The 70,864-nt window shown below is 51.3% G+C and overlaps 1 protein-coding gene across 1 annotated transcript; it reads right to left on the bottom strand.

The window, feature by feature from the left end:
• Positions 1 to 10,491: 10,491 nt before the first annotated feature.
• Positions 10,492 to 64,595, bottom strand: LOC311514145 (butyrophilin subfamily 2 member A1-like). The gene is made up of 17 exons (XM_084616566.1): positions 64,514 to 64,595; positions 46,794 to 46,910; positions 46,006 to 46,353; positions 43,397 to 43,678; positions 41,430 to 41,537; positions 39,510 to 39,542; positions 39,180 to 39,212; positions 39,046 to 39,078; positions 36,571 to 36,591; positions 35,168 to 35,194; positions 33,260 to 33,286; positions 25,584 to 25,616; positions 25,457 to 25,489; positions 21,033 to 21,053; positions 19,030 to 19,050; positions 18,899 to 18,925; positions 10,492 to 12,177 (listed from the first exon to the last, which is right to left on the bottom strand). Exons 2-17 carry the CDS (start codon positions 46,897 to 46,899, stop codon positions 11,582 to 11,584), a joined length of 1,749 nt encoding a protein of 582 aa, XP_084472692.1. The 5' UTR covers positions 46,900 to 46,910; positions 64,514 to 64,595; the 3' UTR covers positions 10,492 to 11,581.
• Positions 64,596 to 70,864: the final 6,269 nt, after the last annotated feature.

Genomic DNA, 70,864 nt, shown 5'->3' with positions numbered 1-70,864 from the left:
ACATCATAATCAAAAAGGCGGACAAAGGAGCTGCTGTTGTCATCATGAATAGGTCGGAATATGAACAAGAGGCTGCTCGGCAGCTCTCCAACACCACTTTCTACAAGCCATTACCCTCTGATCCCACGGAGAGTTACCAAAAGCAACTACAGCATTTGCTCAAGAAACTCCCTGAAAAAGCACAAGATCAAATCCGCACAGACACACCCCTGGAACCCCGACCTGGGATATTCTATCTACTACCCAAGATCCATAAACCTGGAAATCCTGGGCGCCCCATCATCTCAGGCATTGGCACCCTGACAGCAGGATTGTCTGGCTATGTAGACTCCGTCCTCAGGCCCTACGCTACCAGCACTCCCAGCTACCTTCGAGACACCACTGACTTCCTGAGGAAACTACAATCCATCGGTGATCTTCCTGATAACACCATCCTGGCCGCTATGGATGTAGAAGCCCTCTACACCAACATCCCACACAAAGATGGACTACGAGCCGTCAGGAACACTATCCCCGATAATGTCACGGCAAACCTGGTGGCTGAACTTTGTGACTTTGTCCTCACCCATAACTATTTTACATTTGGGGCCAATGTATACCTTCAAATCAGCGGCACTGTTATGGGTACCCGCATGGCCCCACAGTATGCCAACATTTTTATGGCTGATTTAGAACAACGCTTCCTCAGCTCTCGTCCCCTAACGCCCCTACTCTACTTGCGCTATATTGATGACATCTTCATCATCTGGACCCATGGAAAAGAAGCCCTGGAGGAATTCCACCATGATTTCAACAATTTCCATTCTCCCCCCACTCCCCCACTGTTCCTCAGATGTTCTTGTCAACTGCTGGAAATGGCCCACCTTGATTATCACTACAAAGGGTTTTCTCCCCCCCCCCCACGCTCTCCTGCTGGTAATAGCTCACCTTAAGTGATCGCTCTCCTTACAGTGTGTAGGGTAACCCCCATTGTTTCATGTTCTCTGTGTATATAAATCTCCCCACTGTATTTTCCACTGAATGCATCCGAGGAAGTGAGCTGCAGCTCACGAAAGTTTATGCTCAAATAAATTGGTTCGTCTCTAAGGTGCCAGAAGTCCTCCTGTTCGTTTTGCGAATACAGACTAACACGGCTGCTACTCTGAAACCTAGTTGTAAATTGTTATTCATTCCCCACCTGGACAATTCGCACAGTCCCTTTCCTGCTCAAATCCCCAGCACTTCAGTGATCCCAGTAGCAGGGGTTGGGTTTTTCCTGAGGCCCTGAGATTTTCAGGGTCCTTTTTTCCCTCTACCCGGAGTGAACTCAGCTTTTCCCCCATCCCAGACTTTCCATGAAATAACAGCAGCATAAAGAAAGCGGGGAGGGAACATCTCCCGGCCAGGGCTGGAGTTGCCCAGGGCCCCCTGCTTCTCCATTGTTTCCATCGCAGACGAGGACAGACGAGGAGGAGGAAATTTGCCATGGAAATCATCAAGTACATTTTTAAATGAGAAAAACAGTCAACCAACACATCTGTCTCTCCTTCACCACACATAGTGTTGTTAGGGTCCTTCATTTTCAGGTTCTATTTTATTTAATTTTTCCCGGGAATTGATCAGTGTTTATTACCACCACCACAAAAAACAGGTGAAAATCAGAGCGAAAAATGATTCATAATGTTTCTGGGTAAATATTGGGGTTTATTTTCCTGGACAGAAAGACAGGGGGAAAATAGTCAGTCGATGAATGCTTTGAATTCTGTTAATCAGAGTGGTTTGCTGCAGAACTAAAACAGAACTCAAAACAAAATGCGTTTAAGGAAACAATCTCTCTCAAATCCCCAAATAAAACTTTTCATTTGAAGGAGCTATGAATACGTGCATTTAATAACTGGGCTGCACCACGGGCCGCACATACACTCAGCTTCATCCTTTTCTCCTGTTTTCTTTTAAAAAAAAATTTGAATACTTCCTTGTGCTCTGAAATGTAGTCTGAGACAGATTTTTCATTTTCTTCCAATTTTAGTGTGTCAAATCTTTAGACCAGGGGTCCCGAACGCGTCTGCAACAGGTTAGTAAAACACCCCCAACCCTCGATGATTACTGGAGCTGAGCGTGGCTTTCGAGCGGCACCGTGAGAGGCTTCTGCTGGCCAGGCTTCCGTCTGTCGGTGGGGACCCGAAGATGTGTCCAGAGGGAGTGTCCATGAAGAGCCCCTCCTGAGAAGTCCAATTACCTCAAATTTTCCCCCCTTATTTATATATTAATAATACAATGACATATCCCTTAAAGAAAACTTGCTAAGCAAGCAGGGTTAAGAGGTCAAACACCTTATGATCGTGAATTAACCAGAGATATTTGTTTCTCAGAGTGTCCATGCCTTTGGGCCCTGACAAACATTTCCGGGGTCCATAGAAACAGATTTCTTGTTTTTCAAAAATACATGCATCAGCAATTAGCAGGAAGGGCGCGGGGTCAAGTTGCCCTGGGGCACCCCAAACCCCCTCCCCTCCTGTCTTGATTACGCTGAGGCCTCTGCATGACCAATTTACAACCTGCTGACTTGGCTACTGTTAGCAATAAGCAAGAATGGTTCAGTGTGGCCCTGATAACTTGACTGCTGTCAGCAACACACAATAGTGGTGTGGATACTTGACTGGTTTGCCAAAATCTCCCTGAACAGTACTATGTACATGCATGATGACATGGGACCCCGGAGTTGGAGACACGCCTTGGCAGTTGTCATGGGAAACCTCCTGGTCCCCCTGATGAGCTCCTTCAAGGTTTCGAACCTGTCCAGCGGGAGGGAAGCTCTGGCTGCCGTCGCACTGAGAATCATGCCAATGAACTCTATATGTTTACTGGTACCAGTGTGGATTTGGGGTTGTTTACCAGCAGCCCCAGTGTGGTGCATGTGGACAGGAGGAGTGATATGTGGGCCTGTACCTGTGATCTGGAGCTGCCTTTGACCAGCCAGTCGTTCACGTAGGGGAAGATCTTGACCCCCCGATGCCTGAGGTAGGCAGCCACCACAGACATACACTTTGTGAAGACTGGGTGCTGTGGAGAGGCCAAATGGGAGGACAGTGAACTGGTAGTGTTCCTGTCCTACTGTGAAGCGGAGGAAACGTCTGTGGGCCTCGAATACATGAATGTGGAAGTACGCATCTTGGAGATCGAGGGCGGCATACTAGTCTCCAGGATCCAGGGAGGGAATGATGGAGGCCAGGGAGACCATGCGGAACTTGAGTTTTACCATATACTGGTTTAGGCCTCGCAAGTCCAGGATGGGCCTGAAGCCTCCTTTGGCCTTCAGGATAAGGAAATAGTGGGAATAGTATCCTTTGTAGCTGAACTCCGCAGGCGAAGGAGCCGGCTCACCTCCTGCTCGAGTAGGCTCTTGTGACGGGGTCATAGAATCATAGAATATCAGGGTTGGAAGGGACCTCAGGAGCTATCTAGTCCAACCCCCTGCTCAAAGCAGGACCAATCCCCGACTAAATCATCCCAGCCAGGGCTTCGTCAAGCCTGACCTTAAAAACTTCTAGGGAAGGAGATTCCACCACCTCCCTAGGTAACGCATTCCAGTGTTTCACCACCCTCCGAGTGAAAAAGCTTTTCCTAATATCCAACCTAAACCTCCCCCACGGCAACTTGAGACCATGACTCCTTGTTCTGTCATCTGCTACCACTGAGAACAGTCTAGAGCCATCCTCTTTGGAACCCCCTTTCAGGGAGTTGAAAGCAGCTATCAAATCCCCCCTCATTCTTCTCTTCCGCAGACTAAACAATCCCAGTTCCCTCAGCCTCTCCTCATAAGTCATGTGTTCCAGTCCCCTCATCATTTTTGTTGCCCTTCGCTGGACTCTTTCCAATTTTTCCACATCCTTCTTGCAGTGTGGGGCCCAAAACTGGACACAGTACTCTAGATGAGGCCTCACCAGTGTCGAATAAAGGGGAACGATCACGTCCCTCTATCTGCTGGTAATGCCCCTACTTATACATCCCAAAATGCCATTGGCCTTCTTGGCAGCAAGGGCACACTGTTGACTCATCTCCAGCTTCTCGTCCACTGTCACCCCTAGGTCCTTTTCTGCAGAACTGCTGCCGAGCCATTGGGTCCCTAGTCTGTAGTGGTGCATGGGATTTTTCCGTCCTAAGTGCAGGACCCTGCACTTATCCTTATTGAACCTCCTCAGATTTCCTTTGGCCCAATCCTCCAATTTGTCTAGGTCCTTCTGTATCCTATTCCTCCCCTCCAGTGTATCTACCACTCCTCCCAGTTTAGTGTCATCTGCAAACTTGCTGAGAGTGCAATCCACACCATCCTCCAGATCATTTATGAAGATATTGAACAAAACCGGCCCCAGGACCGACCCTTGGGGCACTCCACTTGATACTGGCTGCCAAGTAGACATGGAAGCATTGATCACTACCCGTTGAGCCCGACAATCTAGCCAGCTTTCTACCCACCTTATAGTGCATTCATCCAGCCCATACTTCTTTAACTTGTTGGCAAGAATACTGTGGGAGACCGTGTCAAAAGCTTTGCTAAAGTTAAGGAACAACACGTCCACTGCTTTCCCCTCATCCACAGAGCCAGTTATCTTGTCATAGAAGGCAATTAGATTAGTCAGGCATGACTTGCCCTTGGTGAATCCATGCTGACTATTCCTGATCACTGTCCTCTCCTCTAAGTGCTTCAGAATTGATTCCTTGAGGACCTGCTCCATGATTTTTCCAGGGACTGAGGTGAGGCTGACTAGCCTGTAGTTCCGAGGATCCTCCTCCTTCCCTTTTTAAAGATGGGCACTACATTAGCCTTTTTCCAGTCATCTGGGACCTCCCCGATTGTCCCTGAAGAGGGATGGGGAAGGAGGGTGGGTACGAAGGGTAGAGAAAAACTGGAGGGTATAGCCCCAGGAGATGGTGTTGAGGACCCATCAGGCCAAGGTCAGTAGCAACCACTCTGGGAGGAAAGTGCATAGGCGGTTGGAGAAGTGTAGGTAGGGCAGATCCCTGGTGCAGACTGGTAAGTCATCCCAGGGCGTCCCATCAAAACTGACACTTACCCGCCTGCTTGTCCTTAGAGGGGCCAGGCTGGGGCGCAGGCAGAGACTGCTGCAGCGGGCATTTCTTTATAATCCCTGGATTTTTTATAAGGAGGCTCGTATCTGGAGTAGGTGGGTTGGCTGGGGGACTGCTGAGGCTTAAACTTGGTCCTGGCCAGGGCCAGGACATAGAGTCCAAGGTCAAGCGAGAGTCTTTGAGACCGTGTGATTTCACGTCCGTTTGCTCCACAAACAGGGCCTTGCCATTGAAGGGGAGGTCCTGCAGGGAGCTCTGTGCCTCGGTGGACAACCTGGGCAAGAGGAGCCACGACGCCCTCCTCATGGACACCGCAAAGGCCATAGATCTTGCAGCCGTGTCTGCTGTGTCCGAGGCTGCCTGAAAGGCTGATCTGGTGGCAGTTGTTCCCTCCTCCACCAGGGCCTTAAACTCCTTCCTATCACACTCCTGGAGGGAGTCCGTAAACTTTGGCATTGAGCCCCACAAATTAAAGTCAGATCTGCCCAGCAGGGCTTGATGGTTTGCCACCCTCAGTTGGAAGCGCAAGGAAGCATAAAGCTTTCTACCAAACAGGGCCAGACTCCTTGAGTCCTTATTCTTAGGGGTGGGAGTGGGTTGGCCTTGATGCTCCTTGTGGTTGACCACCTGAACCACTCGGGAGTTGGGGGTGGGGTGGGTGTATAGATATTCATGCCCCTTGGCGGGCACCAAATACTTCCGCTCTGCCCTCTTAGATATGGGGAGCAAGGAAGACAGGGTCTGCCACAGGGCATTGGAGATCTTCCCCACCCCTTCATGGAGCAGGAGGGCCACCCTGGCCGGCACTGTAGCTGAGAGGACATCAAAGAGGGAGTCCGAAGGCTCCTCCACCTCTTCAGCCTGTAGATTGAGTCTTGACGCCACCCTTTTCAAGAGCTCTTGGTGGGCTTTTGTGTCCTCCTGGGGAACAGGAGGAGGAGGTGCCGTGATGGCCTCATCAGGGGAGGGTGAGGATGGGGGCGCGGGTGCTCTGCATCCCCACCGGTGCCGCAGAACCCAACGCTTGGTCCCCTTCGGAGCGCGGGGCTGGGCAAGAGCGCTCCGCTGACCCCTTCCTGGGGGGTTGAGAGAGGGAGGCCGACGGTCTTTCAGAGCCCCCAGCCACTGAGTGAGCCACCACCGGGGGCTGCGTTGGGGCTCACGGGGTCCATTGGTACTTCCCCGCTGGACTTGCCTGGTCCACTGGCTGCCGGCTCTGAGGGGAGGCTGGGCTCGCGTACGAGCGACCGCTATCCCGGGATAGGAACAAGTAAGGGCGTCATGGGAGGTGCCGGGCTCAAGGCCTTGCGTCCGGTGGAGGAGCGGGGGTACCGGGGGTACCGTCTGCAATGGCTGCAAGGGGCTACGGTGGCTTCCCGGAGCCAGCCGCCTTCGGAGCCGTCAGTCCCGGTCCTGGCAGGGCACGCTCCGACCTCGAGGACTGCGCTCCCTCGTTGTCAGGGGGCACCTCGATTCCCTGCGGCTTGGCACCCAGCCAGACCAGCTGGTCGGGGCTGATGGGGACTGGCGCGGTCTGCGAGCGGGGTGGTCACTCTGCGGAGAACGGCTTGGGGAACCTTCCCTCGACCGTGAGCGGTACACCGGGGAGCTGCCAGGGTTGGTGCAGTTGGTACCAGGGGAGACATTACATCTCGAGCTGCCCGCAGGGCTTCCGGCATGGAGGGCACCCGTATGTGGTCACTGTCATCTGTGGAGGCCAGCTGGGAATGAGCTGGGCTGCTCTGCTCGGCTTGAGTTGGGGGCCGTGAGGTCGAGGGGGATCGAGAGCTGCCCAGGGCGGTCTAGTCTCATCCCCAGCCTTGCCCTGGTGCCTTGATGGAGAAGATCACTTCTTCGTCGTCTTAGATCATCCCGTGGATGGGGAGTGGTGCCGGCTGGTGGAAGGCCCCGCTGGATCACCGTGCACTGATGGCGTGGTGCTCGGTGCCAACCCGGAGAGGTGTCGGGGCCGGGGCCGACTCCATCAACATGACTCGGAGCCGCATGTCCTGTTGCTTCTTAGTCCGAGGCTTGAGCAGTCGTTTGAAGAAGAAGAACAAATTACAGCGGGTCGCTAAATGAAATATAAGACTGGGAAATTTTCTGTCCAGGCATGAGACGGGGAAGTTCCAGCAGCCAGGGGAGCTCTTTTGTGAATCAGGAAAGAGACGCAGCTATTTCTCCCAGTAAGTTATTGCAGAACAGAGAGGAAACACAGAAAATGAAATAACACCAGATGGACTGATGTAAAATTGTATAAAAATTGGAGGAAAGGCATGTCTTGGATCATGGCAGCCCACCCGGGATTGTCTCTTTGGAACCGTGTGGGTAGAAGGCCTAGTAAACAAAGGTCAAGAACCGATGACGCAATGGAATGGACTATAAATGGACGCCTATGATTTCTGCAAATCGGAGTTATTTATTGATCAAGAGTCTGGTGTGAGCATAAATGTGGTTTTCACTGGCTCCCCACATCTTATGATCTTAGCCTGACAGAAGGAACCTTGACTGGCCATCGGGACCATTCTGACCTTTGGACTCTGGTATAGTATGTTTGGGGTGTGAATGTGGAGTGAGTAAGGTTAGTTTTGTAATCAATAAAGAGCATTTAGAGTATTATATACCAACACTGTGTCCGGGATCTGCTTGCTCCCCACCCCGTAGGGAGACTACTATTGTTGGTCTAACAGGGTTATTAAAGCTCCTTTTACTTTCCTGCCTTCCAGCTACTTGCTGTAAATAAAACATTACAAACAATTCTTCTTGTTTCTTCCACTTTACTGTCCTAGGTCCAGTTGCTGGAGGTAGAGTCATGGGATGTGTGTCCCCCCAGCACCCACAGGGAATATCATGCCTCTAGGAGGAGAGTTTGGGTTTTACTGTGATATGTCACTATCCAGCCTGTGCTGTCTCTTGTCCTGTACACATCCATGTCAATCAGGAACTGCTCAGCTGTGCTCTGCAGAGAGCTGACTGGATTACACAGGGTGCAGCATAAGAGGGGACTTAGGCATTGCAATGCTGAGCATCACAGGACCTAACTTTTAGGCAGCTAGAAAATAACAGAGCCACAAAGCTGAGTCAGGTGCCTAAACTCCTGGAAGGAAGAGGTGGGTTTGGTCACGTCACCTGCCTTATAACTTTTAGCCCCATGGTTAGAGCACTCACCTGAGCTGTGGGAGACCCAGGTTCAGTTCCCCCGTCTGGAATAGCTGACAAACTTGAGTACCAACCTCAGGCCAAACAGTTACAAACCAGGGTACAAACCCTACACAATCTACACTGGTTGTGTGTTCTCTATTTAGATTTCACCTACCAAGTATCAAGTGTGACTATAACAGCCTTAACATGGAGTCACGGACAGTCCCCTTGGGCATTCCGGTCTATCCTGACACCTAGGCAAGCCTGCCTTTGTGATAGAGGGTCCCTTACACCAATATTCAGGTTATGCCCAGTCCCAAATGACAAGTCACTTACCCCAGGTCAGTTGTACCCCAGATCTCTCACCAGAGCCAACACTCGTAGCCAATTCTATATTAAACGATCTAAGGATTTATTAACTAAGAAAATAAATATGAAAGTTATTTACAAGGGTAAAGCAGGTAAACACGCACGAATGAATTGCGGGTTCCAAGAAGGTAATAGAAGCTGCTGTAATTATGTAACCCCAGCTGAAACACGGTGGTTCTACACTTCACAAAGCTTTACCAGATCTATTTACTTTCTGCTGGGAAAACAAGGTTTGCCCCCAGGATTTCAAAGAGGCCAAAATAGTTTCCATCTACTGGTGTGAAGGGGAGAGACATGGTGTCACGGAGTCCCTGGGCGATGCTCTGGAACTGCTCCCTACAAAGCCAGGCAGGACTCTGGGGCAGTCGCCTTTCTGTGAGCAGCCTGTCTTCAGGACACACGGCTCACCCAGCTTCCACCTTCCTGGGTCTGACCTCGGAGCATTCAGCATCCTCTGCCCCTCCGTGCGCTTCCCCCCAGCGAGTCCGCTCAGGCGGGGCTCCTGGGGAAGCCAGAGGGTCCTGCCCCCCAATTCCGCAGTCAGACGGGACTCTCAGCCAGCCAGTAAAACAGAAGGTTTATTAGATGACAGGAACATGGTCTAACACAGAGCTTGCAGGTGCAGAGAACGGGACCCCTCAGCTGGGTCCATTTTGGGGGGCAGTGAGCCAGACAACCACGTCTGCCCTTCACTCCATGTCCCAGCCAGCCCCAAACTGAAACTCCCTCCAGCCCCTCCTCCTCTGGGCTTTGTTCCTTTCCCGGGCCAGGAGGTCACCGGATTCCTTTGTTCTCCAACCCTTTAGCTCTCACCTCCCAGGGGGGAAGGGCCCAGGCCATCAGTGGCCAGGAAACAGGGTGTTGGCCATTCTCTGTGTCCAGACTCCTGCACACACCGGCCCTCTAGGGCTCTGCAATGATCATACACCCTTACCCCACCACCTAGATACTTAAGAACTGCCTAGGGGAAACTGAGGCACCCCCACACTATTCAGAGGAAACATTAAGAACAGTCCCACTTCGTCACACATGGTTGCGGCAGTTATCGTGGCATTTCACTTCTCTCCATCGCTAGTAAGTCCCTTGGTAAACTGTTGCTGAAAAGGCTTCAGGTTATTGCAGATGATGTACTCCCTGAATCCCAGTGTGGTGTTCGTTTATCATACAGCACTGCCAACATGCTATTTACCCTCCGCCAATTACAGGAGAAAGCTTCTGAACAAGAAATGCCTTCGTACGGTGCCTTTGTCGACCTTAGTAAGGTGTTCGACTGTGTCAGATGCTTGTCTGTCTGGTGCTTTTTTGCCAAGTTTGGCTGCCCAGACAAACTAATCAACCTTATACGCGGCTTCCATGACAACATGCAGGCCCAATTATCAGTGGATGCCAACTCCTCTGGTCCCTTTCCTGTAGCCCATGGGGTTACGCAGAGATGGACACAGGAGTTGTCTTTGACACAGCACACAGGTACACAGGTTTTATTTACACGTTGAAGTTGCAGACGGAGGTGGCTGCCACTAGGGGACCGGCAGCGGTAGCCCGAGGGCAAAAAGATACACAAGTGGACATAAAATAAATGATTCCCACTATCTCACCATTCACATTTCTCATAGGAACGATCAGTGCTTGAATTACATTTGTGTGTGAAATGGGGGTGAATTTAAAACGATTGAAAATATTTTTAAAATAAAAAGGTATAAACATTTTAATACATTTTATTGATACTATTATTCATACTAAACTTGGTTGCCCTTCCCCCACGGCAGAGGGGCACACAGAAGAGGATCAGGACCAGCTGTGCCCCCAAAAGACAGGCCAACCCTCCAAATCAGACCAGACCCGCCTCCCTCCCCAGACCAAAATCCCTAAACTGGACCCTTCCAGTTTAAACCAGATTAGACCTCTCTATGAACCAACCCCTCTCAACCTGAACTTCCCCACTGCCCAAGCTCCTCCCAAACATCTATTCCCAAACCAGACCCTCCTGAATTCCCAGCTGGACTACTCTCGAGAGAGATGGATTTAAAGTCCCCGGAATTCAAGGTGAAGGCTCCTGTTGACTTCAGTTTGCTTTGAATGAGGCTCTAAGACACCATAAAGCACTGGGACTAAACGTAAGAACAGCCTTATTGGGTCAGACCGAAGGTCCATCTAGCCCAGTGTCCTGTCTTCCAACAGTGGCCAGGGCCAGGTGTCCCAGAGGGAATGAACAGAACAGCGAATCATCAAGTGATCCATCCTCTCTCTCCCATTCCCAGCTTCTGGCAAACAGAGGCTAGGGACACCCTCCCTGCCCAACCTGGCTAATAGCCATTGATGGACCTGTCCTCCATGAATTTGTCTAGTTCTTTTTTAACCCTGTTATAGTCTTGACCCTCACAACATCCTCTGGCAAGGAGTTCCACAGGTTGACTGTGTTGTGTGAAGAAATACTTCCTTTTCTTTGTTTTAAACCTGCTGCCTCTTAATTTCATTTGGTGACCCCCAGTCCTTGTGTTACGAGAAGGAGTAAATGACACTTCCTTATTTACTTTCTCCACACCAGGCATGATTTTATAGACCTCTCTCATCTCCCCCACCCCGCACATCTTGTGATCTGGGCTCTTCCCTTCCTGCTGCTGCAGCCTCCTCACCACCCTTGGCCAAAGCAGCCACCCATGAGATTGGCACCCATACACCCCTCTGCTCCTGCAGCCTCCCCCTCTAGGGTTGCTTGGTTGCCAATATTGGTTGGACATATGCCTGGAGGTTTCATCATGTGATATAATCTTTAATTAAAGATTAATCTTTAATTCCTGGAGACTGCATGACAATCCTGGGGGGGTTGGCAATCCTATCCCCCATCCACTTCTCTGCCCCCTCCCCTTCCCCAGCTGATGCTGAGAACTGAAAGGGGAGGGGATGGCAGGAGAAAGGCAGGTAATGCCCTTTACCCCCAGGGGAACAGGCCTGGGGGCTGGTCAGTGCTGAGAGGGGACAGTCTCTGCTGCGGGTGTCACTGTCAGGGACAGATACTCCCTTTGGCCTGAGCTGGGCCTGGGCAGATGATCAGAGGAGACATATTTGTACCCCCTTTATTGTATTCAGGATTGAAATAAGGGCGGAGCGTCCCAGAGATGCTGTCAGGGAAAGTGAAGAGATGGGACTTGTCAGTCACATTGTAAAACGAGACCTCGCCCGCCTCATAGTCCAGGAAAATCCCCACCTGGCTGGGCCTGACACTCACGGGGAGGGGAGTCGGGGGGGAGGTGTTGGCCCTTAATTGATCACCCTCCTGCCATATTGTCCAGTATCCATTCGCAGGTACAAATAGAATATGCCCCTTCCTGCTCACATTTTCCCTACAGACCCCCAGATACCAGACATTTTTGTCTCCGACCTCCACCTCCCAGTAACGCCTCCCGCCCGTGAATCCCTCAGCACCCAGGACAGCCGCCATAGTATCAAATCTCTCAGGATTGTCAGGCAGATCCTGGTGCTCGTCTCTGTGTCGCACCCGTTTCCGATCCTCGGACAGGACGAGGTAGGGATTTGCTGTGTCGGGATCCAGAGTCACATCCACTGGGGAGAAAGTCACAGTCAGTGCTGGGCTGGTCACTGGGATCAAAGGGAAATTAACTCGAGTTCCCATGGCTCAGTGTTGCGGGGTTGCTGTGCATTAAGGGGAGGGCAGGGCCTCCTCCGATGAGAGAACTTGAGGGGAACGATGGGGCAGAGGTGGCGGGAGGGCAGGCATTGGGGGCAGCAGAGGAGGGAAGGGGCTAGCACCTGAGGGGCAGGGGAAGGGGGCCACAGTGTGGGAGGAGAAGAGGAGAGGGGTAAATCGGAGGCAGAGGGAAGGTGAGGAGACGTTCAGCTGCAAGGGGGCAGATTGGGGTGAGGAGAGGGGCAGGTCTTAGGCGGACAGAGGGAGGTGAGGGAAGGGCCAAGCTGCAGGAGGCAGGGGGTGAAGAGAGGGGCAGGTGCCAAGGGGGAGCATGCTCCAGGGGTGGTGGGGGTGAGAGACAGCCAGGCCCCAAGGAATCTCCGTTGCTTCAGGCCGTGTGTGGTTGGTTTGTTACCGTGACCAGGTGAAAAGGAAAGGAGGACTTGTGTCACCTTAGAGACGAACCCATTTATTTGAGCGTAAGCTTTCGTGGGCTACAGCTGACTTCCTCGGATGCAATGCTGTAGCCCACGAAAGCTCATGCTCAAATAAATCGGTTCGTCTCTAAGGTGCGACAAGTCCTCCTGTTCTTTTTGCGGATACAGACTAACACGGCTGTTACTCTGAAACCTGTAATATTGTTGTAACTCCCATCTGTGCCTCACTTTCCCCTGTATTCTCCATGACTACCCAGCGGGGGAGAAAGGACAGAGTTGCGAGACACAGGAGGCGTGTGTCACCCGGCTGTCTGAGCCTGACGGGGGCCATTGAAAAGGACTGGCTGAGGCTCTCCCCGTATCAATGGAAAATCAGAGAAAACAATGGAAAACCAGGACATTGACACCTAACACCCAAGGACCCAGGGGCAGATGGATTTTCCCACCGCTCGCGGGGAAGCTGGGCAGACCCCAGCTCAAGAACAAAGGAGTGAAGGTGTGAGGTGGGGGGATAAAGTGTTGGCTTCTGGAGGAAGCTGAGGGTTCTTTGACCTGGGAACGGACTAAGGAGGTCAGACAGAGCCTGAACATGGGGTTCACTGCAGCTTGGTGGGCTCTGGGCTGTACTGAATGGACACTTGCTTTCACCTGCACGTCTCTGTGCTGGCCTGAGGGCTCCCAGACTCTGCAGCGTGGCCCCCTCATAGACTCATAGACTATCAGAGTTGGAAGGGACCTCAGGAGATCATCTAGTCCAACCCCCTGCTCAAAGCAGGGCCTCGTTTTGCAAAGGCTGCCTGTGTCCCCACGAATACGCACGGCAAGCAGGGAGCCCTGAAAGGGCCCAGAACAAGCCTCCGGCAGCGATCTGGCTGGGCTGGATTCACCGCAGCGAGCAACGGAGGGAGTCAGAGATCGCTGGTGCCGCTGGCCCAGTCTTGGCGCTTTGGAGGCCACGGGCAACTGTGTGGGTTCTTGGGGCCTGGCACGCTGAAGGGATCACCGCCAGGTGACTGGTTCCAGTCTGAGCACAGACCAGACCGTGTGACGACGAAGAGCAGGTCAGGGCCCTCTCCCCACACACTGGTCAGGCAGCCCTGTTCCGGGGGGAAGTGGGACTCTCCATGCCAGCTGGACCTACAGTCACCACAAGCGGCCAGGTCCGCCCCTCGCCTGTCACGCTGGGAACTTTCCCACCAAGACTCTGCAGCCAGTTTCATCTACACTGCCCAGGGCAGTGAATTTAGCCCGCTTTAATTGAATTGTCTCATTGGAATGGGTAAGGCAACTCCCATCTTTTCATGTACCGTGTATAGATCTCTTCCCACTGTATTTTCCACTCCATGCATTGGATGAAGTGGGTTTTACCCACGAAAGCTTGTGCCCAAATAAATCGGTTAGTCTCTAAGGTGCCACAAGGACTCCCCGTGGTTATCACCTGGGTTGACAGGCTTGGGCTCATGGGGCTCAAGATCGCTGTGTAGACGTTTGGGCTCAGGCTGGCTTTCATGTAAGATCTCACTTCGCATGCTTCGGTGAACCCCCTCCCTGAGCTGCAAAGCCTACACCCCTCACATTACCGCCATATCGGGAGCCCAGGTCTGTCGCCCCAGCTCTGAGAGTCCCTGCCGCGGGTTGTGGAGATGAACCCTTTGTGTTCAAAACACGAGACTTTGCTCAAAGCCGAGCGCTTGATTTTCTCCCTGCACTCAGCCAGATTGGCCTAAAATATCCAGAGATTTCCCCCCAGGCTGGAGAGCGCTAAGGAGACATTATAGGAGGGAAGGAGTGAGGCGGGATGATCGGGGTTAATATGGGAAGCATCTCCTGGCCTTAGCTCTGGAGTCACAACCAGGCTCCATAATAACAACCTCCCTTGCTCCCCGCCGAGGATCTAGGCGCCCCGGCTTTGCCAGCAGCGTGTGTGAGTCCCCTCCGTGCAGATCTCTGGCCTATGGGGCTGACGTGCTTCCCCGTGACTCTTCAGGGCTCGTGCACGCCTCGAACAGCTGCTCCAGGCTGGGGCTGCCCAGACACTCCTCCCAGAGTTTACAGGCCCTGCAGGCCCCGATAGGAAGAGGTTTCTCTGGGTTCCTGAGCTTTGACAGCGTTTCTGCTCCTGGCCCAGCTCTTCCTGCCCCTGTGGTGCTGACCGGCTGCACCCGCTGGGAGAACCGGGTCTGCCCCTCACCGCGCAGGCAGGGATATTGTCTGTGTCCACGTACCCTCTCCCCAATTTCTGGGATGGGGAACAGCAGCCCCGGGGTCCCTCCCTTCACCCTGCCCCGGGCAGGGGAGTGAGAGCCCTTGGCCTCCTGGGCACGGGGGCCTCCTGGCAGAGATTCCTAGGTCAGCGTGAAAAGTGTCTCCACCCGGAGAGCTCTGCACACCCAGCAAATACAAAGATGCCCCTGGGATGAGGTGCTGGATCTGGTACTAACCCCCTCACCCTACCTCTGGAGGAGAGGGGGCCTCGGGGCAGCGTCAGTGGGTTCGGTGCTGGGGCCCGATGACGCCTGCCTCCCCATACTGGGGGCCCAGTCTCAAGGGGAGGACACGTGGCCACCCCATGTCTCTTCTCCCCTGAGCTCAGCCCCGGGCTGCCCCTTCCTGCCCGGGCGGGAATGAGCGAGCTCTCCCCCTGCCCCCTGTCTCTTCTCCCCTGTTACCTGTGGGGGCAGGGGGAGAGCTCGCTCATTCCCGCCGCCCCAGCCAGGCTCTCTCAGGAAGCCACTACGCTCGCTGCATGGTGCGGGCATCCGTGAGCAACTGCATCAGGAGCAGCTGGTCCAGCACCTTCTGCTCTCCACCGCCAGGGCCAGGGGCCGAGCGTGCTGGGGGGCAGGCCCGGCGGGAGAAGGGAACTCCTCCCTCTCCCCGCAGCAGGCCGATCTGGGGGCGGGAGGGGGGGGGCACTCTGGGGGCACCGCCAAACCAGCCCACCCTGCTTCCCCCCCGCGCTGCGGAAACTGCCGTGCTCACACTTGGTGACACCCCCCAGTGGGAAGGGCGAGGGCACTGGGTACAATCTTCAGCAAGGGAGGCGGAGGCTGGAGATTCGGAAACACGTTCCCACGCTCAGGGCAGTGAAGCTCTGGACCCAGCTCCAAGGCAATCATAGACTCTCAGGGGTGGAAGGGCCCTCAGGAGGTCATCGAGTCCAACCCCCTGCTCAAGCCCCAGTTTTTGGCCCTGATCCCTAAATGGCCCCCTCAAGGATTGAACTCACAACCCTGGGTTGAGCAGGCCAAAGCTCAAACCACTGAGCTCTCCCTCCCCATCACCGACAGACCGTAAGAACAGGTTGGCCAAAGGCCTGTTGGGTTGGCCTAGGTCCTGCCCCAGTACAGGGAGCTGGACTAGGCGAGCTCTCAGCGTCCCTTCCAGCTAGGTTACAGCTCTGGTGCTGGGCCCAGGGCCCCGGGGGCTGGCGTTAACAGTGTTACTGATCACAGCAGCTGGTAGCTCAGCGTCCCTGCCAGGTATAAGTAGGGTCATTACCAGTACGGCTCAGCCGGGTGTTCCTGGGTTGTGTGGACTGGACCTGGGGTTGCCACCTGTCCAGGTTTTCATGGGATCAGCCCGTTGTTCAGGTCATTGTCCTGGGAAATCTGAGAGCCCGTGCAGGATGTTAAAAGTCCTGGGTTTGTCAGCGGCTGTAGTGGGGCGGGGGCCGGGGGGGGGGGGGGAAGCTGTGGGGTGGCGTTAACTGCTCAAAGGGAGCTCTCGCTCCAGAGCGGACCGGGAATCGGGAGACGAGGAGCTCAGGGCCGCTAGGGCCCGGTCACCACCGTGGAAGTACCAGCCGTGACGTTTAACTGCCGGACGGCAGTGGGGTGGATCTGGTGCCAGGTCCTGCTTGCCAAGGCTGGTGCCCAGGGCAGGGAGAGGAAGAGAAGCCTGAGCGGGCTGGTGCCCTCTCCCAGGGTGGGCTGGGACACGCTGCTTAGGGTGAAGAGACAGGGGGTGTATGTGGAGCCGGCAGATGTGCCATTTTTTGCACCTCAGAGGCGGCAACTGCAACAGGACCCCCCCCCCACAGTTTGTGTAACTGACCCGAGTGCCCCCCTCCCTTCCAGCTGTGTGTCGTAGGATACCCCAGAGTACATGGAGCCCTGGGCCAGTGGTGCTGCAAGGTGTGTGCATGTCCCGTAGGGTCTCTAATCCCCGCTGGAACTGCCCGGACTCCCCCAGCGTGCCCCAGGAGACCGGCGGCCCGGACTCCCCCAGCGTGCCCCAGGAGACGCGCGCGGTCCGGCGGCCCGGACTCCCCCAGCGTGCCCCAGGAGACGCACGCGGTCCGGTGGCCCGGACTCCCCCAGCGTGCCCCAGGAGACGCGCGCGGTCCGGCGGCCCGGACTCCCCCAGCGTGCCCCAGGAGACCGGCGGCCCGGACTCCCCCAGCGTGCCCCAGGAGACGCACGCGGTCCGGCGGCCTCGACTCCCCCAGCGTGCCCCAGGAGACGCGCGCGGTCCGGCGGCCTCGACTCCCCCAGCGTGCCCCAGGAGACCGGCGGCCCGGACTCCCCCAGCGTGCCCCAGGAGACGCACGCGGTCCGGCGGCCTCGACTCCCCCAGCGTGCCCCAGGAGACGCGCGCGGTCCGGCGGCCCGGACTCCCCCAGCGTGCCCCAGGAGACGCGCGCGGTCCGGCGGCCCGGACTCCCCCAGCGTGCCCCAGGAGACGCGCGCGGTCCGGCGGCCCGGACTCCCCCAGCGTGCCCCAGGAGACGCGCGCGGTCCGGCGGCCCGGACTCCCCCAGCGTGCCCCAGGAGACGCTCGCGGTCCGGCGGCCCGGACTCCCCCAGCGTGCCCCAGGAGACGCGCGCGGTCTGGCGGCCTAGGAGACGCGCGCGGTCTGGCAGCATGCTGGGTACAAACACACACACACAGCTCAGCCACAGTTGTGTGGCAGCAGACCTGCCGTGTGGGCACACTTTTTTGTAACTGTACGGGGAGTGTCCTAAACTGGTTATAAAAAATGTCTGCCCTTGGAGTGGGGACAGGTCTTCCTTCTGAACAGCCCTCTACTGGTCCTGTTACACTAGAAGGAAACTGGGGGCTAAAGCTCAGTCTGAGCATGGAAACCCTGCTGTTGGGAAGACAGCTGAGTAGTTCAATGCAAATTGAGGGGAGGGGAGGGACAGGGTCCAGAGGGACCTAGACAAATTGGAGGATTGGGCCAAAAGAAATCTGATGAGGTTCAAGAAGGACAAGTGCAGAGTCCTGCCCTTAGGACCGAAGAATCCCATGCACCGCTACAGACTACAGACCGACTGGCTCGGCAGCAGTTCTGCAGAAAAGGACCTAGGGGTGACAGTGGACGAGAAGCTGGAGATGAGTCAGCAGTGTGCCCTTGTTGCCAAGAAGGCCAATGGCATTTTGGGGATGTATAAACAGGGGCATTGCCAGCAGATCGAGGGAGGTGATCGTCCCCCTCTATTCGACACTGGTGAGGCCTCGTCTGGAGTACTGTGTCCAGTTTTGGGCCCCACACTACAAGAAGGATTTGGAAAGAGTCCAGCGGAGGGCAACGAAAATGATGAGGGGACTGGAACACATGACTTATGAGGAGAGGCTGAGGGAACTGGGGATGTTTAGTCTGCAGAAGAGAAGAATGAGGGGGGATTTGATAGCTGCTTTTAGCTACCTGACAGGGGGTTCCAAAGAGGATGGAGCTCGGCTGGTCTCAGTGGTGGCAGATGACAGAACGAGGAGTGATGGTCTCAAGTTGCAGTGGGGGAGGTTTAGATTGGATATTAGGAAACACTTTTTCTCAGGAGGGTGGTGAAGCACTGGAATGCGTTACCTAGGGAGGTGGTGGAATCTCCTTCCTTAGAGGTTTTTAAGGCCCGGCTTGACAAAGCGCTGGCTGGGATGATTTAGTTGGGGTTGGTCCTGATTTGAGCAGGGGGTGGGACTAGGTGACCTCCTGAGGTCCCTTCCAACCCTGATCTTCTATGTAATTATGGGCAGATAAGAATGTCCAGCCTGCAGAACCCAGGTACCACCCTGGAAAAGTGACAGCAGGCAGTATTTCCTCATAATCAGCACTTTCCCAAAGGGGGCGTGTCCCTGCCCTGCAAGAAACCTGGGGTGTAATCTGCTCCCCGTGACCTTGCTGTTTCTAGCCTATTGACTGTCATAGGGAAATGTTCTGTAGGGAAAGGAGCAGAGCGCTCCCAGGGGGAGGTGGGTCTCACCATGGATAAAATATCAGCAACATGTACCGTACCTGCGTAGATCTGGGCGCTTCTCCACCCTGTAACCAAACACAGACAGAGGGGTGAGAATGCCCATGAACACAGACACACTGAACAGGAAACAATGTCACACAAGGGCGATACTGGGGGGAAGGGAACTTACTGATCTCAGCCTCGAGTTTGGCTAAAAATAAAACACAGAGAAACAGGTCAGTATCGCATTATGTTGAAGAAGGAAAGCGAGTCAAAAATACTTTAAAGCAGAGAAGTTAAAATCCTCAGAGTGAGCCAGGAGGCTACATCAGCAACCAGAGCCTGGCACCTCCTGGGCAACAAAGGAATCAGCAAAGGGAGAAATACAGTAACCCCGTCCTGGCCAGCTGCAAGAGGTTGTTAGCCCTGTGAAGTCAGCAGAAAGAAGAAAAGTACATCAGGTGAAGTGTATGTACAAGAGGGTACTCAAATACACTGAAAGGCAGCAAATCTCAAACTATAAGAGGAAATGGTATTTTATATGATGCATAATAAGCCTGTGAAATTCCTCACCCCAAGATAGCACTGAGGCTAAGCAGTAAAACAAAAGGACATTTACATGGCTAAAGAGAAGATGAAGATTTACACTGGGTAGGATTAAAAGCAAAACAGGCAAGCAAAGGAAAAAAAACCCAAATGGACAAAGGATTCAAAAAGGCCCCGGCATTGATATGGAAATGCAAATATCCAGAGTTGTGACCGTTCTCAAAAACACAAGCATTCTCTAAGGGAGAGAAACCTCCTCCTGCTTCAGGGCACAAGGCAAACGCTAACTGATGGGGGTCAGGAAGGAACTTTCCCTGGGGGCAGGTTAGTCCATCGGGCATTCGGGGGGTTTCACGTACCTTCCCCTGAAACAGCAAGTGCCGGCCACTGTAAGAAGCAGGATCCCAGACTAGCTTAGCCTGAGTCCGATTTGCTCTGGCAACAATTCATGTGTTCTGAAAAGCTTCTGTTTTAGAGCCTGATTCAGCAAAACACTTAAGCACATGCTGAATGGGGATGGACTGACTCATGGCTTAAAAAGCAGCATGTGCTTAATTACCCTGCTGAATTGGGGCACCAGTGAAAACACATTTAAAGGCCTGTCTAGATAAAGATCCCCGGCTCCTATGAAAACAAACGATTATTACTGGCTGAGGGAAGTGAAGCCCTCACACTCAGCTCAGTGGTGTTTCTGTTGGTCTGTAACGTGATAACTTCTGAAAGTTAAAACACATCCCATCAGTGCCAAGGCTTCAGGGTGTTGTCTAGGCATCAGTGGGCAGAAACCTCCTGATTTTTGGTAAAAATTGGAACACTGGCAAAGCCTGATTTCCACTAAAATCACCATTTGATTCCCTCAGGATCCAGTGTGGGGCAGTGACCTCAGGGTTTAGGGTGAGGGCTTAGGGTGGGCCCTTCATCCCGCTCCAGCCATCCCCGTCCAGCCAGGTATCTTGTCCCCAATCCAGCCAGCCCCCATGCAGCCAGACACCTCACTCCACCACTCCCCTCCTCCCCCAGTCAGAACCCTATTGATTTTGGTGAGAATCAGAAAAATGGAAATGGATCTGCCCGGGGTGTGTGTGTGTGTGAAGGACCTGGCCGCAGGAGGACGGAGGGCTCGCCTGGGTGTACAGCTCAGCCTACCTGAGCAACAAAGCGTGTGCCCCTCTCTATGTTATGGCTGTGCTCAGACCTCACCGGCCAGCCTAGGCCAGTGCAGGGCACTTCACAGCTGCCAGTCCCTGCCCCCAAAATGCTCAGTCAAACCAAACAAGACAGACACAGGGTGGGGAAGGGGCAGAGCATACGAGCGGAGTGACCACAGCGATGGCCGAAACGGCGCATCAGTGCCATCATTTAACAATCGTGCTGGCTACCCGGACAGCAGAATGAACCCAAACCTGCTCCCTCCCCGGGCTGTGTGGGAGTGATAAATCCCCTGTGAGTGGGGCTTGGGTCTGTTCAGTCCGTGTCCTGACTGCGAGGGACAAGGGGCAGAGCATCTCTGCACACGGCACACACTAAACTGACTTTCTGTTCATAGGGAGAGTTCTGAATAGCTCCCCTGGAGGTCAATGAAACTTGGTGCAAAGTCTCAGTGAACTCCATTTTTCAAAGTCCCCGCAGTGAACAAAGGGACCTTACCTTTCTCTGCAAGGTGTGCCTCTGAAAGTCAATAAGACAGATGTATTACACAGTAGAAAATTTAACTTCAGTTATTGCAAACGCATCGGAATATTTTTTTTTCCAACTGGTAGGAAGTGGAATACACCCAAGAGTGCTCTGCGTAAGGGGACTGTTGGACCCTTACTAAAACGTAATGGGGGTTTTTGGTTGGCCCTCTCCCAGAACCCCCCCCCCCCGCAAAAAAAGGGGGAAAGTCCAATGAGAAATCGAGATCCTGAGACTAACAGTTCCCAGGGACAATGAGGAAGGGCCGGCGCAACAGGTCAGCCTGGGGAGGGACAGCTCAGTGGTTTGAGCATCGGCCTGCTAAACCAGGGTTGTGAGTTCCATCCTTGAGGGGGCCATTTAGGGATGTCGGGGATCGGTCCCGCTTTGAGCAGGGGGTTGGACTAGATGACCTCCTGAGGTCCCCTCCATCCCTGAGATTCTATGACAGGGCGGGCAGGCCAATGAAGGAGTCACCAGGACCGCGGGTCCCATCCTTCCTGTCAGCTGGAACTACCTGGGCTAGCGTGGGGCTGAGCTAAGGAGAGGGCAGGAGCCGAAGAATTGCTGGGGAGCAGAGATGTGCTGACCGGAGCCAGAGGGGCTGGAAAAGCAGCCCAGGGAGCTGCATTGGAGCTGGAGCAGTCCGGAGCCGGGTGCAGTGAGCAGCTGGGGAGAACGAAGGGGACCCTGGGCTGTGGGCCCAGCGCAGGAAGATGCCTCCAGCCAAGAGGCCTTGCAGGGCAGGGGTGATGCTGGGAAGAAGGCTGCCACCACCCAGGGGCATGTGTCGACCTGCAGCAAAGCCAGGGCCTGGGCAGGAGGCCTGGGATGTGTGAAGAACAGACTGTGAACTGCCCTTGCAACCCAGAGATGGCTGGCTGTGATGTCCCCGTGCCACAGAGCGGAGTGACAGGTTTTCCTTTAACCTTTCCCATTTTCCCTTTTTTTTTTTTTTATTAGTTGCTGTTTAATAAATTGTATTTGCTTTGAACGGTATGGAATTATCAAGTCAGTGGGTCGGAGAAGTGCCCAGGGCAGAGAGAGCCCCCCGGAGTGGGGACACCCTAGCTCCTGTTCTAAGTGACCACAGCAGGGTTGGGGGTCGAGCCCCCCAGGAATCCCGGGCCCAGCCTTGTTGGGGTTACGAGGACTCTGCCACACAGGAGAGTGGAAGGGGAGTCCTCCAGGGCAGGGAGGCCACTGGGTAAGGAAGTGGGAGCGAGGACTCAGATCCTTTTCATAGCCCACTTCACCAGGGTCGTGTATAAGGCAGGAAAGTTCCCCACAATAGGAGGACCATTCCCCCTGTCATAAATATAAAGGGAAGGGTAAACACCTTTAAAATCCCTCCTGGCCAGAGGAAAAATCCTCTCACCTGTAAAGGATTAAGGAGCTAAAGGTAACCTTGCTGGCACCTGACCAAAATGACCAATGAGGAGACAAGGTACTTTCAAAAGCTGGGAGGAGGGAGAAAAACAAAGGGTCGGGGTCTTTCTGTGTGATGCTTTTGCCGGGAACAGAAAAAGGAATGGAGTCTTAGAATTTACTGAGTAATCTAGCTAGGTAGGCGTTAGATTATGATTTCTTTAAATGGCTGAGAAAATAGCTGTGCTGAATAGAATGAATATTCCTGTCTGTGTGTCTTTTTTGTAACTTAAGGTTTTGCCTAGAGGGATTCTGTATGTTTTGAATCTGATTACCCTGTAAGGTATTTACTATCCTGAGTTTACAGAGGTGATTCCTTTACTTTTTTTCATCAATTGAAATTCTTCTTTTAAGAACCTGAATGCTTTTTCATTGTTCTTAAGATCCAAGGGTCTGGGTCTGTGTTCACCTATGCAAATTGGTGAGGATTTTTATCAAACCTTCCCCGGGAAAGGGGGTGTTGGGCTTGGGGAGGATTTTTGGGGGGAAAGATGTTTCCAAGCGGGCTCTTTCCCTGTTATATATTTGTTAGACGCTTGATGGTGGCAGCAACAAAGTCCAAGGGCAAAAGGTAAAATAGTTTGTACCTTGGGGAAGTTTTAACCTAAGCCGGTAAAAATAAGCTTAGGGGGTTTTCATGCAGATCCCCACATCTGTACCCTAGAGTTCAGAATGGGGAAGGAACCTTGACACCCCCGCTTACATAAGCCTAGCTCTTCCCACTGCCAGCATGATACTGGGGACTCAATGACTAGTGCAGCTGAAATGCTGAGTAAAAATGGCTGTTTCCTTTCCCTTTTGGCTGAGTGAAGCAAGGCCCCACATTGAACTCGATGGCATTTCTGTCTGTGATAGAATAACTTTTGAAAAAAACATCCCATCAGATCCAGCATTTCAGGGCATGTTTTAGGAATCAATAGGCAGAATCCTCATGGTTTTGGTAAAAACTGGAAACCTGTAGAAGCCTGATTTCCACTAAAATCACTGTTTGTTTGATCCCCCAAGATACAGGATGAGGCAGTGACCTTAGGGTTTAAGGTGAGGGTGAGGTTAGAGTTAGGGTTAGCAGGCCCCTCATCCCCACTCCAGTCAGTCCCCCCCGCTGGACTTCTTGTCTCCTATTTAGCCAGCCTCTACCAGCTGGGTTCCTCACCTCTTGTATTCCAGCCAGGCCCCTCATCTCCCCACTCTGGTCCGAACCCTAGTGATTTATTTGGGTGAAAATCAGAAAAGCCTGATTTTGATGGAAATTAGTTTTTCCAGTTTTCTGCTTTTCTCCAAAATCAGTGGGATTCTGGCCAGAGTTGGGGGCAGAGGGAGCGGGACCCAGTTGAAGTGGGGGGGCCGAGGAGCCCAGCTGGATACTCCCCTGGGCCTATGTAAGCAATGAAGTCTGCAACCCTCTAGTTAAAGAATTGCCACATAATTGTGCTCCGTGGTTTAAACTCTTAGGGTGAGATTCTGTGCTTGGAACCTGCAGCCCAGGGGCATGTGAGGGCGAAGGTGACTTTAAGTCACCCCACCCACATCCTCCTGATCCTGGGTGCTCTGGATGCCAAAGCAGCCCCCAGTTTAACTCGAGGCTTCTCTGCAGGGGAAGATTACACCAGTGTAAGGTAAGGTGGGAATTTAAACCACTCTTGTTTTATGGGTACAATGCACCATGTAAGCGCTCTTACTGGGTATTTTTGTGGCTTAGCGTATGCCTTCAGTTCTGGCAGCCTTTCACTGTGTGCTGTGGCCCTCGCCCCGAATACCCCTCCTGTTCCCAGTCCCATCTCCCATACACCCGTACAATCGGGCTTTCGAGTGGGTTCTCTGCAGTGCCTCCCGCAGTTGGATCCAAGCCTTCTGGAGCCCTTTTACACGGCTCTGGTCCTTTTACTGCACATAAAGGATTGAAGTGGGGGTGAAAATCTCCCCCGCCATGTATTAATAAGTGTGCAGCCTTTCTGGGTATGAAGGTAGCATTCTGCAAGTGACCTGGGTGTAAGCAGTGCCCCAACCCAGGGAGATCTGCAAGCAGCGTTGTTTGCTGCTCACACTCATCACAGTGGGGTTGGGATGCTGACACTAATGAGTGACTTTTCTTATCTTAGTGCTGATCATTTTAGCAGAAGCATCCAGGTCATGTGCTTCTCTGTCCTAGCTGGATGCAAGGGCAGATACTGGGGTGGGGGACAGTGGGGCAATGGCAGATATTGGGGGAGCCAGTGAGGCAGCTACCTGAAATTAAAGGATGCATGCTAAATGCATGCTAAATGCATGCTAAAACGGGAAAGGGAGAGGAAATACATTCCCCCTTCCCTCCCCGCCCCAATACAAAATGCCTCCTGGATACCAAAACAAAGAAACACAGCCCATGGTCACTTAGGGTGAAATCCTGCCCCTTCCCTCTTTACATGGCCACAGAAGGGCCAGAATATGGGAGGGATCCTGCTAAACACTGGACAAGTCTCAGTTACCAGCAATGACCCTGGCCTGGCTGGTCTAGGGCTACTCAGGCCCTAGGCACAGGGTGCTGTTTCTATCATTTCCATGGGGTTTATTAGGACAATTGGCCCCTTCCCCTTAAGAACCTGTCTGTGTCAGCATGAGCAGCCCTAATCTCACCGCTTGGGCTCCTTCAAACACTAGTAGGTTATTTGTAATGTGTGTTTTGCACTTTCTCCAGATCACACGTGTAGCCCCCTCCCACCCCATCAGACTTGTCTCTGTGCAAATGCCTTCCCCCACAACCCCTACTGAAATGAGGGTTTGCTGATTTCCCACCCATCACTGCTTCCCATTGCTCTGCCATGTCCCCACTGCAGTCCACACAGCCCCATAGCCACAGCCCGAGCCATCATTTCCCATGGGCAGCCATGTCCCAGGGGTGAGTGCCCTATGAAGATCTTTACACTGAGCCACATTTTTGGGAACCAGTCACATATAACCTTTAACCCACGGCACTGGTCCCACACACCGACCTTTCTGTCTCTCCAGTTCAGATTCCAGGGTCTCTAGAGGGGGAAAAGGGGAAAGAGGTGAGATTTCACCCTGTTGTATTTGAGAATAAGCCTCATGTCAGTTAATGTAACGGAACCAGACACTGACCTTTCTCTCTCCCCAGTTCAGATTGCAGGGTCTCTAGGGGGAGAAAAGAGGGAGAGGTGAGATTTCATTCCATCACATTGATGAAGAAGTTCCTATTACTGTTTAATGCAGCTCTGCTGTAGTTATGAAATAGAGAAACAAGAACACATAGCCAGACACGTGGGTCATACAGATCTGTCTGTCTGTGGAGGTCCCTGAACTCAGCATCCCTGCTGCCCGAGACCGAACTGCAGTAGTGGATGACTCAACCTGTCCCCTATGCTATGCACTCTTTGGGCCATGGCAGCCATCCCTGCTTCTTGAGCCCCAGATCCACTTACATCAGATCTGGCTGTCATGGGAAGGGAGGAGAGAAGGTCTCTGTTTATCCAGTTCCCTTTCTGCTGCCCTCTGAGCCTATCTCCTGAAAGGCCCTAGCTCCTGACTTTGGAGATGGTGGACCTTTGAGGAGCACTGTCTGGGATTCTCTGCTTGGTGTCCCCCTCTGCATCCCTGATTTTGAACCTCTGACTCTCCTTAGGTTTCAGAGGAGCAGCCGTGTTAGTCTGTATTCGCAAAAAGAAAAGGAGTACTTTTGGCACCTTAGAGACGAACCAATTTATTTGAGCATGAGCTTTCGTGAGCTACAGCTCACTTCATCGGATGCATGCCGTGGAAACTGCAGCAGACTTTATTTATACACAGAGAATATGAAAAAATACCTCCTCCCACCCCACTGTCCAGCTGGTAATAGCTTATCTAAAGTGATCATCAGGTGGGCCATTTCCAGCACAAATCCAGGTTTTCTCACCCTCCGCCCCCCACACAAATTCACTCTCCTGCTGGTGATAGCCCATCCAAAGTGACAACTCTTTACACAGTGTGCATGATAATAAAGTTGGGCCATTTCCTGCACAAATCCAGGTTCTCTCACCCCCTCGCCCCCCTCCCAAAAACCACACACACAAACTCACTCTCCTGCTGGTAATAGCTCATCCAAAGTGACCATTCTCCCTACAATGTGCATAATTAAGGTGGGCCATTTCCAGCACAAATCCAGGTTTTCTCACATCCCCCCCACCCCCATACACACCAGCAGGAGAGTGAGTTTGTGTGTGTATGGGGGTGGGGGGGATGTGAGAAAACCTGGATTTGTGCTGGAAATGGCCCACCTGATGATCACTTTAGATAAGCTATTACCAGCAGGACAGTGGGGTGGGAGGAGGTATCTTTTCATATTCTCTGTGTGTATATAAAGTCTGCTGCAGTTTCCACGGCATGCATCCGATGAAGGGAGCTGTAGCTCACGAAAGCTCATGCTCAAATAAATTGGTTCGTCTCTAAGGTGCCACAAGGCCTCCTTTTCTTTATGGAAATGAGACTAATATGTATGTATACGTGAAGAGAACAAAAAGATAAAAATTGTACAACAAAGGGAGGTTAAAGCTGTACTGTCCGGTGCTGGAGGAGACTGACGAGACCATCCTAATGAGCAATTACTTATAAGTAACTGATAACCACGTGGTGAGTGTTTTGCCTTACTAAGCAGATGGGTCGAACAAATCTTTATTAAGTGACTCTCACTCCAACAGAGACAAGCAGGGTGATGAGTGCAAAGCTCCCTGCAGAGCCTGCTCCACTCAAGAGGGCCTCTGGGCTTGTCTACACGAGGAAAGTACACTGGGTTGACTTAAATTGGTTTGAGCACTACTGTAGTGACCCCTGTGTGACTCTCCCATCTCCCTGTGGAAGTAGCTGATTGCATTTAGCTCCAAGTAGGCGAGGAATTGACCTGAACTGAGCTCAGACATGCTCAGCAAAATATGAGTGTAATGCGGGCTAGCTCATTGAGCGGTTCCTATAAGGGAGAAGGAGCCGACTCAGACCCACCCTAGGTGGTCGGTTGGCAGCTAATTAGCTAACAAGCCTAATAAAGGATTACTAGGGTTCAGCTGAAGGGATCCTAGAGACAGAAAGATGCTACCAGAAGAGCTCCCAGGAGAGCTGGTTGGGAGAAGCTCGCCAGAGCAAGGGGCTTGGAAGGTGGGCTCCTGGAGAGAGGGGTTCCCCTCAGGGAGAATTAAGAGCTCCTAGTAGTGGCTGAAGCAGGACTGAAGGCTGGAGAGCTGCTCCCGGCTGGGGAAAGTGCCTATAGAGAAGGAAGCTACAGAGTCTGAACTGAACCCAGCTCTGCGAAGGAGGGCTGAGGGCTCCTGACTTGAGGAGTTAGAGTGAGAGCCAGTGGCTGGAGCCCAGAGAAGGAAGAGATTTTATTTTCTGGTTTATTTGGACTCGTATCAAGTAGACCCCAGCAGGGCACTTTTGTGTCCCACCTTTTGGGGTGTGTGGAGTAACTTAAGGAGTGCTCAAGAGGGGAAACTGAGGGAGGGTGCTTGCCAGGCCACCCTGAGCCAGCTGAGGGGGCGGGGGGGACGACAAGGGTACCATCTTATGATGAGTCTGTAAAACTGGTGGCCATTTAACAGAACTGCTGCCTATTCCCCATGCAGACAGAGCCTCGCTCTCTCCAGTCTGTCTGTGTGGGACCCTCACAGCAGGATCTGACCCAATGGTGACCCACAGGTGAGCACCAGGAGCAACTGACCACTGGGAGAGCAATCCAGCGGGGCACAGACAATCCAGGCAGTTTTTGGAGGGGATTGGGGACAATTTCCTGGTGCAAGTGCTGGAGGAACCAACCAGGGGCCGTTCTCCTCTTGACCTGCTGCTCACAAACCGGGAAGAATGGGTAGGGGAAGTAGAAGTGGGTGGCAACCTGGGCAGGAGTGACCATGAGATGGTCAAGTTCAGGATCCTCACAAAAGGAAGAAAGGAGCGCAGCAGAATACGGACCCTGGACTTCAGAAAAGCAGACTAACTTGAAGGGGAAAGGAGTCCAGGAGAGCTGGCTGTATTTCAAGGAATCCCTGTTGAAGTTACAAGGACAAACCATCCCGATGAGTCGAAAGAATAGTAAATATGGCAGGCGACCAGCTTGGCTTAATAGTGAAATCCTAGCGGATCTTAAACATAAAAAAGAAGCTTACAAGAAGTGGAAGGTTGGACATATGACCAGGGAAGAGTATAAAAATATTGCTCGGGCATGTAGGAATGTTATCAGGAGGGCCAAATCGCACCTGGAGCTGCAGCTAGCCAGAGATGTCAAGAGTAACAAGAAGGGTTTCTTCAGGTATGTTGGCAACAAGAAGAAAGCCAAGGAATGTGTGGGCCCCTTACTGAATGAGGGAGGCAACCTAGTGACAGAGGATGTGGAAAAAGCTAATGTACTCAATGCTTTTTTTGCCTCTGTTTTCACTAACAAGGTCAGCTCCCAGACTGCTGCGCTGGGCATCACAAAATGGGGAAGAGATGGCCAGCCCTCTGTGGAGATAGAGGTGGTTAGGGACTATTTAGAAAAGCTGGACGTGCACAAGTCCATGGGGCCGGACGAGTTGCATCCGAGAGTGCTGAAGGAATTGGCGGCTGTGATTGCAGAGCCACTGGCCATTATCTTTGAAAACTCGTGGCGAACCGGGGAAGTCCCGGATGACTGGAAAAAGGCTAATGTAGTGCCAATCTTTAAAAAAGGGAAGAAGGAAGATCCTGGGAACTACAGGCCAGTCAGCCTCACCTCAGTCCCTGGAAAAATTATGGAGCAGGTCCTCAAAGAATCAATCCTGAAGCACTTGCATGAGAGGAAAGTGATCAGGAACAGCCAGCATGGATTCACCAAGGGAAGGTCATGCCTGACTAATCTAATCGCCTTTTATGATGAGATTACTGGTTCTGTGGATGAAGGGAAAGCAGTGGATGTATTGTTTCTTGACTTTAGCAAAGCTTTTGACACGGTCTCCCATAGTATTCTTGTCAGCAAGTTAAGGAAGTATGGGCTGGATGCACTATAAGGTGGGTAGAAAGCTGGCTAGATTGTCGGGCTCAACGGGTAGTGATCAATGGCTCCATGTCTAGTTGGCAGCCGGTATCAAGTGGAGTGCCCCAAGGGTCGGTCCTGGGGCCGGTTTTATTCAATATCTTCATAAATGATCTGGAGGATGGTGTGGATTGCACTCTCAGCAAATTTGCGGATGATACTAAACTGGGAGGAGTGGTAGATACGCTGGAGGGGAGGGATAGGATACAGAAGGACCTAGACCAATTGGAAGATTGGGCCAAAAGGAATCTGATGAGGTTCAATAAGGATAAGTGCAGGGTCCTGCACTTAGGACGGAAGAACCCAATGCACAGCTACAGACTAGGGACCGAATGGCTAGGCAGCAGTTCTGCGGAAAAGGACCTAGGGGTGACAGTGGACGAGAAGCTGGATATGAGTCAGCAGTGTGCCCTTGTTGCCAAGAAGGCCAATGGCATTTTGGGATGTATAAGTAGGGGCATAGCGAGCAGATCGAGGGACGTGATCGTTCCCCTCTATTCGACATTGGTGAGGCCTCATCTGGAGTACTGTGTCCAGTTTTGGGCCCCACACTTCAAGAAGGATGTGGATAAATTGGAGAGAGTCCAGCGAAGGGCAACAAAAATGATTAGGGGACTGGAACACATGAGTTATGAGGAGAGGCTGAGGGAGCTGGGATTGTTTAGCCTGCAGAAGAGAAGAATGAGGGGGGATTTGATAGCTGCTTTCAACTACCTGAAAGGGGGTTCCAAAGAGGATGGCTCTAGACTGTTCTCAGTGGTAGCAGATGACAGAACGAGGAGTAATGGTCTCAAGTTGCAGTGGGGGAGGTTTAGATTGGATATTAGGAAAAACTTTTTCACTAAGAGGGTGGTGAAACACTGGAATGCGTTACCTAGGGAGGTGGTAGAATCTCCTTCCTTAGAGGTTTTTAAGGTCAGGCTTGACAAAGCCCTGGCTGGGATTATTTAACTGGGAATTGGTCCTGCTTTGAGCAGGGGGTTGGACTAGATGACCTTCTGGGGTCCCTTCCAACCCTGATATTCTATGATTCTATGATTCTATGACTTTGACTCCCTCAGGGAACGGATGGGCAGGATCCCCTGGGAGAATTTAGTTGGGGTTGGTCCTGCTTTAAGCAGGGGGTTGGACTAGACACCTCCTGAGGGCCCTTCCCACCCTGATAGTCTATGATTCTAAGTGGGCAGACGGTGTTGGGGCTCCTGGCCCCGTATCCAGCCACCCCAGCTCCCAGGCGGCTCCTGCTTCCCCACAGCCTCCAGCTTCACCTGAGCCTGCTTTCTCCTGACGTCAGGCTGCTCCCTGGGCCTGTCTGGCTGGGTCTGACAAAGTATCACAGTGACCCTGCTGACTCGATGCTGAACGGGGAGTGACCGCCTCCCCACAGCCCGGCACGAAGCCAGCAGGGTCACTACGATACTCTGTCAGACCCAGCCAGACAGACCCAGGGAGCAGCTGGTTCAATACTGGGACTCTCCCCCCCTCCGCCCCCCGCGCAAAGCATTTGCTGCTTTCCTCCTGGGCCTCGTCTGCACTCAGACTGGGAGCCCTTTGGGGCCAGCAGCCCTTTGTTCTGTCTCTGGCAGCTCGGGGGTCCCTGGGATCGGAGCATGGGAGTCGAGTGGCACCGACCGGCTGGGGGTGAAGGGGTGGAAGGAAAGGCTTAATCCCAGCATGGTGGCACTCTGCTGCCCGGCCCTGGCTGGTCTCTGCCCTCGGGGTGCAGCCCAGGGCGTGGGTCTCGGAGCAAATCCCTGCCCTCTTGCCCGTCTGTTTGTCCCAGGCACAGAGAATCCAGGGGCCGAGGGGAGGAGCAGCCCCAGCAGCTCCGCATGGGCCCTGGCACGGGCTGAGCCTGCAGGGGAGGCTGGGGGCTGGGCTGGGTCAGAGGCTGGGAGCTCTGGCAGCAAGTTGGGCACCAGATTGAATGGTCCCTGCTGGAGACCCTGAGCTGGAGCAGCCAGCAAGTCTCCCAGGGCCTGAGGCCACGCCTGGGGGGACACTGCTGTCTTCTTCCCCCCCGGCACGCCCTACATCTGCTGTTAAGCATCAAGCGACCTCCACCTTCCTTCCTCCACTGCTCTCGGTTGGCTTCCCAGCACCGACTGCCCCTCCCATTACTCCTGCACTAACCGGTCCTTGCACATTCGCACCATGTGTCCAATCACAGCACACGAGACCAGCTTATGTGACAGTCCCCTGACACTGTGCGACTCAGCTCCCCAAGCCCTCTCCCTGTCACTGCCCCTCTACATTCACTCCAGCCCAGTGTCCTTCTGGTTATTGCAATAGTGAACAGATTCTCTTGTGGTTAAAGCACTGATCTACGAGCCAGCAGATGTAGGTCCAGTTTGCAGCTCTGTCACAAACTCTCCCTGTGACCTTGGATAAGTCACTGAATCTTTCCGTGTTTCAGTTTCCCACCTGTGAAATGGGAGGAATTGTCCGTCCTCTCCCTCACCCTGTGTCCGCCTGGTCTATTTAGATTGGTAGCTCTTTGGGGAAGGGATGGTTCCAAAGAGGATGGATCTAGACTGTTCTCAGTGGTGGCAGATGACAGGATAAGGAGTAATGGTCTCAAGTTGCAGGGGGGGAGATTTAGGTTGGATATTAGGAAAAACTTTTTCACTAGGAGGGTGGTGAAACACTGGAATGGGTTACCTAGGGAGGTGGTAGAATCTCCTTCCTTAGAAGTTTTTAAGGTCAGGCTTGACAAAGCCCTGGCTGGGATGATTTAATTGGGGATTGGTCCTGCTTTGAGCAAGGGGTTGGACTAGATACCTCCTGAAGTCCCTTCCAACCCTGATCTTCTGTGATTCTATGGTCTTCTCTTATGTGTCTTTACAGCTTCCAGCACTGGGGCCCTTAGCCTAGCTGGAAACTCTAGGCCGAACTCTACTGCTAATAAGTGTATTAGGACCAGATTCTGCCACACTTACTCGAGGCGTGAGACTGCTCAGTGTCCCATTGCTCAAGGATAGCAGAATCTGGCTTTTAATGTTGTATGAAATTCAGGTCATTTTATGCTGCTCTCAGATTTCCCAGGTGCAGCAGCTGTTCACGTTGCAGTCTGCATCTGCAGTGTAGAGCCGTCATGGGGGAGTTTGAGCCTGGACAGCCAAGGAGGGGGTAGTCAGGGCTTGTGGTCCACTGGACAAGATGAGATGCATCTCCTCTTCTCCTTGGAGCTAACTTTTGGCTTTTCCCCATGTAGACAAGCCCTTAACGTAGCTAGTGTGGAATAGCTACTCAGCACTAGCTGTCTGTTTGGACACTCTCATTGCATACTAAGAATGCTCTTCTTTGGTTTAGGTTAATCCACTTTGGAAGAACAGAAGTTTGGAATAAGAGTGTCCACAAGGGGCATTAGTACACAGTAGCTGTTGTGTATTAAATCCACACCCTAGCTATTTCACACAAACGTCCCTGCGAATTCTCCATGTCAAGGAGCCCTAAATTTGGTGGGAGGAGGTTTGATTCCCTCGTTCCCCACCGCAGCAACCTTTTTAGAGCCACCAGCTGCCCTTTCCCTCTTCATCCAGTATCTGCCATCACATTCAGCAGGGTTGGATAAGTTCGTTAGCTGGATGTTCTGCCAGAAATGGTTCACAGTGAAATAAACAATTCATTAACTAGGTGCTACAAAATAGAAACAGAGAGCAGTTAAAGAATTGTCACTGACACTCCTCCCGCCCTGGAGGGTTACAGGGAGGGAATACCCCTGGGGAAACAGGGCTGAGCATCACTTAGTATCAGCTTTAGTTACCTGTGAATCTTTGGGTTTTGTCACGTGCTGAAAGAAACAGAAATGGGAATTTACACCAAATACACAAACTCAACAAGAGAAAAATTGCTAAAAAATTAAGCTACAAAAACTAAAACCAGAGCTTACTTTGTTCTGCCGGAGGGGTCAATGGGAACGAAAAGGGAGAAAAAGGAATAAAAGCACAAATAAACCATTAGTAGAGATTATCAACGATAAAACTACCCCATTCTAAACCCAAATTACATTGGCTTCAGTGTGAATTTTGCCCGAGTAAGGACAGCAGGATTGGACCCCTAATTATTAATCAGGGCTTCTGCTTTATTGTACCCAATCTTGCATAACCTGTATCCTAGAAATCAATGGGACTGCACCTGTAAGGATCACTCATGTGAGTCAGGGTGGCAGAATTGGGCCTTTAGTGAAAAAGGGCCCGGTTCCCTCCCCTGCTCTGGTCACTTCACGCAGGGAACTGGGCCCTAACAGGACATCCGAGTATTCCTCTGGCATAGGGGCATGTCAGGAATCATAGGGTTTGGGCAGAGGGGCAGAACTGGATCACACAGCCAATATTCAGGGACCACAGACAGCTGGAGTAAATTAGAACAGGGGCTGCAGTGATTGATGCTGGGTCATCTTGAGAATTCAGGGGCCATAACCAACTCCCTAACTGGCCCCCTCCCCCAATACAATACTCCAAGCAGATCTTGGCATATGAGAGATTCTGGCTTCCAGTTCAAAGACCTCTTCTTTTGTCAGGTTTCAGAGTAGCAGCCGTGTTAGTCTGCATCCGTAAAAAGAAAAGGAGGACTTGTGGCACCTTAGAGACTAAACTAATAAATTTGGAGGGTTGAGTCTTTTGTGTCAGAGATAATTATCGTTAAGAGCGGCCAGACTGGGTCAGACCTAAGGTGCATCTAGCCCACTATCCTGTCTTCCGACAGTGACCAGTGCCAGGCGCCCCAGAGGGAATGAACAGAACAGGGAATCATCAAGTGATCCATCCCCTGTCAGCAGGCCCAGCATCTGGAAGTCAAAGGCCCAGAGTATGGGGTTGCATCCCTGACCATCTTTGCTTACAGCCACTGATGGACGTAAGCTCATGAATTTATCTAGTTCTTTTTTTAAAACCAGTTATAGTTTTGGCCTTCACAACATCCCCTGGCAGTGAGTTCCAGAGGCACTGTGTGAAGAAATACTTCCTTTGGTTTGTTTTAAACCTGCTGCCTGTTAATTTTATTGGGTGAACCCATTTGAATACCATTTATAGGTCTCTCTCATATCTCCCCACTTAGTTATCTGTTTTCCAAGATGAACAGTCCTGGTCTTTTTAATCTCCCCTTGTACGGAAGCTGTTCCGTACCCTTATTCCATTTTTGTTGCCCTTCTCTGTACCTTTTCGAAATGGGGTGACCAGAGCTATCTATAGTTGGGATGATATTTTCCAATTTGCATCACTTTGCATTTATCAACACTGAATTTCATCTGCCATTTTGTTGCCCGGTCACACAGTTTTGTGAGATCCCTTTTTAACACGGTCTGCTTTGTACTTAACTATCTTGAGTACTTTTGCATCCTCTGCAAACGTTGCCACCTCACTATTTACCTCTGCTTACTATTACAAGAGCTCTCTGAAGACAGAAAGTGAAGTTTGTTTGCGATTTTTCAAGGGTTAATGTGAAAAATAAAACTTAATATTCATATTTCAGTGCCACAAATTTTCCATTTATTATTTCTAGCTAATATCTGTATATTTGTATGTTATCAGTCCTAGGCCTGGATTTCCCCTTGTATTGTGTGTCACTGTAACAAGTAACACACATTAGTTTACTTTATACTAAGCGTCTTTGCATACAGCATTTTCAGTGATCACTTTCCAAGATTGAGCTTTATGGAACCTAGTAAAAACACACTTACCTGCCATTGCCTCATATTCCGCTGGAAAGTAAGACAATGTGAATTAATCCTGAGTCACAAAAGTTAATGTGCAATAGTCAAGATACAAGTAATATCCCCCCGCACTGGCAGGGGTGAAAGTAACTTAAAGGACTTACCGGTACTCCGGAGTCCTGCGCAGGGGGGCGTGGCTTCAACCAGAAGAGGCGTGGCCTCAACTGGAAGAGGCGGGGCCTTTAAATACCCAGGCCCTTTCAATCACCCCCAGAGCTACCAGCTGCAGAGGCAGCTGGGAGCCTTGGGGCTCAGGGGCGATTTAAAGGGCCCGGGGCTCTGGCCACTGTGGGGAGCCCTGGGTCCTTTAAAGTGCCAACCTGGGGAAGCTGGTCCGGTCCGGCACGGCGTACTGGACCATACCGGCTTACTTTCACCTCTGCTCACTGGTATTATTACTGTCGTTGAGAGATTTTTTTCCTTAAGATGCTAAGCAGAGCACAGCACTTGTGGGGAAAGTCACCCAACTTCTCTTGTCCCAGCTGTTACATGTAATATTTTACACACACCAGATACCGCACAGAGAAAGCTGGACCAGAGGTCAGGGCTTCCTGGCTCCATGAGACAGCTCTATGTCCCCCTCCTCCTCCCCGTGACAGGTGGGCAAGGGGTTACAGATCGGCCCCCATCACTGGCCACTAGGGATTTCTCACGTCATCCTTTGAAGCGGCTGGTAGTGCAAGTCAGAGACAGAATCCCAGGCTAGGTGGGCCCTGGTCTGATTTGCGCTGGCCACGTCTATATCCCTAAGAGCACAGGTTTTTAGGGCTTAGTTCAGCAAAGAAATTAAGCAGATTCTTAAGTACTTTGCTTGATTGGGACATTTAGTGAATATACATTTAAGGGACAGTTCATCACAGATAACTATCCCCAAATAAAAGCTGCTAGCTTGAAGTTAAGGGTTTTTTGAAAACTACCTATAAATTGTTATATATAGCAAATAAAGTTTTAACAAGTAAAAAGGTGTTTTTTCAAACAGGAATTTGCCAGGCATCCAGATTTCTTAGATAGCTTTTAAAATCTCAGCCTCGTTGTCTGAATGGCTGGAAATTCATAACTCCATTCCCAGCACCAGCCTTCTCCCAGCCACTGTCAGTAAAATTTTCAAAACCGCCGAAGTGACTTAGGCAGCCAAGTTCTGCTGAAAATCATTGGGACTTTGGAAGCATTTACACTCTGGACATATTGAGTAAGGGGCAAAGATGGAGAACATCCTTGCACACAGAACAAACCAATCTAAATTTCGGTTCATAGTGAGATCCCTTAATAGCTGCCCGGAAGATCCAAGAAATTCATTGCAAAGTTTGAGATTTTTCCCTCTCCTCCCCATCCCTCCCCCTTAAAGTGTAATGAAGAAATGTTACCTTTGTCTGAAAGTTGCTTTTCTAAAAATAAATAACGAGAGACATTAAGTGATGGCAAACTTACAGCCGTATTTTTTCCCCTACGGATCACTGTACACACAGGCTTCCTTCCTATCTGTTCCCCTAGTCTATATTATACTGAGGCCATAGGCCTGGATCCACAAGGGCTCTTAGGTGCTGTGAGGCTGAGCATCACAGAGCCTAACTTCTAGGTGTCCAGAAAAATCATAGGGAAAACAATGAGATCCACAAAGCCTGAGTTAGGGGCCTTGGCTTGTGACAGAGACATGCCCAAGCAGGCGTATTACAAGTGTCTGACAAGGGATAGCTCAGTGGTTTGAGCTTTGGCCTGCTAAAACCCAGGGTTGTGAGTTCAATCCTTGAGGGGGCCATTTAGGGAGCTGGGGCAAAAATTGGGGATTGGTCCTGCTTTGAGCAGGGGGTTGGACTAGACGACCTCCTGAGGTCCCTTCCCACCATCTACCTCATCTCAGATGAGATTCTCTGATCTTCTTGATAGTTCATCAAAGAGAGGGTCACATGTGGTCTCTGCCTAAAGCTAACACCTAGATGATTCTCACAGTTATTGTGAGATGTCTGTACAAGGGAAAAAATAGTTCTGTAACACGGAGAATATTGTGTTCACCAAAACTCCTGAAGGTGGAACAGCTCACCTGAGGCTGGGTGAGTCTCAGAACAACTAACATCCCAGGCCATCCCTATGTTTACAGTCTGGGGCCGATGCAGGCGTAAGCATTTACAAAGACAAATGGACCCCAAGAGAAGACTCTGACTAGGGGACCATCAGAGTTGAGCTGAAGTTAGGGAAACACCCTGATTATGAAAAGACTATAGTTTAGGACTGTATAAGAGGAGAAGAAAGTGCACAAGATCTTATCCATTATGGAAGAGGACTCTGCTAGCAGGAGTGTCTCATGAAGGGTGGATCTGGGCTTTATGGATTGGATAAGCACTGTTTGGAAGGACCACTGAGTGAGAAATACCTTTTTGGACAGGAAAGTATTTTCAGATGTACAGACCATAAGATTGCATTTTCTATTTTTCTTTTACCTGTAACCTTATGTTTGCAAATCCTTTTACTGGCTTTTATTTGAATCTTTATCTCAAGATCTGTAAAATAAACTTGTTTGGTTTTACTCTAAGTAACGAGTGTTGAAATGAGGTGAAGCCAGTTAACTGGGGTGCCCTGATTCCACAGAGGCGGTGGACTGGTGTGCATTACAGGTGTCCAGTTGACAAGGGACTGGGCAATTGAGTGTATCAAATTGGGGTGTGTAAATTGCTAGTCCGCAGAGAGAGAGAGAGTGGGGCTTGCAGAGCCCAGAGTTGGTATTGCCAGAACCTGGGGGAGAGTTTTCTCTGGTGTGCACAGACAAGGCTCACACTGTCAGCAGGTGGTCGTCATTGACCCCCGGCTTCCTATACAATGAATGGCAAGAGATGGCCCTTTAGAATGGCATCCACAAAAGCCAGCACACGAGGCAGGCAGCTGCCAAAGATAGCCAATGGGAGATGCCAATAACAGGGGTGTTTGCCTTTCTCAGGGGTTTGGTGCCTTGGGCTGGAGAGAGAGGCCCATCACTGCTAGTGACCCAAAGCTGGGAACCCCTTTCCCGCAGTCAGGTGGCTTAGGTTACTGAGTCGTTCCATGGAAGATGGTATGGCTCATGCCGATAGGCTTGTCTATACTTCCAGCTAAATCGGCACTGCTGTGATCAATATATCAATGATCGATGTAGCGGGTCTGGTGATTGAGTGGTGGCAGGGAAGTCAGTGGGGACAGTATCTCCCGTCGACATAGCCCGGGGTAGACACCGCTGTAAGTTGACTTAAGTTACGTCAACTTCCGTTACAATAACTTACGTAACGGAAGTAGCGTAACTTAGGTCGAATTACCGCTGGTCAGTACGGAAGCTGTTACTCCACACAAAATGGTCAGGGGGAAGGAGGATTATAGTGATTCCCATTTAATATTGAATTAAGTTTAACAACTTCAGCAAAAGGGATAGAGGGAGCCCCATGTCAGAATAGCCCATTGCCTAGTGGTTAAGGCACTCATCCGAGAGGTGGCAGATCCCTGTCCAAATCCTTTCTCATCTGGCAGAGGGGTGACTTGACCCAAAGTCTCCCACAACCGTGGTGGGTACCCTAACTGTTGGGTTAAAGGTTATAAGGGAGGTCCTCTTCTGCTCCCACCACTACCATATCAGGCCCCATAGGTGAGAGAGACACTCCTCCACCCATCTTCCCCTGGTTCGTCGATCATGCTGTGGCTCAGGTGGGAGATAGGTGCTCAGATGCCTAGCCTGAGACAGCAGCATGCAGGCCCAGAGACAGAAACTTAGACAACAAACTGGAGAACTTTTATAGCTTCAGTTTATGCCCTGGGTGAGTTTAGATGCCTACACGATTAGGCGTCAGCCAAGTGGGGTTTTGTGGATCACAGACACTGACCTTTCTGTTTCTCCAGTTCAGATAGCAGTTTCTCTAGGGGGAGAAAAGGGGGAGATGTGAGATTTCACCCTGCCGTGTTAATGATGGTGACCACCCCCCCAATCCCAGCGAATGTAACTGGCCCAGACACTCACCTTTCTCACTCTCCATTTCAGTTAGCAGAATCCCTAGAGGGATAAAAGGGCAGAGGTGATATATAGGTTCTAGGGCCAGAAGGGACCATTGTGATCATCTAGTCTGACCTCCTATATAACATAGGCCGGATAACTGCCCCACAGTAATTCCTACGGCAGCTCTTACAGAAGAACATCCAGTCTTGACTTATAAACTGCCAATTATGGAGAATCCACCACAAACAACCCTTGGTAAATTGTTCGAGTACTTCGTTAATAAAGGTGAGATTTCGCCCTGCTCTGTTTGAGATGACCCGACTCTCAGGTAATGTAGTGGGTCCAGACACTTACCCTTCTGTTTCTTCATATCAGTTTGCAGGGTCTCTAGAGAAAAGGGAGAAAAAGAGGTGAGATTTCACCTTGTTGTGTTCACGGTGCAGTTCCCGCTATTCATGTAATTTATGCAAGCGAGGCAGACAGACAAACAGGACACACAGACAGATCTGTCTCGATGTTCCTTCACTCAGCATCCCTACTGCCTGGGCCCCACTGACTATCACTCCTAGGGATTGCTCTGCGTGTCTCCCCAAGGGGCCATCCTCACTGCCTGGGCCCCATCACACTCCTGTCAGATCTGGCTGTTGTGGGAGTGGGGTAGAGAAGGTCTCTGTTTATCCAGTTCCCTGTCTGCTCCCCTCTGTACCCATCCCCTGAATGGCCACCGCTCCCCGCACCTCCTGACTGTGGGGATGGGGGCAGGAAGTGAGCAATGGTAATGGGGCATTGATCTGGCTGGATAAGGGATAGGATCTGGTTGGCTCCATCCTAGGCCAGCTCCTGACCTTGTGGCTGGTGCCTGCCCCCTGGCCCTAGTGATACCTGGGAAACAGCCCCCCGTAGGGCTGGGGCAGGTGGTGGGTGCCCTAGATCAGAGAGGGAGTGGAGGTGCCTTTGTCTGGCTGGCTGCTCATGTCGTCTTGAGCCCATAAGGGACATGCAGCAGGAGCTTGGAGGCTGTCTTTCCGAGGTAGTGGCAGGCTTGTGTCATCTGGCCAATATGAAGAAACTTGACGCCTGACAATACTCAGCTGGGGAGTCCAATATGCCTGCCTACACAACCCCACTAAGGCTGTTACCCACCTTTCTGTGGTGCTAGGTTGTAGGACCCCTATAATCACCCTGGAAGAAAGCTAGTGTAGCTGAGATTACTAGAACATTGTGGTCTTTATTATTTGTCATGCGGTAGCATCCAGAGATGAGGCCCCATTGTGCTGGGCACGTCACAGACAAAGAGACAGAACATGCCGCAGAGAGCTTTCTCTTTCCCCCCACTTCTGAAATGTAATACAATGAAATTCCCAGGCTGAGTTCTGTCTGGATACTCCCTGCAGACTTGCACGTCTCCTCCGATGCCCATGCTGTTAACTGTAGGTCATCCAAGTCCATATGAAGATGGACTTCCTGCTTCAAGGTGCAGCGGAGATTTCTTGACTGTCTATCGAGTCCAAATTACCTTCTGAGCCCCTGGAGGACTAGGAGGAGGACTTCAGCTCTTTCTTTACCCTATTGCCATTGCCTCCAAGAGAATCTTTGCTCTCTGGTTATTCTCTCATTTTGGAAGGACCACAAACCTTCACGCTTCAGAGCCTCAGCATAACTGATGGCAGGTAGAGGGAAGCTTCCCTTGTGGCAAGTTATTCCATAACTGGCCACTGCAGGACTTCTTGCACCTTCCTTTTGAAGCAGCTGGTGCTTGCCACAGTCAGAGACAGGACACTGGACTGGATGGACCTGTGGTCTGATTCCATATGGTCATGCCATTGTTTTTTGTCCCGACACCACTGACAGAGCTAATGACATGAATTAAATACTCTGAGACTTTGGCCATGTGGAATCAGAGCTTCAGCATGCTGCTTGTACTTACCTTTCCACCCCTTTCGCTGATGCCGAGGAAGTGGGCTGTAGCTTATGCGCTAAAAAGTTTGTTAGTCTCTAAGGTGCCACAAGTCCTCCTGTTCTCTTTCCACAAGGGGCATACAGAGGTGTTCTGGGAATGATGCCTAATTTTGCATTGGACCCAGAGTGTGGTTCCATGTCATCAGAAAGAATTTCTGGAGGCACATTTTCAGAAATCCCACTCGGGATGACACTGATGCATGCACCAGCAATCCTCGCAGCTGGAGATAAATGGCTGTGGATGGCAACTGCCCAGTAATGGCTGATGCAAATCTTTCCCCTAGCACACTGCATTCTCCCTTCTTGTTACTTTACCTTTTGCTCTGTGTTGTGTCCAGATGCAATAGATGGCCAGGGCAATGAGAAGAGCCAGGATCACCCCCAGAGCCACCACCCAGGGAGAGACCCGCGGAAAAAAGAGATCTGCAAGAGATAAGATTGATTTAGGAACAAACGCATGTAGAATGAAGACAGGACATTGAGAAAATGGTGACACTGTGGCTGGTTAAAAGAATCTCACAGGGAAATACAACCTGAAATGTGACTCCTTTGAGTTTCATTATTAAGCCAATGAAATTCCAAGTGCTAATCTGGTTACTAAATATGGTTAATTAATGAGAATGGGGATATTAGTGGCAGGGAGGGGGCACGGCAGAGCTCCATTACACCCATCTGCCACTGGTGTAACTTAGAGCAGCCCCTAGGCTTCTCTAACGGATGTCAGGGCTGCAGTCAGTGTGGACTGGCTCTCGAGATCAGAATGCTGTAACCAGTTACTGATGCTCCAGACTCTCCGGTGCTCAGGGAAGCTCAACCACACAGGGATTTTAATAACAAACAAAGCCTGAGTCTCAGGGTGGGTTTACATTGCAGTGTAGACATACTCGGTGCGTTCCTTGCTCACTGGGGGCAGGGGTTTCCTACAGAATCTAGAATCACTAGGGGGTGATTCATACAATATTCCCCAACAGTGGCTATGCAAATTCCCCAGTCCTTGAAGCTTGACCTTCTGGGGAATAGGGGGAGGGACTGGTTTTACCTGTTTCCAGGAGGTTGGGGGACAAAGTGAGACTTTCGGAATAAAAGGCAGTTAAAACAGACTCAAGGGACAGGGCTTTCTTCCTGGGTGAGCAAATGGACAGGTGCTGGAGCCTGACTAGACCTGCCGGGGGAATCACAGTGCGGTGCAGAGGGGACTGCAAGTCCAAGCCCCCAGTCTGGAGGGAGAGAGATGCAGGTATCTGCCTAAAAGAGATGACAACTGGGAGCTGGAAAGCTTAACTGGGTGCCCTCAAGGAAGACCAGGAAGGGAGTCAAAGGTGACTCTGTGAAACTGATACACTGGGCATGCCATAGGGTAGCCAGGAAGGGCTGCAGCTGGTTTTCTAAAACGTTAAGATGGATTCAGATAACATTTTGTATTTACACATTATAGGCTTGATTGTTTATGCCTAGCAAATCTCCCAACGATTTCGTTGTACAATGAATGCAGGAGCAGGCTCATGAAAGGAACCAAAAAACAACCTATATGCCCAGGGGAGGTCCGGGTTATGCTGGCTGTGGACTTCTGCATTTCCTGACTTTTGTGCAATTCAATACAAGTTACAGTTTGATCCCTCAGTTCTAACTCTTTAAGGCAATGGGAGTTTTGCCAGAGTCTGAAGTCCAGTAGGGGATCCACAGTGCAGCCCTTACACTGTTGGGATATTTTCAGATGCAGTCTAAGCAGCAATGCTGAGATCCTGACCAGGGCCCTTTTCCACTGTTCAGGGAAAATGACTTTAGTGGCTAGCTTTTTTCAAAAATGCTCAACACCCAGCAACTCCCGTTGGGAACAAAGGAGAATTCCCCCTCCAGCCCCACGGAGAAGAAAGGAGATTGCTGGCTGCTGACTTTTTCTGGCCAATGGAGTTCAAGCCCACAAGGGGCTAAACACCCTCAGCTACTATTGAAGTCAAGGGTTTGTCTACACTAGAGTTTTTTACCTGGAGTAAACTGTCAGTTAACTCGAGGTAGCTTTTACATGTCAGTCTAGATTGTCCACAGACGTTCTACAGAACTATTTTTTAGTCACCAGATACATCCAAAGAGAGTTGAGGATGCTCAAGATGGATGAAGTGGGCTGTAGCTCACGAAAGCTCATGCTCAAATAAATTGGTTAGTCTCTAAGGTGCCACAAGTCCTCCTCTTCTTTTTACTAATAGGAGACACTCTAGTAAGTACTCCACACTAACATCTACAGTGTCTCAGTCTATCCATGTGCGGCATGGATGGGCACTGACCTGCTATGTAAATTGTTGCCTCTCTTTCCTGGTTGACACGCGGGTTCCTGACACAGCAGGACACTTTCTGGTTGGACTCTTCTGTTAGAACAATGGCAATCTCTGTTTGAAACAGGCCATTGGCCTCTTGGGATATTTTTTCAGAGGCTGATGGTAAGAGCTGCCCATGGAGATCTTTCCACTGAGCCTCGGGCTGTGGGTACCATCCGGATGATCGACACACAACCTTGATCCCTCCATCCTGATGTCCCTCTACAGAGATGTCCGGGCCAGAGCCCAAACCTGGAGGGGAATGCAGTGAACTGATGTTAATTCTACAATACCGTGTTATGAGCCAAATGTTTCATGACAGTATCTTCAAGAAATTTTCTATTAAACTAATAACTGAATGTGAGTCCATGAGTGTGATAGGCCAGTTAAGCAGTGAACCCTTACCGGAGTTGGGGACAGCCTGGGAGAACACCCCTTTGGGAATCAGGGGAGGACATGGATTCTTGTAAACTAGGAAAGTCTGGGACACCTGGAAGATGTAACCGCACTGACCAGGGTAAGGAGGAGATGATGTCTGGCAGGGGTGGCCAACCTGGGGCTCCGGAGCCCCGTGCGGCTCTTCAGAAGTTAACGCGCGGCTCCTTGTCTAGGCACCGACTCCAGGGCTGGAGCGACAGGGGCCAACTTTCCAATGTGCCGGGGGGTGGCTCACTGCTCAACCCCTGGCTCTGCCACAGGCCTTGCCCCCACTCCGCCCCTTCCCGCCCCCTACCCCTGAGCCTGCTGTGCCCTCGCTCCTCCTTCCTTCCCCCCAGAGCCTCCGGCACACCACGAAACAGCTGATCGGGAGGTGCGGGGAGGCGCTCATCAGCGGGGCTGCTGGTGGGTGGGAGGCACTGGGAGCGACGGGCGTGGGGGGAGCTGATGGGGGGCTGCTGACATATTACTGTGGCTCTTTGGCAAGGTACATTGGTAAATTCTGGCTCCTTCTCAGGCTCAAGTTGGCCACCCCAATGTATGGTATTGTTCTATCCACTCTCAAGGCTTGATCCAGAGCCCCTTGAAGACAGCGTAAAGCCTCACATTGACGCTCTGGGCTTTGGATTAGGCCTAGAAGAGCTCTGTAGTGTCAGGCTAGATTGGTTATAGAGACCATTTCTTTTTGTTTTAATATGATCGACGCTCTCCAGTCTCAATAAATCTTGCGTTAATGAGAGTGTTTGAGTCTCAGGGCTAGACGACTCACAAACTGGTACCAGCAAAACCCAACCAATTTCAACTCACATCTTTGGTTCTTTCAGTGCAAGTCAGCGTGTAACGCTCTTCTTTTGGATGAGGGGTGTCTAATTTTTATTTAATTTAAATCAGTTGTGAAATGGGACACTGTTAATCTGAAAAGACGCACACATAGACTTGCACTGAAATCACAAAGGTGTTAATTCACACACTTTGTATCTTGTTTAGGCTGAGTGCATCGCATGCATGAGGGGCTCCTTGCATACCTCCATACCCCCCACAAGTCACTGTCCCATCCCCCTCTATTTCAGGGACTCCCTGCAACTCCCCCCAATCCCCCACATACCAGGGGTTCTGTGTGCACACTCCCATTCCCACTTCCACCCACGCTGTCCCTTTACTGTCCTATTTCCATGTCCTCCACACTGGGTCCTCATCCTTCCCATCATGCCATGGTTTCTGGGTGTCTCTTCTCCCCCATAGATTGGAAGGGTAGGGTGGATGGTTGGTGCCCTCTCCCCCATCTGGAGCAGGTGTTGAGGAGGCAGGACAATGGGAAGGAGGAAGGAAGGAAGGAAGTCTCCACCTCTCTGCTCTCCCTCTGGCTGCCCCTGCTGGCTGAGTATCCACCCCACGGAGGGAGAACAATTATTTCTCTTCTATCACTGGAGGTGTCAACATGATAAACTCTGTTGGCAGGGTGAGCAGGGCAGTCATGCTTCAAGGTGTTAATGGGTGCCATCAACAGATAGCAGCTCCATATGCCCCCCATTTTTGTTTTCTGATTGTCCCCAAGATCAACAGAATTCTAGCCTTTGATGCCAAGAAAATTCCCTAAAATTTTGGAATTGATCAGAGGTGGCATTCAGAAGTTATTGTGTTACAGACAGACCGATGGACGGAGAAACCCTATGTTCTGGAGTGTAAAGCCTGCACAAGTTCAGCCAGTTTTAATTATGATAGAGATTAGAGGCCCAAACTGAGATCATGATGCCAGCGTGCTGGGCACTGCTCACAGACGAGAAACCGAGGCAGAGAGATTTCCCCAAGGCCACAAAACAGTTCAGTTGCAAAGCCAGGAACAGTGCCCAGGGCTCCTGACTCCCAGTCCATTTGGCCCCACTGTCTCTTATTCATTGCTATTTTATCATATGTGCAGATCCTTCATTTTCTCTAAGGACCATGGATAAACTGCTACATAACCCAGGGGACTGATAGTTTGAGCAGAAGTAAGAACCACCTAATGGACATGGATGAAAGCTGAACTCTTCCATAACCTTCACTTGCAAAGCAAAGTTTAGAAGCATTCGCAGAGTACAGAGCATTTCAGCAAGCCCTTCAATGTGTCTGAAGTAAAAACAGCTCTGAAACAAGTTACTAACCTTCCACCTGCAGGAGCACGGAGGCTTCGTGGAAAAAGGTAAGTGATTGAAATAAACAAGTGTACTGTCCCTCGTCAGAAGGTCGGATATCGTATATTCTCAGGGAAACACCTCCATTGGTGAGGTCATCTTTCAGCAGCTCTGTCCTTCCCTGATATTCCAACATCTGATTTCCGTACCAGTCCTGCCCATCATGGTACAGGTGTGCAACTGCAGAGTGCTGGGATCGGAACCATCTCACCTCCATGCTCTGAGCGTTCATCCTGGGGGAGAGGTGGCAGGGCAGGGCGGCCTCCCCACCGACAGCCGCGGTGATTGGATGATCAGGTCCAGTCACTGTGAACTGTGCTGTGAAATGTGTAAATTAAATCAAAGAGGGGTTGCGGGGTGCGTTAATTCAGCAGTAAGACACACAGTAAGAGAGAGTATCTTGTATTAGAATACGCATGCCATGTACCCATGCAGTGCCCTCCACATGTGGATGAGGACAGGGTTCGTATGTGAATGTCAAGCATTACTTGTATTGGCTCTGAATCTGGCTCCACGCTTCTCATGGACACCCCGGGGACAACGGCGTGGGGGGGCCCTGATTCTCTGATACTCCGGCACAGGGCACCGCCCCAGCTGCTGTAGGGAGGGCGGGAGGGCTTACAAAGCGTGCAGATATGCAAACAGATCGTCACTACGTAGGTGGTGACTCGAAAGGTAAAAACTTAGAGATGATGGAGAGGGAGGACAAGGGCAGGAGGCAGAGAACTGGTCCTTGTGGGGGGTCTCCGTGCACCCACCTGACACCAGCCTGTGAACCTGCAGAACGAGGCAGAGAGCGACGTAGCCAGGCAGAGCGGAGCTCGCTGTGGAGCCGGGGGAGAACGAGGGACTCTTCCCCGTCATCGTAGCTGGGTCTGGGGACCAGGAGACATAACAAACCGGACGGTGAGTGAGTGTGATGCTGCGACAGTGGGGCAGGGGGGAGGAGGTAACCCGCCTTACTGCTGCCTAACATACACCAAAAGGGAAGGGATTTCCTCCGCAGTCCTTAGAATCATAGAATCATAGAATCATAGAATATCAGGGTTGGAAGGGACCTCAGGAGGTCATCTAGTCCAACCCCCTGCTCGAAGCAGGACCAATTCCCAGTTAAATCATCCCAGCCAGGGCTTTGTCAAGCCTGACCTTAAAAACCTCTAAGGAAGGAGATTCTACCACCTCCCTAGGTAACGCATTCCAGTGTTTCACCACCCTCTTAGTGAAAAAGTTTTTCCTAATATCCAATCTAAACCTCCCCCACTGCAACTTGAGACCATTACTCCTCGTTCTGTCATCTGCTACCATTGAGAACAGTCTAGAGCCATCCTCTTTGGAACCCCCTTTCAGGTAGTTGAAAGCAGCTATCAAATCCCATCTCATTCTTCTCTTCTGCAGGCTAAACAATCCCAGCTCCCTCAGCCTCTCCTCATAACTCATGTGTTCCAGTCCCCTAATCATTTTTGTTGCCCTTCGCTGGACTCTCTCCAATTTATCCACATCCTTCTTGAAGTGTGGGGCCCAAAACTGGACACAGTACTCCAGATGAGGCCTCACCAATGTCGAATAGAGGGGAACGATCACGTCCCTCGATCTGCTCGCTATGCCCCTACTTATACATCCCAAAATGCCATTGGCCTTCTTGGCAACAAGGGCACACTGCTGACTCATATCCAGCTTCTCGTCCACTGTCACCCCTAGGTCCTTTTCCGCAGAACTGCTGCCTAGCCATTCGGTCCCTAGTCTGTAGCTGTGCATTGGGTTCTTCCGTCCTAAGTGCAGGACCCTGCACTTATCCTTATTGAACCTCATCAGATTCCTTTTGGCCCAATCTTCCTTGTCTGCCCCGGTTCCGAGCAGGGTTAGAGGTTGCTGTGGCTAAAACCCCAGAGCGGCTGTCTGGTTGCAAGAAACTCTCCAGGGCAGGGATGGTCTCTCACTATTGGCGTGTCCAGGGCCCAGCACCATGGGGCCCCCATCTCGGCTGGGGCATGTAGGTGTTACCATACTCCCAGTGAACGGATAAATAAGAATGGCGATATTAAGGAAAACAAGCTGGTGCAGGCAAAGCCCTTGAGTGTGGTAGGCTTAGGCCACTTATTGTTTTGGGGAAAGCAACTCCATCTCCCTGTAACATCTGTCCCAGGTGAGGCTTCTCTGGGGATCTTGCTACCTCGGGACAGGGGTGGGGGGGCATCACAGCATTGCTTGCTGGGCTGCCCTTCGTCTTTCTGAACAAGCTCCTTCTCTGCTTCCTGGCCACACACATCAATGTAACATCATCTAGCGCCGGGGCTGGCAACCTTTGCGGCCTGTCAGGGTAATCCGCTGGCGGGCCGTGAGACAGTTTGTTTACATCGACCATCCGCAGGCACGGCCGTCCGCAGTTCCCAGGGGCTGCGGTTTACCGTCTCCGGCCAATGGGAGCTGTGGGAAGTGGCGGCCAGCACATCAGGGGTCAGACAGTTCCTTGGTGTACGTGGTTTGCCATCAGTTATTCATAGTTATATGAAAGGCAAAGACCTTTGGGCGTTTCTCAGACTCACAATATGTTTGAGTTACAAACATACAGCAAAATCTCATAACTCCCTACACAGCGTTGATACACACGTTATAACAAAATAATAATATGCAGCAGATTACAACTTACCTTACAAGGTATTCTTTGTACCAGATTTATCACAATTTTGTAAAAGTGGTGACAATATGAGAGTGGATGGTCACCTTCCCCTGTAGACAGCACCCCAGCACCAAAGCTTGAGCTGAGGACAACAAGAGCTGGACAATTCGCCACTTCCCTGGGTAGTTTGTTACAACGATTAATCACCCTCACTGGTAAAATTTTATGCTTTATTTCTAATTTCCCATGGACATGAAATCAGACTAAGTTTTTGAAACATAGAAACACTTGGACTGTCTGGGCTTGAATCAACCTAGATCAATGGGAAGCTTCAGGGCCTGAACGTCAACTCCTAGAGCAAGTTTCTTCCCCTCATCTCTCTGCAGTGAAGTGGAACAAAAGCATGGAGCTGGAGAGCAAGGAGGAAGGTGTCAGTTGTCTTTGTTAAAGAACTGGGCTCACAGGGACACAGGAACTCGCTTGGGACAAAGACAAAAAAGGGACAGGGAGACAGTGAGCAAAGCTGGACTCTCTGGTAGCATGGCTTGGCAGAGCCCAGCTCTTGCCAAGCTGAACCCTCACATAGACTGTAACGCCAGAAGGGGCCATCATGATCATCTAGTCTGACCTGTTGGACATCGCAGGCCACAGAACCTCACTCACCCACTCCTGTAATAGACCCCTAACCTCCTGCTGAGTAACTGAAGTCCTCAAATCATGGTGCACAGGGTACGACTGGACCCAGTACAGGGAAGCAGAGCACTTAGGATGGATGTACATGGAGACGGAGGGGGATGGATGGAGGGAGCATGGCCAGCCTCTTTGAGGAGGATGGGGATGGAGGAGGTGTGGCCGGCTTCTTTGACAGTGATGAGGGACATGCCTGTCCCCTTTCGGGGTACTGGAAAGGAGAGACCAAGTGGGCAGGGCCAGGAGAGGCCAGGGTGAAATGAGTGTGTCGACACACGTCAGCATCACACATGACACTTTGGGGATGAATGCCCACAGAATCAGCGGCCATGTGTGGGGTAGGAGAATAGATGAAGTGATGTAAGGGAAGCAGCCAGGGGGGCTGTCTGCATTGCCCTGGGTTGTGCATTGTCCAGGGATGGGGTCAGTGAATGGAGGCCATCAGTGTGCATGGTGGAGAGGGGAGGAGGGAACAGGGCTGGTGGGTGAGTCACTGAGCACCTGCAAAAGCTACCCTCTCCCCGCCAGAAACACCCTGAGGGCAGTAGCAGCCTCACCTGCCCTCCCATGGGGTCAGCTTCCTCCCGTCTGGGATGCAAAAGGCATCATGGGCACAGACAGGTGCAATTTACACTCAGAGGGGGAGATTTTCATAAACACAGGGGAGTTAGGATCAACAGGGCTTGTGCTCCTGAATCCCTTAGGAGCTTTAGAAAATCTCCCCCTCCCTGCATGAGTTGCACCGACTCTGGCCTCACGTGTTTGCCTTCCATCTTTCACTCTCTCACTCTGGAGCTTCACAGGAGTGAGTTCTGGATGAAAACACCTGCACGCTTGCAAGAACGCCCGAAGGGAAAATTACTCCTGGCTATCGGTTCCTACGGCTGTCAGTAAATAAAGCAGATTGGCAAACGAATCTGAACCTGGCAGTGGAGAAGTGACTGGACAGGTCTTCTGAATCTGTGTGGGTATTTCTACAGCCATAGCTGATTTCCCGGTAGGAACATTACTCTTTGTCCTCCAAATCCTTGGAGTGGCCCCAGGGGTGGCAAGTTTGTATAGTTTTTGGTGGTGCCCAGAACAGGTCCAAGTCTCCCCCCCCACACCCACACACACACCTGCCTTGTAAGCATATATATATATATATATATATTTAAAATAATGTAAAAATGTGAGGGCTCTGGGGTGGGGCTGGTAATGAGGGGTTCATGATGCAGGAGGGGGCTCAGGGCTGGGGCAGAAGGTTGGAGTGTGTGGGGGGGGCAAGGGCTCTGGCTGGGGCTCAGGGCTGAGGCAGAGGGTTCGGGTGTGGGGGGGTGAGGGCTCTGGGGTGTGGCAAGGCCGGGGATGAGGAGTTTGGGGTGCAGGCAGGCTGCCCCTGGCTGGATCCAGAGAGGAGGACTCCCTGTAGGAATGAGCTACTGCTATCAGTTATCAATATGTAGTAGATCGTAAGAACCTGCTATCTGCTGTAGCAAATGCCCACAGGTAGCAGATTTCCCCCTGTACTCATGGCAGGACAAAGTATTATCTAGACCTTTCCTCCTGACACGTGTGTGTCCAGCTCGCTCTTAAAAATCTCCACTGATGGAGATTCTCTTCCCTAAGCAATTTATTCCAGTGCTTCACCACCCTGACGGTTAGGAAGTTTTTCCTGTTGTCCAACCTAAACCACCCTTGCTGCAATGTAAGCCCATTGCTTCTTGTCCTATCCTCAGAGGTTAAGGAGAACAATTTTTCTCCCTCCTCCTTGTAACCACCTTTTATGTCCTTGAAAACTGTTATCATGTTTCAGGCTTCCCTCACAGGTCGTGTTTTCTAGACCTTTAATCATTTTTGTTGCTCTTCTCTGGACTTTCTCCAAGTTGTCCACATCTTTCCTGAAATGTGGCGCCCAGAAGTGGACACAATATTTTAGTTGAGGCCTAATCAGCACGGACTAGAGCGGATTAATTATTTCTCACGTCTTGCTTACAATACTCCTGCTAATACATCCCAGAATGATGTTTCCTTTTTTTGCAACAGCGTTACACTGTTGACTCATATTTAGCTTGTGATCCACTGTGACCCCCAGATTCCTTTCCACAGTGCTCCTTCCTATGCAGTCATTTCCCATTTTCATAGAATCATAGAATCATAGAATATCAGGGTTGGAAGGGACCTCAGGAGGTCATCTAGTCCAACCCCCTGCTCAAAGCAGGACAGATCCCCGACTAATCATCCCAGCCAGGGCTTTGTCAAGCCTGACCTTAAAAACTTCTAGGGAAGGAGATTCCACCACCTCCCTAGGTAACACATTCCATTGTTTCACCACCCTCATAGTGAAAAGTTTTTCCTAATATCCAACCTAAATCTCTCCCACTGCAACTTGAGACCATTACTCCTTGTCCTGTCATCTGCTACCACTGAGAACAGTCTAGATCCATCCTCTTTGGAACCTCCTTTCAGGTAGTTGAAAGCAGCTATCAAATCCCCCCTCATTCTTCTCTTCCGTAGACTAAACAATCCCAGTTCCCTCAGCCTCTTCTCATAAGTCATGTGTTCCAGTCCCCTCATCATTTTTGTTGCCCTCCCCTGGACTCTTTCCAATTTTTCCACATCCTTCTTGCAGTGTGGGGCCCAAAACTGGACACAGTACTCCAGATGAGGCCTCACCAATGTCAAATAGAGGGGAACAATCACGTCCCTCGATCTGCTGGCAATGCCCCTACTTATACATCCCAAAATGCCATTGGCCTTCTTGGCAACAAGGGCACACTGCTGACTCATATCCAGCTTCTCGTCCACTGTCACCCCTAGGTCCTTTTCTGCAGAACTGCTGCCTAGCCATTCGGTCCCTAGTCTGTAGCTGTGCATTGGGTTCTTCCGTCCTAAGTGCAGGACCCTGCACTTATCCTTATTGAACCTCATCAGATTCCTTTTGGCCCAATCCTCCAATTTGTCTAGGTCCCTCTGTATCCTATCCCTCCCCTCCAGCGTATCTATCTCTCCTCCCAGTTTAGTGTCCTCTGCAAACTTGCTGAGGGTGCAATCCACACCATCCTCCAGATCATTTATGAAGATATTGAACAAAACCGGCCCCAGGACCGACCCTTGGGGCACTCCACTTGATACCGGCTGCCAACTAGACATGGAGCCATTGATCACTCCCCATTGAGCCCGACAATCTAGCCAGCTTTCTATCCACCTTATAGTCCATTCATCCAGCCCATACTTCTTTAACTTGCTGGCAAGAATACTGTGGGAGACCGTGTCAAAAGCTTTGCTAAAGTCAAGGAACAACACGTCCACTGCTTTCCCTTCATCCACAGAGCCAGTTATCTCGTCATAGAAGGCAATTAGATTAATCAGGCATGACTAATTAGATTAGATTAGTCAGGCATTTTGTATGCATGTAACTGATTGTTCCTTCCTAAATGGAGTGCTTTGTATTTGTCCTTATTGAATTTCATCCTATTAACTCCAGTTTATCCAGATCATTTTGAATTTTAACCCTATCCTCCAAAGCACTTGTAACCCCTCCTAGATTGGTTTCATCTGCAAACTTTATAAATGTACTCTCTATGCCATTATCTCAATCACTGACGAAGATATTGAACAGAAACGTATCCAGAACTGATCTCTGCAGGTCGCCATTCGTTATACCCTTCCAGCGTGACAATGAACCATTGATAATTACTCTCTGGGTTTTCCAACCAGTTTTTCACCCACCTTATAGTAGCTCCATCTAAGTTGCATTCCCCTAGTTTGTTTATGAGAAGGTCATGTGACACAGCTTATACCATATACCATATAATAAGATCTACCATGTCAACCAATTCCCCTCCTCCCCTGCCCCATCAACAAGGCTTGTTACCCTGTCAAAGAAAGCTATCAGGTTGGTTTGACAGATTTGTTGTTGACAAATCCATGGTGACTGTTACTTATCACCTTATTTTCTTCTAGATGTTTGCAAATTGATTCCTTAATTATTTGATCCATTATCTTTCCGGGTATACCAGTTAAGCGGAATGGTCAGTAATTCCCCGGGTTGTCCTTATTTCCCTTTTTGTACATTGGCACTATAATTGTCCTTTTCTAGTCTTCTGGAATTTAAGAAGTGGGTTTTTTACCCACAAAAGCTTATGCTCAAATGAACCAGTTAATCTTTAAGGTGCCACCAGACTCCTCGTTTTTTCTCCATCTTTCATGACTTTTCAAAGATAATCGCTAATGGCTCAGATATCTCCTCAGTCAGTTCCTTGAGTATTCTAGGATGCATTTCATCAAGCTCTGGTGACTTGAAGACATCTAATCTGTCTAAGTAATTTTTAACTTGTTATTTCCCTATTTTAGCCTCTTCTGATCCTACCTCATGTTCACAGGAATTCACTACATTAGATGTCCAATCACCACCAACCTTCTTGGTGAAATCCGAAACAAAGAAGTCATTGAGCACTGTGACGAAGTGGGACGGTTCTTAATGTTTCCTCTGAATAGTGTGGGGGTGCCTCAGTTTCCCCTAGGCAGTTCTTAAGTATCTAGGTGGTGGGGTAAGGGTGTATGATCATTGCAGAGCCCTAGAGGGCCGGTGTGTGCAGGAGTCTGGACACAGAGAATGGCCGACACCCTGTTTCCTGGCAACTGATGGCCTGGGCCCTTCCCCCCTGCAAGGTGAGAGCTAAAGGGTTGGAGAACAAAGGAATCAGGTGACCACCTGGCCCGGGAAAGGAACAAAGCCCAGAGGAGGAGGGGCTGGAGGGAGTTTCAGTTTTGGGGCTGGCTGGGACATGGAGTGAAGGGCAGACGTGGTTGTCTGGCTCACTGCCCCCCAAAATGGACCCGGCTGAGGGGTCCCGTTCTCTGCACCTGCAAGCTCTGTTTTAGACCATGTTCCTGTCGTCTAATAAACCTTCTGTTTTACTGGCTGGCTGAGAGTCCCGTCTGACTGCGGAGTTGGGGGGCAGGACCCTCTGGCTTCCCCAGGAGCCCCGCCTGGGCGGACTCGCTGGGGGGAAGCGCAGGGAGGGGCAGAGGATGCTGAATGCTCCGAGGTCAGACCCAGGAAGGTGGAAGCTGTGTGAGCCGGGTGTCCTGCAGACAGGCTGCTCACAGAAAGGCGACTACCCCAGAGTCCTGACTGGCTTCATGGGGAGCAGTTCCAGAGCATCGCCCAGGGACTCCGTGACAAGCACTTCTGCCATTTCCACATTTTCTGTTAGTTTTCCCCCCCTCATTGAGTAATGGGCTTACCCTGTCCTTGGTTTCAGAGTAGCAGCCGTGTTAGTCTGTATCCGCAAAAAGAACAGGAGGACTGGTGGCACCTGAGAGACTAACAAATTTATTAGAGCATAAGCATTCGTGGGCTACAGCTCACTTCCTCGGATGCATAGAATGGAACATGTAGTAAGAAGATATATATATACATACAGATAAGTTGGAAGTTGCCATACAAACTGTGAGAGGCTAATTAGTTAAGATGAGCTATTATCAGAAGGAGAAAAAAAGTTTGTAGTGATCATCAAGATGGCCCATTTAGACAGTTGACAAGAAGCCTCTCACAGTTTGTATGGCAACTTCCACCTTCTCTGTTTGTGTATACATCTATCTTTTTCCTACATGTTCCATTCTATGCACCCGATGAAGTGAGCTGTAGCCCACGAAAGCTTATGCTCTAATAAATGTGTTTGTCTCTAAGGTGCCATAAGTCCCCCTGTTCTTTTTTTCCTGTCCTTGGTGTTCCTCTTGATTCTAATGTATTTGCAGAATGTTTTCTTGTCACCCTTTATGTCTCCAGTTAGTTTGATCTCGTATTGTGCCTTGGCCTTTCTAATTTTGTCCCTACATATTTGTGTTATTTATTTATGTTCATCCTTTGTCATTTGACCGAGTTTCCACTTTTTGTAGGACTCTTTTTTTTTTAAGACCATTGACAATCACCTGGTTAAGTCAAGGTGGTCTCTTCCTATCTTTTCTATGCAGTGTTATAGTTTGCTCTTGTGCCCTTAATAATGTCTTTTTGAACAACTGCCAATTGTCTTAAATTGCTTTTCCCCTTAGACTTGCTTCCCATGGGATCTGACCTACCAACTCGTCGAGTTTGCTAACGTCTGCCTCCACTGTCTTTATTGTCCTGTTCTCCTTCCTACCATTCCTTAGACTCATGAACTCGACAATGTCATGATCACGTCCACCCATGCTGCCTTCCATTTTCAAATTCTCCACCAGTTCCTCCCTATTCATCAAAATCCGAGCTAGACCAGCCTCTCCCCGGTAGCTGTCTCCACCTTCTAAACTAAAAAATTGGTTCCAATGCGTCCCAAGGACTTGTTGGATAATCTGGGCCCTGCTGTGTTGTTTTCCCAACGGATGTCTGGGGAGTTGTAGTCCCCCATCACCACCAAGAACATAAGGTTTGTTCTTATTTGCTGACTTGTCCTAAATTGCTAAAAACTGCAATATGATGTAGCTAATTTCTATGGGTAGCAGTGTCTTACACTACAGGTATATCGGTAGGAATTTGCTACCTGTAGCAGCGACAGGTCCTACTTTGCTAAAAATTGCTATCTGATGTAGGCTTCAGTGGTAGCCGTGTTAGTCTCTATCAGCAAAAAAAAAAACCAAGAAAAAAACAAGGCGTCCTTGTGGCACTTTAGAGACTAACCAATTTATTTGGGCATAAGCTTTCGTGAGCTAGAACCCACTTCATCAGATGCACGTGTATATATATATCTATCTTCCTACTGAATTTTCCACTGCATGCATCTGATGAAGTGGGTTCTAGCCCACAAAAGCTTATGCCCAAATAAATTGGTTAGTCTCTAAGGTGCCACAAGGACGCCTTGTTTTTTTTTTTTAATCTGATGTAGCTAATTCCTGCAGATAGCAGTTTCTTACACTATTAGGTGTGTGAAACTGCTTTCTGTATAAAGAAAAGGAGGACTTGTGGCACTTTAGAGACTAACCAATTTATTTGAGCATAAGCTTTCGTGAGCTACAGCTCACTTCATCGGATGCATTCAGTGCTGTAGCTCACAAAAGCTTATGCTCAAATAAATTGGTTAGTCTCTAAAGTGCCACAAGTCATAGAATCATAGAATCATAGAAGATCAGGGTTGGAAGGGACCTCAGGAGGCATCTAGTCCAACCCCCTGCTCGAAGCAGGACCAATTCCCAGTTAAATCATCCCAGCCAGGGCTTTGTCAAGCCTGACCTTAAAAACCTCTAAGGAAGGAGATTCTACCACCTCCCTAGGTAACGCATTCCAGTGTTTCACCACCCTCTTAGTGAAAAAGTTTTTCCTAATATCCAGTCTAAACCTCCCCCACTGCAACTTGAGACCATTACTCCTCGTTCTGTCATCTGCTACCACTGAGAACAATCTAGATCCATCCTCTTTGGAACCCCCTTTCAGGTAGTTGAAAGCAGCTATCAAATCCCCCCTCATTCTTCTCTTCTGCAGGCTAAACAATCCCAGTTCCCTCAGCCTCTCCTCATAACTCATGTGTTCCAGTCCCCTAATCATTTTTGTTGCCCTTTGCTGAACTCTCTCCAATTTATCCACATCCTTCTTGTAGTGTGTGGCCCAAAACTGGACACAGTACTCCAGATGAGGCCTCACCAATGTCGAATAGAGGGGAACGATCACGTCCCTCGATCTGCTCGCTATGCCCCTACTTATACATCCCAAAATGCCATTGGCCTTCTTGGCAACAAGGGCACACTGCTGACTCATATCCAGCTTCTCATCCACTGTCACCCCTAGGTCCTTTTCCACAGAACTGCTGCCGAGCCATTCGGTCCCTAGTCTGTAGCGGTGCATGGGATTCTTCCATCCTAAGTGCAGGACCTTGCACTTATCCTTATTGAACCTCCTCAGATTTCTTTTGGCCCAATCCTCCAATTTGTCTAGGTCCTTCTGTATCCTATCCCTCCCCTCCAGCGTATCTACCACTCCTCCCAGTTTAGTCCTCCTGTTCTCTTTGCGAATACAGACTAACACGGCTGCTCCTCTGAAACCTGCTTTCTGTATGAATTTGCCACCTCCTACTTCGCTAGAAAACTTGAAAGTAGCTATACTTGAACAAAAAAATCTTCAGAAACAGACTTCCAAGAGAAACAGCAGAACTAAAATTCATTTGCAAATCTAACACCATTAGTTTGGGCTTGCATAGGGACTGGGAGTGGTTGGCTCATTACAAAAGCAGCTTTGCCTCTCCTGGAATTGACACCTCCTCATCTATTATTGGAGTGGACTACATCCACCCTGATCGAATTGGCCTTGTCAACACTGGCTCTCCACTTGTCAGGTAACTCCCTTCTCTTCATGGTGTTGGGAACACTGGGGCATGGCCACTAGGTAACTCGAGGGGATGGAAGACCACGAGTGTCGATGAAGCCCCCTTGCACTAGGCCCCGGTGTCCTTGGCCCCCCCGCTCCTGCCTGGAGGCACACACAGCAGTTATGCTGAGAATCTGCAACAGTATGTTGCAGAGTCAGACTGCCTGAAACTAAGCAAGGCCAAACAGGGGAGATATGGAAGAACAATGCTGAATAAAGCAGCTTTATGTATAGGTTAACAAATGATACAGAGAATCAGGGAACTAGCTGGGAACTGGATTGGCTGGCTATATGGATACTTGGAGCAGCTTGCTATTGGATCAGTATGCTGGGAAAAAGGATGTATAAAAGCCTGTGTAACTTCCTGCTCTGTTGTACAGGATTTGAGATTTTATTCTCCCTGTACCTTTTTGAAGCTTCAAATAAACTTTTCTGCTTCTCCACCCCGTTGTGATTATTGGGTGAAGCACACCGGGTAACGAACCAACTCAAGCTGTTGTTCAGCCTCTCGGCACTGGGTGCCGGCAACAATGTGTCAGTATATTTATGTCTGCATCTGTAATTTTCATTCTATGCATCTGAAGAAGTGGGGTTTTTACCCACAAAAGCTTATGCTCAAATAAATCTGTTAGTCTTTAAGGCGCCACCAGACTCCTTGTTGTTTTTGTGGATACAGACTAACATGACAACCCCCCGATCTCTGATGTAGCTAATTCCTACGGGTAGCAGTGTCTTACATAATAGGGTGTGTGAAACTGATATCTGTAGGAATTTGCTACCTGTAGCTGGGAGAGGTAGTGAATTGTTACCCTTAGCAGTTACTGATACATGAGGTTGTTATTTGTTGACTTGTCCTAATTTGCTGAAACTTGCCAGTGGGATAGAAACATAAATTGTTCAGCTTCCAAACGTCCCCGCCTGAATTCATTGTAGTGGGACATGGGACACGTGGAGGATAATTTAAACTCTTAATTTCCTTATGGTTCGCCAGAGTGTAGATTCCAGCAAGCTCCTGGGGTAATATCTCATTGGAAATGAAAGGGCTTGTTCAGAAAGAGATTTTGATGTCTGTAGGGTAAAGATGAGCCAGATGGTCTTGTCTCCATGCAGGTATATTTTATTCTTGGGGCAAAGGGTAGAAAAAAAGAGAGAAGTATTTTGGATTTCCTATTTCCCCGACTGAGGGCCATCTAGGTTCACCTGACATTTTTCCTGGCAGAAGCAGTTCCGATCTATTTATTACAGGGTCAAAATATAGCTGTCATCACACAGAGGCATTAGTGATGGTGGAGGTGAGAAGAGGGCCAAAAAGTGTAGAACTGATCAATGAAATTGCTTTTAATTGTTCACTTTATTAATATAACTTTATAAGTAACTTCTGTTCTCTGTTTGCCATCCCTTACACTTGTCCATATTGTAACCCAAACTCCATTTTAACTTGTCCCAAACCCCATTTTGAAATGCTCACTCCATTTTGTAAACCCTGCTGCAAACCTTCATTTTTGCAAAACCCTGCTGTAACCTGATTCGTGTAGTTTCGATGTGGGAATGAGGGATGTACGGATGATGGAATCAACCTCCAGCCCCAGCCGGCCCTGATGAAATCAAGTATAAACACCAAGGGCTGAAGATGCAGACAACAGCCCTGACAAAGCAAGAAGAGCCCACCCTCAAAAGGAAAGGACAAAAGTACAATGGAAGGAAGATCAAAGCCAGGTCCCAGGCTGAAAGTCAGGTCTGCAATTGATGGGTGACCAGTCACACCGGCCCCAGAGGCAGCCGGACACAGCAAGACCTGTAGACTCTGGATTCAAACTAAAGCCTACAAAAAGGATGGATGAAATGGAAGACTTTGGCGGGTAACATTCTGCTGCCAACATGGAAGGGCATCGGTGCATGCCCAACAGAGCCCCAGCCCTTCCTTGTGCCCGGCTTTCCTGGCCAGTGAGCCGCCACCAGCTACGAACCTAAGCCACGAACTCAAGCTCCATTCAGGACTGGGAACTATCTAGCAGCGGTAGAAGTTTTGGTGTGTGTATATAGGTATTAGATTTTAGTTATTGGTCTTAAATCAAATCGTGTTATTATAATAAATGTGACATCTTGTCTTGTCCCCTGGAAAGATCCTGTGTAATTTTATCTGTGTAACAAAAGTCCTTTCCCTCCCCCAAACGCACCCGTGCACATGGAAGCCATAAGATTGCTGCAACCTAAATGCCCTGATGGCAAACGGCATCTGCCAGCTGTCCTGAGCACCCCAGAGGAGCCAGGCACGGTGTGGCCTGGGTGCTCCTTCATCTCTCCCGTACTGGTGAGGGCAACCCTCCCTCCCCCGGGCTCCTGGTGGCCCCAGGGCTTCAGCAGCTTCCACCCGCACAAACGCCCCTCCTACCACCGCGGCTTGAAGATGTACCACCTTCTCCTCCTCCACCCCATGGCTCAAGCTTTGGAGGCATAACTGAGCCTCCTGTTGGTAAAGTGCTCAGGATCTCTATGACACGCGACACAGGATGATTATAAATGTTGTTACTAAGGATCTCAAACTCAGACACACTTTAGTGGGGAGACAAAGAGTTCTAGGTTCGGGCTTCTCCCGCAAACAAACAAAGGAGCCAGAGAAGCAGCCTAGCAAAATAAGCAAACCTACCCTGTTATTTCTGTTGGGAGCAAAACTAATGCTGAAAACTGCAGCTGACAGAAAGTGATATAAACTAGTATCACACAGATCTCTCTCTTGTTCCCAGAGCTTTCGGATAAACTCTGCCCAGGCCCAGCCCAATCACACTCCCTACTTTCTTCTGGCTTGTCTCGCTCAGCACACAACGAAATACGCACAAGATGACCTTTGGAAAGATGAGAGTTTCAGTTGATGAGCCTGCCGGGTAATAGGGGCTGCTGCTGGAAATACAGCGGGGCGGGGGAATATACCAGAGAGATTAAACTGATCAGGCCTTTGGAGAATTTACCAGGGAAATCCAGAAAGTTTGTAATTTGGGATTCTGAAGAAAAGTCCTGATAAATGAGAGCCAGGATTTCCACTGACTTGCTGTGTAACCTTGGGTGCTTCTCCTCGAACTTTCCCCTCCTCTGTTAACCTGAGATTCAGAGTAAATAGGCCGGCTACAATTCTGGTTTCAGCAGCAGGATCTTTTCACCCCTCAGAATCGATCAGCTGGGGTTAGATACAAGGGAGGTGGGAAGCACATCAACGTCTGTGGGATATAACAGTTGCAAAAATGCAATCCCCACTGGTGGACTGAATGAAAACAAAGCTTTGAGACCGGGCCAGAAATTCAGTCAGAGTGGAAGACAAAACTTCTGCTCTAAAAAGAAGAAGAAAAATTCCGAATTAAGAATTCAGGGAATCCCAGCAGCAATAAGACAACTTGGCAACCTGCTATGAGACGTTACGCAGCCAGATACACTAATAAGGTATTCTTTGTTTCGGGGAGGGAGGGGGTGTACGTACAATGTTTCACTGAATGAAGTCTCCTGCAGCCCCCCTGTCGGTGACGGCAGAGGCCCGGGCCTTGAAGCACCCGCCCTGGGCAGCCCGGGCTGAGAGGTGCCCTCTGGGGGAGGGGAAATAAAAAAGCCCCTCTGCCCTCCCCCCCCATTATTGCCAACACGGGGGGGTCTCAGTCCACCGGGGCGACTGTTCCCCCTCTGTCCCTGCCTGGGCCGGGTTTTACCCTCCGTCACCATCTGGCAGCACCTCACCCTTGTGCTTAACCCTGGCTCTTTCCCCCATCCCTGATTTTGCCCCTCAGCCCCTATCCTCATAGGTGCTGACTTTTGGTTTTGCTGATGGGTGCCCCATCCCGGCTCCGCCCCCTTCCCCAAGGCCCCCGCCCTCACTCTGCCCCCCTCCACCTCTTCCTGCCCCCGCTCTGCCCCCTCCCCTTAGGTCCCCTCCCTTGAGCATCTCCTGCCCACTGCTCACTCCTTTCCGCCCCCTCCTGCCCTGAAGGCGAGGGGTGTGTGTTTGGGAGCTGAGGCCGCTGATGGCTGCGGGAAGAAGGTGGATGGGAGGGACAAGCAGTGGGGAGTCTTTCTCCTCTCCCCTCCTCTTGCTCTCCCTGCCCCTTTTCCTTTCTCTTGTTTCTCCTCTAAGTCCTTGCTCCCCTTCCTGAAGCTTTCCCCTTCTTGCTTCCCACCTACGTCCCTTTTCCCATCTCTCCCTGCTCCCCACCTCCTGGGGGCTGGCTAGTGCCTGCTCCCACCCACACACTCAAAGTGGCAGCGGGGGTTCCCCCTCCTTGGGTGCGCAGGTTGCCTAGTGGTTAAGGCTCTGGGTTTGGTTCTCTGCTCTGCCACAGACTCCCTGCTTAGCCTTGGGAAAGTCACTTCACCTCTGTGTGCCCTAGATCCCACCTGCCAAATGGGGCGAATGCGGACCCTGCCTCCTAGGCTAAATCCATTCGTGGCTGTGTGATGATGGGCGAAGTGGAGCTATCAGTGTGGGTAGATTTGGGCTGAATTTCTCCACAGCCGGAGGGCGAGAGCCAGCTCCCCGGGGGGATGGGAGAGAGAGGGGTTCAGGCCAGTTCCACGCAGAGTGGGGTCGGGGCTTCAGCCCTGCAGCTTCTGCCATTAGGGTGGCTGGGGCTCCCGAGCAGGGGACTTCAGCCCCACATCTTCTGCCCGGGCTTCTCCTCCCCCCAGTATGACTCTTGCCGGGGTCCAGGGCTTCTCCTCCCCCCAGTATGACTCTTGCCGGGTCCAGGGCTTCTCCTCCCCCCAGTATGACTCTTGCCGGGTCCAGGGCTTCTCCTCCCCCCAGTATGACTCTTGCCGGGGTCCAGGGCTTCTCCTCCCCGTCCTCCCCCCAGTATGACTCTTGCCGGGTCCAGGGCTTCTCCTCCCCCCAGTATGACTCTTGCCGGGTCCAGGGCTTCTCCTCCCCCCAGTATGACTCTTGCCGGGGTCCAGGGCTTCTCCTCCCTGTCCTCCCCCCAGTATGACTCCTGCCAGGGTCCAGGGCTTCTCCTCCCCCCAGTATGACTCCTGCCGGGGTCCAGGGCTTCTCCTCCCCCCAGTATGACTCTTGCCGGGTCCAGAGCTTCTCCTCCCCCCAGTATGACTCCTGCCGGGGTCCAGGGCTTCTCCTCCCCCCAGTATGACTCTTGCCGGGTCCAGGGCTTCTCCTCCCCCCAGTATGACTCTTGCCGGGCTCCAGGGCTTCTCCTCCCCCCAGTATGACTCCTGCCGGGCTCCAGGGCTTCTCCTCCCCCCAGCGCGGCTCCTGCCGGGGTCCAGGGCTTCTCCTCCCCCTAATCCACCACTGCACCCAGCCCTAGCCTAGCTGGGCTCCCTTGGGCCACCTGATGCCTGCTGTGGCCAGAGTGGAGCCTGGCTGGCGGGGAGCAACCATACAGGTGGACGCCATGGCCATCAGCCCAAGAGGTGTGGGGCGGCCCTAGGTGAGCAGGGGCCGGCTGTGCCCACGCCTAACCCTGGGGCTTTTATTTTTTTTTTTTTTTGGTGAGACTCACTCAGCCCCTGCCAGAGCAGGGAGGTGGGAAACAGCTGATCCGCCCCTCCTCAGGTCCGGGCCACCCCCCCTCCCTCCGATTTGCCCCCTTTTAACCCCTGTAAATAGCAATCTGCTTCCAAGTCAGGGCAGCATACTCCACGTGGCAGCCTCCCACCACTGTCAGGGCACGTGCTCCTAGGGCCCCTCTCAGGTCCAGGAAACCCCCCCTCGCCTCCCCCGTGGCGGGTGCCTTGGGTGAGACCCAGCCCCAAACATTGCCGGAGCTGGGCCCTGAAGATTGGGGGAGCCCAGGCACCAGGGGCCCATGCAACCCGCCAGGAAATATCATACAATCGTAGAAGATCAGGGCGGGAAGGGACCTCAGGAGGTCATCTAGTCCAACCCCCTGCTCAAAGCAGGACCGATCCCCAATTAAATCATCCCAGCCAGGGCTTCATCAAGCCTGACCTCAAAAACCTCTAAGGAAGGAGATTCCACCACCTCCCTAGGGAACCCATTCCAGTGTTTCACCACCCTCATAGGGAAATAGTTTTTCCTAATATCCAACCTAAACCTCCCTGTGACGAAGTGGGGCTGTTCTTAATGTTTCCTCTGAATAGTGTAGGGGTGCCTCAGTTTCCCCTAGGCAGTTCTTAAGTATCTAGGGGGTGGGGTAAGGGTGTATGATCATTGCAGAGCCCTAGAGGGCAGGGGTGGGCAGGGGTCTGGACACAGAGAATGGCCGACACCCTGTTTCCTGGCACCTGATGGTCTGGGCCCTTCCCCCCTGCAAGGTGAGAGCTAAAGGGTTGGAGAACAAAGGAATCAGGTGACTTCCTGGCCCGGGAAAGGGGAAAGCCCAGAGGAGGAGGGGCTGGAGGGAGTTTCAGTTTGGGGCTGGCTGGGACATGCAGTGAAGGGCAGACGTGGTTGTCTGGCTCATTGCCCCCCAAAATGGACCCAGCTGAGGGGTCCTGTTCTCTGCACCTACAAGCTCTGTGTTAGACCATGTCCCTGTCGTCTAATAAACCCTCTGTGTTACTGGCTGGCTGAGAGTCCCGTCTGACTGCAGAGTTGGGGGGCAGGACCCTCTGGCCGCCCCAGGACCCCGCCTGGGCGGATGCGCTGTGGGAAGCGCCCGGAGGGGCAGAGGAGGGGCAGACCCAGGAAGGGGGAAGCCGGGGGAGCTGGGTGTCCTGCAGCCAGGCTGCTCCCCGAGAGGAGACGCCCCCAGAGTCCTGCCCGGCTCCACGGGGAGCAGTCCCAGAGCATCGCCCGGGGACGCCGGGACACCCCCACAGCAACTTGAGGGCAGTGGGGGAGGTTTAGGTTGGACATGCCGGGGCCGGAGTTGCGGTGAGCGACCCCCCCTCACCTGCAGGGTCCAGTGGAAGTTGTTCCTGAGCCGGTCGAATCTCCACAGGCGGCTCCCACCTTCGCCAGCACCCAGAGCCCTTCTCCCTAGGGCGCGCGCCGGCTCCCGGGGCCCGCTTCCCTCTCCCGGGCTGCAACAGCCGTGCCGGGGGCGGGAGGGGGGTCAGGGCGCCGCAGGGTTTCACCCCAGCCTGCCCCTGAGGTTTCCCCTGTGTCTTCTAGGAAACAGGGGCGTCGTCCCGCCCTGGCAGGTTCCCCAGCGTCAAAAGCGAAAGAAGACGAGAGCCCGGGAGGGATCCGGCTCCCAGGATGGGCCTGGCACAAAGTCCAGCTTCCTCCGGCCACTGTCCGGAAACAGGCTTCGTCCCCCCCTGTCATAAATATAAAAGGAAGGGTAAACCCCTTTGAAATCCCTCCTGGCCAGGGGAAAGCTCCTCTCACCTGGAAAGGGTTAAGAAGCTAAAGGTAACCTCGCTGCCACCTGACCAAAATGACCAATGAGGAGACAAGATACTTTCAAAAGCTGGGAGGAGGGAGAGAAACAAAGGGTCTGTGTGTCTGTCTATATGCTGGTTTCTGCAGGGGATAGACCAGGAATGGAGTCTTAGAACTTTTAGTAAGTAAGCTAGCTAGGTATGTGTTAGATTATGATTTCTTTAAATGGCTGAGAAAAGAATTGTGCTGAATAGAATAACTATTTCTGTCTGTGTATCTTTTTTGTAACTTAAGGTTTTGCCTAGAGGGGTTCTCTATGTTTTTGAATCTAATTACCCTGTAAGATATCTACCATCCTGATTTTACAGGGGGGATTTCTTTATTTCTATTTACTTCTATTTTTTTTAAAAAGTCTTCTTGTAAGAAAACTGAATGCTTTTTCATTGTTCTCACATCCAAGGGTCTGGGTCTGTGGTCACCTAGGCAAATTGACAGGTTTCAGAGTAACAGCCGTGACTACAGACCCAGACCCTTGGATCTGAGAACAATGAAAAAGCATTCAGTTTTCTTACAAGAAGACTTTTTAAAAAAAAAGGTTTGGTAAAAAGCCTCACCAATTTGCCTAGAGAAAAGGAGGCCTTGTGGCACCTTAGAGACTAACCAATTTATTTGAGCATGAGCTTTCGTGAGCTACAGCTCACTTCATCGGATGCATATCGTGGAAACTGCAGCAGACTTTATATATACACAGAGAATATGAACCAATACCTCCTCCCACCCCACTGTCCTGCTGGTAATAGCTTATCTAAAGTGATCATCAGGTGTCATATGTCACTTTCAGTCATTATGCAAGGTAGCCTGTTTCCTCTTGTTTTTTCCTACCCCCCCCCCCCAGATGTTCTGGTTTAACTTGGATTTAAACTTGAAGAGTGGTCAGTTTGGATGAGCTATTACCAGCAGGAGAGTGAGTTTGTGTGTGTATGGGGGTGGGGGGGATGTGAGAAAACCTGGATTTGTGCAGGAAATGGCCCAACTTGATTGTCATGCACATTGTGTAAAGAGTTGTCACTTTGGATGGGCTATCACCAGCAGGAGAGTGAGTTTGTGTGTGTGGTTTTTGGAGGAGGGTGAGGGGGTGAGAGAACCTGGATTTGTGCAGGAAATGGCCCACCTTGATTATCATGCACGTTGTGAATAGAGTTGTCACTTTGGATGGGCTATCACCAGCAGGAGAGTGAATTTGTGTGGGGGGGCGGAGGGTGAGAAAACCTGGATTTGTGCTGGAAATGGCCCACCTGATGATCACTTTAGATAAGCTATTACCAGTTTATAACTAATAAATTGGTTAGTCTCTAAGGTGCCACAAGGCCTCCTTTTCTCTAGGCAAATTGGTGAGGCTTTTTACCAAACCTTGTCCAGGAAGTGGGGTGCAAGGTTTTGGGAAGTATTTTGGGGGGAAAGACGCGTCCAAACAGCTCTTCCCCAGTAACCAGTATTAGTTTGGTGGTGGTAGCGGCCAGTCCAAGGACAAAGGGTGGAATATTTTGTACCTTGGGGAAGTTTTGACCTAAGCTGGTAAAGATAAGCTTAGGAGGTTTTTCATGCAGGTCCCCACATCTGTACCCTAGAGTTCAGAGTGGGGGAGGAACAGGTTCCTTCTGCCCCTCTCTGCTCAGCCCCCCAATGCTGCTAGCCTGTCCCTCCTCCCCCCCCCGCCCTGCTCTGCACCCCTCCTCTCCTTCCACCCCCCCTGCTCAGCCCCCCAATGCTGCTAGCCTGTCCCTCCTCCCCCCTGCCCTGCTCTGCACCCCTCCTCTCCTTCCACACCCCCTGCTCAGCCCCCCAATGCTGCTAGCCTGTCCCTCCTCTCCTTCCGCCCCCCGCTCAGCCCCCCAATGCTGCTAGCCTGTCCCTCCTCTCCTTCCGCCCCCCCGCTTAGCCCCCCCAATGCTGCTAGCCTGTCCCTCCTCCCCCCGCCCTGCTCTGCACCCCTCCTCTCCTTCCACCCCCCCCGCTCAGCCCCCCAATGCTGCTAGCCTGTCCCTCCTCTCCTTCCGCCCCCCGCTCAGCCCCCCAATGCTGCTAGCCTGTCCCTCCTCTCCTTCCGCCCCCCCGCACAGCCCCCCCAATGCTGCTAGCCTGTCCCTCCTCCCCCCCGCCCTGCTCTGCACCCCTCCTCTCCTTCTGCCCCCCTGCTCAGCCCCCCAATGCTGCCAGCCTGTCCCTCCTCCCCCCACCTTGCTCTGCACCCTCCTCTCCTTCCCCCTCCCTGCTTAGCCCCCCAATGCTGCTAGCCTGTCCCTCCTCCCCCCCGCCCTGCTCTGCACCCCTCCTCTCCTTCCACCCCTCCCTGCTCAGCCCCCCAATGCTGCTACCCTGTCCCTCCCCCCCCGCCCTGCTCTGCACCCCTCCTCTCCTTCCGCCCCCCCTGCTCAGCCCCCCCCCATGTTGCTAGCTTGTCCCTCCTCCCCACTCGGCGCCCCTCCTCTCCTCCACACACCCCCTTCCCCTGAGATCCTTGCCACTCATGCTCTCTGCCCCTCCCCAAAGCCAAATGATGGGGGCACCAAGTGCTGAACAGGGGAGAGGAGGGCCTGGCGAGCGGCAGTGGGGCTGGGTGAGTTGGGAGGCGGTGAATTGGGGAAGGCGAGGAGGAACCAGCGAGTGGTGGCGGGGGCTTCCGGAGAAGGGGGCGGAGAGCGCTGGGGGGGAGCAGCCCCGCAGAGAAGCCAGGAGAACCCCTGAGATTTTATGTGCCCCATGCAGGTTCCCAATCGGCTACTCAGCTTCCCGGGTTCACCAGTAATTTCCCTGGGGAGTCCAAGGGACCCAGAAAGCTGAAGAGCAGATACCTCCTCCTCGGTCACCCAGGAACCTGCCTGGCTCATAAGAAATAAGGGAAACTTCCCTGGTGGAAGGAAACCCACTCCCCGGAAGGAGGGGCAGAGGCGAGGCCATGACAGCCCAGGTGACTGGCAGCCGGAGGGGCGGTGGCTGGGCTAGGAGAGGCTTAGCCTCTATATAATAGCGTCTGATGCAGGGACACAGTCTGAACTGGGATCCTCTCCCCAAACATAGTAAAGGGAGGATTTTCCCTCCAGGGGACAGAGGCCGATGGGGCCTCATTATCGGATCAAAAAATGCCACTCGCCACCCTTTGCAGTCCAGATAAATCCCGATCATCCTGGGCCATTCAGCAAGGGAGCGGGGGATCTTGGAGGAGGTGAGAGCCAGGTGCTGAGACCCACATTGATCCACGGCCCAGATGCCCTCCTCCAGGTTAACGCCGACCTGTCCCTTCCTCCTCACAGACTCTCTGGCCACCCCCATGGCCTGGGTTCCTCCATCTTCCACCTCCACCTCCCAGTAATGCCTCCCCGAGGAGGAGCCCTCCTGGCCCAAGACGCAGCGAGAAGAATCAAATCTCTTGGAATTGTCAGGCACGTGCTGGCGTGTGTCTTCCCATCTCATGCTTTTTCCGTCCTCGGACAGGATGAGGCGGGCGGGAGCCGTGTCTGGATCCCGCGTCACATCTGTTGGGGAGACCAAGAGAGAATGAGAGTATTGGGGCAGAGCTCAGCTCTGGAGGTGGCCGGGACCATTTCTCACACTCCCCAGCAGCCCGGTCCTGGCTGGGATCCTACCTGATTTCCTGCCTCTCTGTCCTGGGTGGCAGAGAGCTGCATCTTTAAAAAGGGGAAGAAGGAGGATCCTGGGAACTACAGGCCAGTCAGCCTCACCTCAGTCCCTGGAAAAATCATGGAGCAGGTCCTCAAGGAATCAATTCTGAAGCACTTAGAGGAGAGGAAAGTGATCAGGGACAGTCAGCATGGATTCACCAAGGGCAAGTCATGCCTGACTAATCTAATTGCCTTCTATGATGAGATTACTGGCTCTGTGGATGAAGGGAAAGCAGTGGACGTGTTGTTCCTTGACTTTAGCAAAGCTTTTGACACTGTCTTCCACAGTATTCTTGCCAGCAAGTTAAAGAAGTATGGTCTGGATGAATGCACTATAAGGTGGGTAGAAAGTTGGCTAGATTGTCGGGCTCAGCGGGTAGTGATCAATGGCTCCATGTCTAGTTGGCAGCTGGTATCAAGTGGAGTGCCCCAGGGCAGATGACAGAACGAGGAGTCATGGTCTCAAGTTGCAGTGGGGGAGATTTAGGTTGGCTATTAGGAAAAACTTTTTCACTAGGAGGGTGGTGAAACACTGGAATGCGTAACCTAGGGAGGTGGTAGAATCTCCTTCCCTAGAAGTTTTTAAGGTCAGGCTTGACAAAGCCCTGGCTGGGATGATTTAGTCGGGGATCGGTCCTGCTTTGAGCAGGGGGTTGGACTAGATGACCTCCTGAGGTCCCTTCTGTCAAGGTTCCTCCCCCACTCTGAACTCTAGGGTACAGATGTGGGGACCTGCATGAAAACCTCTTAAGCTTACGTTTACCAGCTTAGGTTAAAACTTCCCCAAGGTACAAATTAATTTTATCCTTTGTCCTTGGAATATCCACTGCCACCACCAAACTCTAACTGGGTTTACTGGGAAACGTAGTTTGGACACGTCTTTCCCTCCAAAATCCTGCCAACCCTTGCACCCCACTTCCTGTGAAAGGTCTGGTAAAAATCCTCACCAATTTGCATAGGTGACCACAAACCCAAACGTTTGGATCTGAGAACAATGAAAAAGCATTCAGTTTTCTTACAAGAAGACTTTTAATAGAAATAGAAGTAAATAGAGGTAAAGGAATCACCTCTGTAAAATCAGGATGGTAGATACCTTACAGGGTAATTACCTTCAAAACATAGAGAACCCCTCTAGGCAAAAGCTTAAGTTACAAAAAAGACACACAGACAGAACTAGTCATTCTATTCAGCACAGTTCTTTTCTCAGCCATTTAAAGAAATCATAATCTAACGCCTACCTAGCGAGATTACTTACTAAAAGTTCTAAGACTCCATTCCTGTTCTGTACCTGGCAAAAGCAGCATACAGACAGACCCTTTGTTTCTCTCCCTCCTCCCAGCTTTTGAAAGTATCTTGTCTCCTCATTGGTCATTTTGGTCAGGTGGCAGCGAGGTTACCTTTAGCTTCTTAACCCTTTCCAGGTGAGAGGATTTTTCCTCTGGCCAGGAGGGATTTTAAAGGGGTTTACCCTTCCCTTTATATTTATGACACCTTCCAACCCTGATATTCTATGATTCTACGATTCTCTGCTGGGGCAGAGCAGGGATTTCACTGTGGTTCCCTTCTCCCAGGCACTGTTATAGCTGAAGTTTTGGCTTCAGATTCTGCCTCTCTGCTTCCTACCCTACTGCCCCACTCCTAGCCACAGAGCTAGGGCGAGTGGAGGCAGGACCGGCCCTAGAGGTGGGCAGGCTGGGCCGCCGCCCAGGGCACGGTATTCACTGAGAGGAGTGAACTGTACCAAGCATCTCCTGGCAGAAACCCATCACTTCCACCACCACCAGACATAAAATTGAATAGCTGCGAATTCACGTCAAGTCCTTCTTCTGCGGAGGGAGCACAGTTACCGACGACACTAACGTCGACAAAGAACTGTCAGCACGCTTAAAGTCAGTCAACTTTTGGTCATTTCCAAAAAAGACTATGGATAAGATGGGGGCGGGGGTTGTCACAGTGTCCACAAAATGCCAACTCTACAGAGCTGCTGTGCTCCCTTGTTTTCTATACTCATTAGAGACTGGCCCCCTTTCTCGTCACCATATCCAAAATCTTAACTGTCTCAACAAGGCCACCTACGCAGCACAGTGGGAATCAAACGGTCGGACAAAATCACCACCAACAATGTGCTACGGCCGGCAGCCATGCTGGTACAGAGGAAAATGGCCTGGGTCAGCCACGTCATACGTATGGAAAACAATCGACTGCCCAAGAGAGCTCTGTGCAGTGAACTTGAGAAA

Source organism: Lepidochelys olivacea (genome assembly GCF_965140295.1).
Source record: "Lepidochelys olivacea isolate rLepOli2 genome assembly, chromosome: 28".
NCBI lineage: Eukaryota > Metazoa > Chordata > Testudines > Cheloniidae > Lepidochelys > Lepidochelys olivacea.
The sequence above is the reverse complement of the archived record's forward strand: the minus strand, read 5'-3'. Positions and strand labels throughout refer to the sequence as shown.

Excerpts from the sequence above, each read along its gene's own strand:
- LOC311514145 (XM_084616566.1), bottom strand. The coding sequence starts at position 46,899 with ATGACGGGGAAGAGTCCCTCGTTCTCCCCCGGCTCCACAGCGAGCTCC. Across the intron at positions 39,543-41,429 it reads GACACAACACAGAGCAAAAG|AGACCCTGCAAACTGATATG; the intron begins GTAAAGTAACAA and ends CCTTTTCTCTAG. Across the intron at positions 21,054-25,456 it reads TGAACTGGAGAGACAGAAAG|AGGCACACCTTGCAGAGAAA; the intron begins GTCGGTGTGTGG and ends ATTGACTTTCAG.